The sequence below is a fragment of the Crassostrea angulata genome, chromosome 10 (assembly GCF_025612915.1).
Source record: "Crassostrea angulata isolate pt1a10 chromosome 10, ASM2561291v2, whole genome shotgun sequence".
NCBI lineage: Eukaryota > Metazoa > Mollusca > Bivalvia > Ostreida > Ostreidae > Magallana > Magallana angulata.
This window is the reverse complement of record NC_069120.1, coordinates 9,708,864-9,772,661: the sequence shown is the minus strand read 5'-3', so window position 1 is coordinate 9,772,661 and position 63,798 is coordinate 9,708,864. Positions and strand designations below refer to the sequence as shown.

General features: G+C 33.8%; 2 protein-coding genes across 6 annotated transcripts in view; both read left to right on the top strand.

The window, feature by feature from the left end:
• Positions 1-14,359, top strand: part of LOC128167318 (uncharacterized) — a 14,523-nt gene extending 164 nt beyond the window's left edge. Inside the window, exons 1-5 of one of the 5 annotated variants that reach the window (XM_052832965.1) lie at positions 1-338; positions 2,049-2,168; positions 4,445-4,537; positions 8,514-8,678; positions 13,474-14,359. The exon at positions 1-338 is cut by the window's left edge and continues 164 nt beyond it. In XM_052832965.1, coding sequence (XP_052688925.1) covers positions 313-338; positions 2,049-2,168; positions 4,445-4,537; positions 8,514-8,678; positions 13,474-13,852 — 783 coding nt within the window. In that variant the 5' untranslated portion in view covers positions 1-312 and the 3' untranslated portion in view covers positions 13,853-14,359. Of the gene's footprint in view, positions 339-2,048; positions 2,169-4,037; positions 4,538-6,475; positions 7,119-8,513; positions 8,679-13,473 lie in introns of those variants that run through there. The other 4 variants (XM_052832968.1, XM_052832963.1, XM_052832966.1 and 1 more) reach the window with 4 other exon arrangements.
• A 7,452-nt stretch (positions 14,360-21,811) lies between these two features.
• On the top strand, positions 21,812-62,836 carry LOC128166496 (unhealthy ribosome biogenesis protein 2 homolog). Its single transcript, XM_052831698.1, has 30 exons — positions 21,812-21,858; positions 23,320-23,470; positions 23,682-23,808; positions 24,278-24,409; positions 24,934-25,077; positions 26,086-26,216; positions 26,398-26,521; positions 36,185-36,270; positions 39,058-39,306; positions 39,723-39,834; positions 39,950-40,119; positions 40,865-40,968; positions 41,415-41,581; positions 46,349-46,576; positions 46,669-46,815; positions 46,923-47,077; positions 48,171-48,299; positions 48,564-48,656; positions 49,769-49,883; positions 50,207-50,455; positions 50,969-51,076; positions 53,417-53,479; positions 54,936-55,175; positions 56,450-56,878; positions 57,041-57,166; positions 57,585-57,704; positions 60,029-60,206; positions 61,338-61,434; positions 61,830-61,941; positions 62,578-62,836. The coding sequence occupies exons 1-30, from the start codon at positions 21,840-21,842 to the stop codon at positions 62,731-62,733; spliced, it is 4,461 nt and encodes a 1,486-aa protein (XP_052687658.1). The 5' UTR covers positions 21,812-21,839; the 3' UTR covers positions 62,734-62,836.
• Positions 62,837-63,798: the final 962 nt, after the last annotated feature.

The window sequence follows — 63,798 nt, the reverse complement described above, 5'->3', positions numbered from 1 at the left end:
TATCGCTAATCATCTTTTCCTGACACTGAGCCAAAGCGAGGCGATTGGAAAATGAAGAATCCCATTTTCTGCGGATCACATCCACTGTAGTCTGAAGAGCTTTTTTCGGGGCAGGGGTTTATGGCGCCTTGCAATTTGTAAACTGACCAGACCAAACAAGCCGGATTCATTCAATTAAGACAGTTTGTCCATTTAGATTTATTTCTATTTTTTCACATGTACATGTGAATTCAATATAGTGATGAATATGCTGTGAAACGGGCGGTTACAAGAGTACTAGCTGGAGTAATGGAATAACGCAGAGAACTAAGGATGATAAATATGAACACACAGAAAAGGTGAGTAGTTTTTACTCAGTTTAACTCTGCCTAGTGAGTACAGAGAACATACATGTAGTCTCTGTTAGCCTTTAACATTCCAGTCTCGCCTCCAGTACTTAGCAAATCGATTTTTTCTGTTGTCACGTTTCGTGAAAATGAGTGTCTTTTCATATGTGTGTTTTAAACCATATCATAGAAAGAAAAACAGGATCGCCCCTAGTCTAATATGTTTGTAAACATGGCTGCATATAATAAGAATTGATCGAGAACTGCAGAAATGCTGTTATCTTCGGATTTGATCAATTTTCCTCCTTACTCGATATTTTCCTTCAAACATTGCCAGATATTTAGATCACAAGAAAGAGAGAAGGCATGAGAGACTTCAGTAAAGAGGTTCAAACCACTTTCAATATTTTGTTTACATACAAAATACGTTATCCATAAATATGGCTTCTGCAATCACCACCTCGTGGAGAGACCACCCAATGAGTGGTTCCGTAGTGCACATACTACTGTTTTCTTTTACTTGACTCACTTCAAACATGACACGAGAAAAAAAAAGTATCGCCAATTGGCTTAGTTTAGTATTGTAGTTCCACTTTTTATTAACAGCTGTGTGAATTTCTCCTGACGTTGGCTGTACTTTGGTCACTCGCGGCAGCAAAACAGAATGTTGCTTTCTAGTGTACTTGTTTTACGAACCAATTCTTATTGATTCAAGAGAAGTGTCTGTGAAAGGAATTCCTGTCATTGATGAGATGTTGAGTTCTATCGCGTCAATGAAATCCCCTGAGATTAGTATATTAGTTCCCCGCCCCGACCCTTGTCCCCTCCCCTGTACCCCCCCCCTTTCCTGATGTTGAAATAACGAACAAGCAGATGATGATTCATTTACTTTTCAGCAAAATTGTCAGACTTTTTTTTAAAACTGGAATTCTTTCTCTCCTTTTAAACGACCTAGACTTGGGTCTGAATGCATCAAACACAAAAATTTAAACGAACAGCGTAAAAAGGGGGTTTTGCATCGCAAAATCCTAACGAACTAGAAACTTATATTTAAGTTGTTTTTTTTTAACTGTTCTGCTTTACAAAAAACTTGAATGTTTATTGGCATACTCTGTTGAAGTCATCCAAAACCTTGAGCACTGACGAAATGGGATGAGACGCGAGGTCTGGGGGTATAGGGTAACTCAGATCGTTTAAAGATGCTGGAGAGATTCCAATGAGTGACAAGGACGGGCTTTATCTCGCGCGTGACGGGCGGCTAATTGTAGAAATCTTCTTCCCTCCAATTGATTCGATGCTATTAAATCAGTCTTCTTATTTCAGAGGATGAGGCCTTGTGAAGGTTTCTTAACCCATAGCTTTGTAGAAGTTGATTAAAACCAGCTCAAACTGTGCGAAAAAACTTCACATTAAATCCTAAGATTGCAATTACGCTCCGTGAGTAATGATGCAAATTCTTCGCAGATATGAGGTCAATGTGGTTAGTAGCTATTGAAAAAAGCTTTTAAAATTGGAAATATGTAGGTCAGCGTGTTATCCAGATCAGCAATGTGTACCCCTACCACAATGTTAACTAAAGCCATTTTAAATAATTTTAGATAAAGAATTTAGAACTACAGTTACTTGGGGTTTTGGCTGCATCTTTGCGTTTGATGCAAGATTAGAATACTGTGTGTGAGTTATGTTCAACTGTACGTAACTCAAGTAGCATTTGTTCTGCAGGGTTTCTTTTGGAAGTAAAGGGTCAATGGTGGAAACCTGGATCATTGAAGACTTTCCGGAACATCACACGGAATCTGAGGACAACTTCTTCAAGAATTTGGTCAACAGTGCAGACATTAAGTAAGTTGTCTTCCAAACCAAAGAAAAGTGATAGAACAACGTACAAGATAACTTCTCTCTCGCACTGCATACATAATCGTCTTATGGCATTTCTGAACTAAACGACTTTATTGGAACAGTATACAATAAAGAAACCAACATCCCAATGAGGTCATAAACTACACGTGCACCGTAAACTCACAAACTTTTACCAACTGCACAATATTGAACCGTAATAATTTTATTTATTATATGATTGATTAATCCTAGATCTTTGATTGGTTAATATTCAATATTCTAGAAAAAATAAAACGTTATATTTACCGCATGTGACCTTCTAGGTGAATTGTTTTTACAATCCTACGATTGGTAATTATCATATTTTTTCCTTCAAATTTTTTAGTCATGTTTAGTTTTTTGTTTGTTTGTTTTTTGGTGGGTTTTTTGCGTTCACTACATCTACGTATGTGAAGCTCGATCCTAAGACGGGATAGAAGGTTATGGGAGGTGATTGTCAGAAACCCTATCAATACATGTATACTTCATCCTCATCATTAACTTGCTAATTATGACCGATCGTTGAACCACTTATTTGGCCCGATTCCACCGTGCACATTCCAACATAAAACTACAGGAGAAGGGGTGGGGTGAAAATCCTCCGACATACACCGCACATATCGGCAGTGACGATTTAATTGATTTGATCAAGGACGAAACTATTCATGTGGAAAAACATGAAAACTTGAAATTAATGTCGTACAAAAGACGAAAATACGTATAGGTTCTCCATGGACAATAAATCGTACATGTGTATACACCTACAAGGCGGTGGAGTCAAGGATCGATCGATCAGCTAAGCATGCATGGCGGGCAAAAGGAAATATGGAATCTCAAGTAATTTTCCTGAAACAATATTGCTAAAACGTCACTTTCTATTTGTCAATGATAAGCAGAATTCTGGCAACAGCTCAGCACCATCTTTCACTAATATTTCAAGACGGGTTTTGACAGCTAGATGAAGTGTTTCATCGTTAACTTTAAAGAGTTCATCAAATAAACCTGGTCCTCTCAATAACTTATTGTTAAATAGATGGTTCATGACATCGTACACAAATCTATTTCTGACATTTTCCATTTATTTTTCTAGAAAGAGTTAGAAGAAAGAGGATCATCATGTTAATACATGTATAGACTTCTATTGTGAACTGAATGAAACCTTAATTGCGGCGCCTGTTCTGGGTTCCCCTTGTAAATGATTTTATGAATAAGCGATTTTATGAAATTACGAACACTGGTATATGTTTTGGGTTCAGATGTGGTGCACGCTAATTTAATTATTGGTTACAGAATAGATTTCATGCAGATTTTCTCGGTGCAGAGCCTTGCAGCATTAGCAAAAAATAATGCATTCTGTTGTATTGAAACTAGAATTGCGAGGTCTCTGTAATAATGCGAACGAGTCGACGCACTTCTTGCATCGATTTCTGAGGATATCAATGCAGATTTAAATTGCTCAATGACAGACATTTATAATAATTTTCCTGATTCTCATTAACAAGAACAAATAAAACTGACATTTTAAATAAAAGTTGCTGCTTCTCTATCTTCCGGGGCAATCTTCCGGTCCAAATCGATTATTACATAATCAGGAGAATATCCCCCATACACATCAATACTTAACGGAGTAAGGCCTGCAGTCACTGACCGCCAATGTATATGCAAGTCACAGGAGAATAAACTTCACTGGCTCGGACTTTTAGCTGTTGAGATAGATATTGTTGTCTCGAGAGTAGACCTGTCGCTTCCGCAGTCATGCTTACACATTAAGGGGAAGACGGTATTTAGGCTGACCTATCGTTGAAGCCAACAATCAATCCGGCATGGGTACGCTCTAAGTGTTGTTGGTGTGTGATTATGCGACTGATCATGTCTCGAATCTTCTTACCTATCAATTAGCTTGAATTGTCAGAAATTTAAGTTAAATTTGCAAGTCGAATTTATATGTGTGCGTGGCCCAGGTAAAATCCATGAGTCATAGCGAACGTTGACGGAAGGCAAATGGAATATTGTGCATTATTTCAGGACTCCGGTGCATTTTGTATTGTACTGAATGTATAGTTGATGTAATCTATTGGAAAAATCATGTCTGTTGAACCCAGTGAGGAGGTCTGTCTTAGTCCGGTCCCTAACCACGTGAATACTTCTGTAAAATCGGTGAAGTTTGCCCCGCTAGAAAGTACGCGAAACGAGGAAGGCTATTATAGTGACAATGCTGACATTAGCGATTTCAATTTCAGGGAACCTTCACCAAAATTCCAGGAGTCTGTACGTATATGTGACCTTGACGATCTAGTGGATGATATACAGATCAAGAAAACATCCCAACCAAGGTAAAAATGTATGCCTGAATTCACCTTAATAACTTCATACATCACCTGCGGAGTCGCCGTGTTGACATTTGTGCTTTCTGTTTACGTTTTATTGTTAGGATCAATATTGTAATCTTTAAAGAGGTTTTGATATCCACGGCCACAAAAGCGCTACTTTTGTAACGTTGTGGCGAAAGTAAGAAAAAAACCAATTACAGCAAAGTCAATCTCTAGCCCCCCGTTAGCTATGTCGTACTTATCAAGATCTATGTACATAATTATATAACTGTATCAAAACTCGACCAAATTGATCAGTTTTGTGGCTTTTCCACACGTGGATGGCGATTTAACGTTGATGTAACGAAACAAATAGTCGTTATTACCTGTGTTATGAATGGCTTTAACCGTGCCTTTTAATTTCTTAGTCAACTGTTATACATACGAATCAAGCCCTCCAAAATTAGCATTACTCAGGTATTAATGAAATCAATTATTGAAATTAAGTCTTCTTAAGGCCCTATTACTTATACATTGATTTTCACAAAACGTTCACACAGCGTGTGTATTTTTCACTGTATACATTAAGGTTAAGTTCGCTGTGTCTAACTTATCTGCAGGTTCCCTCTTTTAATTTGAACGTAATAATTCGGTGGAAGAATTTTCTCGACCAACTTCTTCAAAGAAGCTCTAATCCAATTAAAAGATACAAATTACTAGACTCAGAAAGATAGGGCAGATTCTGAAGTCTCTCAATACACTTGCCAGAAACTTGTTGCTTTTTTTGCGTAGCTACAGAAAAATTTGAATGTAGCAACCGGAAGCACTCGGGGGAATATAAACACATACTTCTGTTTTCTTCTTTCATCTTAGCAACTGCTAAATGTTGAAAAAATGGAGAAATCTGCCGTACTCATATACAGTTACAGTAGGTAATAGAATGGCAGTCTTCTTCTATACCAGTATTAGACAGTTTGTATTCATCTTTATCGTAAAGAGTATTTGCTATTCATTCAGGTGTTTTTGTCTTATTCTATGTAAAAAGAGAGAGAGAGAGAGTTGTATCCTATTAAAATAATCGATGCACGTGGAATTTGCAGCTGTTTCTAGATCATCAAGATTCCATATCTTATATTCTCCAATCAAACTTTGCTTTTTTGACATTCCTATTTCTTTATTAGCTAAATCTTAAACGTTTCGATACGCATATTAAGGTTGCAATTTTTAATACAGGAAGTTTTTTTAAACGATTTTAAAGCTTGTGTAAAATATTGACTTTTCTGTTTTAAACAAAATGACATGCTCAACATCAATATGCAGTGTATGAATTCGATATACAGAGGTTCAGCTGTAGAATATTCCCAAGTTCGACTGCAATTTTACACAAGTTCTTTTAATTAACTGAAAGTAGATGATGTAAGCCCCTGAGGAAGCTACATGCAGATGGTTATGTTTACAATAGAGAAAGAGAGTAAACGTTTCTTCGTTAGAGACGTGTCAATACGTCGAGTCTTATTAAATGAAGGCTCTCCAACGTGTATTTCACCTCATGCAGACTCTCTCTGTGCAGCTCAACAAAGCGCCTATAAATCGTCGAAAATTTCCAGGAAATGAATAAAGCCCTTCCTTATTCAAGAGCAACTTGTTATTAACTCATTTGTCCGAGTAGTAAAAAGGCAAAGAAAGCACGTGTAATGTCATTTATATGTCCTTTATTTTGTATTGAAATTGATTTCCGAATTTTGCTACTAAACAAAACCTTCCCTTATTGCGATAGATATTTATCAAAGCCTTGGTGAATCCGCCAAGGTTGGAACCTCTTTTTTTTGGTTGTTCTTAATCCGAAGAAATGTGTTAGAAGCTCATGAATTTATGAATTCATTGATTTGCGCTCAGTATACTACAGTGTCTTCGACCTTGCCATTGCTTGCTTCTAATCTATTATGAGTCTAGTGTATTTCCATAGCAATATTCTGTAATATTTTTGGAAGGTTTACAAAAATGCCTCTAGGAAGCAGGTATTTTAAGGTTGTAGGCGTTCCGTTTATAATTGTCTCTTACTCATTACTCTAAACACCGCTCGTTTTGTAGTCAAGAAAAAGAGAGTTTCTTCCGAGGACATTATTTTTTCTCTTTGGGATTTGGGGTTCAGAGAAGTTTTCGTTTTACACTAAATCGTCTGCCAATAGTTTGTGCTTCTATAGATACGCCGTGTTGTTTTGAGATCTTGGGATGCCATCGCAATCAGAACAGAATTAGCTTCCGTGTTTCTGCGAGAAATGATTGTTTTCTGAAAATTTTAATTTAGTGCTTCTAGATGTTCTCTTGGAGTCTACTGCTGTACAGTGTTGCTTGTGGCTGTCGTGTCTCATCTACACTTGAAATCTATTGACTTTTTCCATTTTCTTGTGTGTGTGACATATATATTCATATATCAAAGCACAAAATGGCGGATTGATTTTTCTAGATACTTCAACTGACCAAAGGTTTCGATTTTCTTAAAACTGATGGAAAAAGAAAATAATTCGGAAAATAACAACACGGTTGAAGCATGGGAGTTAAATCCGAAAAAGGACGGATGTTGTTTGAACTGTACTTGTAAATGGTATGTAGAAACCAACGGTTTTCTTCTGATTTCTCTGCAGAAAACCTTTTGTAAGATATACAGAAAATTTGCATTTAGAATTCATAAGATCGGAATTAAATTATCATTGTACTTTCATCAGTACTCGGATAAAACATTAAATTTTTTACTACTCCGGATAGTTTATTAATTAGAAAAAAAATTATGATTACAATTATTGATTTTGATAATCCTTCATTGTGTTTTGCCTCGACAAATGAAGCTTATTATTCTTATCAATAATGCTTATAATTTGAGTGTGTAAATAAAGCATCCATAAAACAATAGAAATAGATCTTGGTAGTAAGAAAGTCAGATGCCCATCGGTAAATTACGTTATCTTGACATTTATGTATCGAAGGAAGGTGGACCATAGCAACTATAAATAAGAAATGTGTTTCAAGTTTTGGAATTTTTGTAGTATTAAATTTAGCTCCCTACGATCAAAGCTGTTGTTTGAAGGCGAAAATATTGTTGCCAGTTAGAAATACTTTAAAACGTGATGGGTAACACCTTTGATTATCTGAATATTAAACTTGAGTGTGAAATACAGCTTATCTTCACACCGAACTGATAACTCCACGCCACATGATAAGGCAGATATTTATTATTTGACTTCAGAAACACGTTTTTTGTGGAATCAAACAGTCAATATATTTTACAACCTGCGCTCTATTCTGTAAGGAAAGCAACAGTAGTCCCTGTTGTTTGCACACTTTATTTTGCTGGCAGCAATTTGTTGGTGGTACATGCATTGAACTTTTTTTTTATTCTATCTTACGTCAGTTGGTTTTAGGAATGTGTCAGATCTCCGATGTTCCTTCTGTGTAAGAATCTTGATAGGAAATACTCGCATCAACGGCCTCTGATGAATTATTAAGTGGTTTTAATTTATTGCTCGCGTGCGGTGATTGCAGCTACTTAGTTTTTGTAATGTGTTGATACACGTGTTTTACTCTACGTGAGATAATAGCCAAAAAAGTTCTTGTACATTGTACTCCAAACGAAAAATACATTTTTTATCTCCTATCTTCTTTTTCTATTTTCAACCAAATTATATTAGACAATTGACAAATTGGACAAATTTATAACCATACACCGAGATTTTGCCAGATTTAAAGCGTAATTATTCGATTGGGTTTTTTTCCCCCCTTTTCTCTCTTATTGCAAATGATAAAACTAGATGCTGCCAGATCTGATGCATTGTTAATTAACTTGTTTTTTTCTCTGCCTTGTTATTCAAAATGATGATAAAATGTAAGTGATGAACTAGATACATGTAGCTTTAGAATAGCTATGAATTGAGATAGGTCTTTTGTATAGAGATGGACATCTGACTTCAAACGTGTAATGTTGTATTTTTTATGCTTTGATTAGCCACGAAAAGGCTCGGAACAATAAAGTGACATTCTGTGATACTCCCAATGAAATTGCTTCCGCAACACCAGCGCCGCCTAGCGAGCCAGCCTCCACAGGGACTACAGAAATAGTTGTCCTCTCTGACTCCCCCCTCGGAATCTGGCCTGTCAAGCGCTCGGCCAGGTACGTAAGGCGTTTGGTGTTCTTTGGATGTAGCCCCCACTGCTTGTTGGTTTAGGAATGTGTGAAGCCTTCAAAGACCAACTGGAGGGAACAAAATCCCTCAGCATGCCCCTTTTCCTGTATGAGTTTATGGTATAATAACAAAAAGCACGAATTTCCCTTGTTGTGTTAATATAGAGTGACTGTGGAATGATAGATTGCAGTGTTGTATTTTCCTCGGAATTTCTAATGATGTATAGCTCTATTCCATAAGGCTAATATGTTCTGGTAAAACTATACCCTTTTATCTTGATGAAGAAAATTCTTACTGAACTGAATGTGAAAAATTCGCAGGGCTCGCATGCAGCTGAAGTACATGACAACGATTGCTTTGTCTGGTGCTCAAGTAAAGTACACTCTATCAGACAGAACTAGAAATAACATGACAGGATAAAGCAAAAAGAACAAATGAAGCAAAATCCAATGTAGATAAATGTTGTTAATACATTCTAGATAAATTACTTTTGTACTAGTATTTATCTGTAACATCTGTTGTACAATAACATGATTACATACCATTTATAAAACCCATTTTTAAATCGTTTGCGAGGTTAAACTTTATTCATCAATTTACAACCATATGGCATCTTCGTGTATGTACCCATACCTGGTTGTCCTTTTACATGTACAATAATATAACCATTTCTGTATGATCATTTGGAGAGGAATAAAGGATACGTTGATCTCCATCGGAATGTCAAGGTCACATTTGTTCCTTTGGTGTTCTTGCAAATAGAGACTGATATAATTGGGTCAATGTTGTTCTCCATTTGGAGGTCACTAGTGATTCTTATCAGAGGACATTGTGAATCTTATTGAAGGTCATGGGTAAAATATTTGAATGTGAAGCAGATTTATAGTGTACATACGATATTGTATCAATTTGGTATCCTAGCTGTAGGAAGTATTTCAAATAGAATCTGTATACATGATATGTAAATGTTTCGTTGCTTTATTTTGTCTAAAATTGTTTCTTTCTATCAGTAGTCTATGTTGTCAGTTGTTTCTGTTTAAGGAATCGGGTGGTCATGTACATTTGGGAGGTCAAAGGTCAAAAGCATCAAAGCACCAAGATGCATGATTGTCAAATACTGTAATAGTGACAAAACAATGCATGTCTTTGTCTGTTTATATACTGTGGTGAGTGTCTGGCTTGTCCTAGTTGTTATATAACGTGTCAGTTTTGTGTTGGATAGAATGCATCATCATATTTTTATCTTGCTTCTTGAGTATAGTTTGGATTTTTCATTTTTCGTGCTTAACATTGCATACTGCAGTCTATTTTATTTACTTTCTATAAATTTATTTCACTTGGATCCCTTCCTCTTATTTCATCCTTTCTGTTTCATCGTCAGTGCGAGGTTAATTCTCCTGTCTGACCGTTAACTCGCGTCCCGGCATATCGTACGTCGATCTGGGTTCCTTTTTTATGCTTATTTAATTGTTGAGGTTCCAGACAAGTTCTTTGGTCTCGTTATGATGACAAGGATATGCTTTTAAAGTCAAGCTTGCCAGTCTCCTTGACATAACATTCACAGACGCTTATTTGTAATTTAGTAAATAATGCAGATGAAACCCTCATTTGTCTTATGTACGGTTCGAGAAAATGTTGCTTTACATTTCAATTAGATCAACAAACTTTTATTTTATTAAAACGCTTGTCAAGTCTGAGTATAGCCTTCAAATTTATGCACTTTTCTTTTAATTTTTTAAGCCAAAATCAGAGTTGAGTGATTTGAAAATTTTGGTGACAGTGGAGTCAGAGTATAAATCTATAATAGATATAAAGTTAATTTTTTTTTCTGTCATATTCAGTTATTACCTCTGGAATACTTTCGATGCGATCTTTTACACATTTATGTTATTCCAATAAGTGCTATGATTATCTATCAGTGACGTTGTGTGTTAATGTTAGGGTCTGATACCTATGCTAATATGTTATTATTGGTACAAATAACTTCCTTTGACTAATGCAGACACACAAAAGACGAACAAATGTTTGCACTTCACTTTGAGGCAAGTTACTTTGGTATTAATTACACCAGAATTTCATCTAAATAACAATGCGGTTAATACTGCAGACAATGGACTGTTTTCTCCGGGGGAACTTCTCACCTGGTTTACCTGTATATTACATAACGAATGGATTAACGACTTCTTCCTTGGCAATACAGTGACATGCGTAACAAAGGAAATGAATTAAAAGAATCTTTCATCATTTCATTGTCAGGAAAATACTTAAAGATATAAAAAACCCTTGATAAAATTTAGTGATTCCAAGGACTCAAGAAAATACTTAAAGATATTAAAACCCTTAATAAAATTTAGTGATTCCAAGGACTCTAGTTAATGAAAATATAAAGGATTCCTGCTGTGTAGATATGTTACGGTAGATTACTTGTTTTTGTATATCAAATGACCTGAAAAGTTGTTGCTCCGATGTCACATGCCAAGGAATTTTTTGTTGAGCAATACCATGTGGTGGCGTATTCGCGCCCAGTATAATCGTTTGTTAACGCTTAGTAGAAAGTAGCATATGTGTCTGCTCCTAATTACATGAAAATACATGTACAGCACGTGTTGATACGTACAAAACCAAGGCACTCCGAATTACACAACACGAAATTGATCAGCAGCCGCAGCACGGGGTATAACTTCTCTATTGTTTTCCTCGAGCGCGGGTCATAAAGGTGAGAAGAATAGCGTGCAATTCTCCCAACAGAAAAAAAACCCTCACCAGACCTAGCTTACAGTGAGTGATTAACGCTGATATCGCAGCAGATGAACCGTGTCTGCCGGTGGCTCAAGGCGTAGTGATATTTGGTAGCCAAGAGGAGGAGGAGGAGGCGGCAAAATCTAGCATTGTAAACAACGCGTGCTATCGCTGGTGTCAGGGGATAATTACATTTTATGCAGCGGCTCAATGACAATTGTTGTAGTCTGATATTAGATTATCATAAATTCTGCAGTAACTATAGAAACTAACGGATGCATCTCTAGGTCTGTCTTTGAGTGGCAAAATGGAGGAACCGCGAGAAGGGAGGTAGGTCATCGCGTCTGATGGCGGACAGCAAACGTTACCATTTCTCTAGTCATTGATTAACGCTTGTTTTATGCTTAGTATTGCTCTTGGTTTGTTTATAGGGATATTACGTATCGATCACCTCATTGCATGGAATGTGCCAATTGTAGATACTGTGGTATCTTTGAATGAAAATAACCCATGTCCATTTCATGTTTTGTAAAGAATCTTTACTATTTACATATGTTTTGGGTGCAACTACAGCGAAAATCACGGGCTACTTAAGAACTCTGTTGGAACCTAATTTTAATCGAAATCATATTTTTCTTTGTAAAAATGGCATCTGAGGATAACCTTCTGAATCTTGGCTTATCACGAAATAGCTCTGTTATCAGAACCGGGCGGAAACTTCCTGTCGTGTGAGAAGTTACGACTGATGCCGCACTGTGCCCTGTTCGGGCCATGTAAGAACCGTACTTCAGTTACATCCTAGGAACACGTCAACCTAGTGTTATATAACGAATCCTAGATAATATACTCAAGTTTGCATTATTTAGTTCTTCGTTTATCTTTTCTTAATTAGAAATTACGTGTCGAATTGTAATGCATGTCATACTGAACCCCAGCTAGAATTCTGTAACACGTGTGCATCTTGACTGAAACTTTGAAGTCAGTCGGAATATACATGTATATGAAACAAATAGAAACCAAAAATGTAGAAAATACTGAAAAACCTAAATTATATTTTTCATGTTGGTTTGGATTGATTGGGCATAAAAAAAGGTGTCGTACAATACAAATTAAAGTATCGAATTTAAATTGATAACAACAGGAAGCGACATTTGTGTACACAATAAAATGACAAGTGATGATTAACGCGCTACTAATCGACATTAGTGTTTGTAAAGATGTAAGTAGGCAAGTGATTATATATAAACAGCCCCAAGGTTAGAACTGCTAAACAAACCATTGCTTTCTTGCCGCGACTTATCTGATTACGAAAATTAATACCACTACACAGCAAGTAACAGCAAAAGGGTGTGTGAAAATGTTACAATGGCGGACGAGTCACCTCTCGGCTACATAGCTTCGTAACAGGGGGTTTGTTTGGGCAATTTTCTTTAAAACATAGCACCTATTCCTCAACGGTCCATGGTGCGAGTTTTACTAGATGAGTAACTCCGGGATTTCCATCTCGATGGATGCTAGGTATTGATCCCCCGTCGTTTCTCTGGAATCTCGGGGTTTTGATATTGATTCGTAGATGTAAGCAGAATTCTCCGTAAATTGCTAAGTATCACATACACAAGACAAATACAAACTCCAATGATACCATATACTCTTTTTGTGCGAATTTCGCATCAAAAATAGATTAGTTAGAGCCGCCTGAAGACATATGAGAGACCGTCTGCATTGATTGGGGTCGACAATATGATCCATTTTATGGAACAGTTTTCATCAGCAAACTGATTGCTGAACGTACGTGTAGTTAGGTTACTGTAGGGCGGCCACTTAGGTTAATCCATTCCTTACCATGATTAGGGTGTGCATGTGTGATGGATAAATATTGTATCGCTAATTTACGGTAATTGCTCTTGGTTATGAAGTTTGTGTGTCGTTTTTTCAATAACACGACGACTTCAGATAAAATAATAATCTGTTTAGAAGACAGCTTTCTGCAATTCATTACAACATACTAGTATATATGTACAATTTATAATCTTTTCGTTTTAGCTTGGAGAGCAGGGATAACCCTTTCAAACCAGACGGCGAATTGTGTAAAGAGGCAGAAGACATTTTAAAACGAGCCACAATAATTCGTGATAAGTTCATACTGAACGAAAATCGAGAAAAGGGTGCTTCAAAGACTAGTCTGAAAGACACTGCGAATGGGGACTCGCCTCTACAGGCGGTGCAGGAGGAAAATATATCTCAGACTACTGTGAACCAATCCAAGTCTTCGCCGGTCAGTATTCAGCCCAAGCAAAACGGAGTGGAGGACAAAAAAGTTTCGCCTGATTCTGTTAGAGTGGATGTTGTGGATTCACATGCCATTAATGACGTCAGTTTTAAAGACAAGAAGAAACAGAAGAAGTGTTGCAGTGTTATGTAGCACAATGAGTGTCTTAGTGTTTTTAAAATAGCGGGAATATAGTGCAATGTGGGCTAATAGCCACTCCGGGGTGTATTCAGGATTCGTCCAAAACTTAGCTGTACACGCCATGTAACAGTACCTATCATTGGATGTTGCCCATGTATCGAAATATGTCATTGGTTGTTGCCATTTTCAGCATTCAAACTTGCTTTCTGTGTTAATAGGGTTCAATGCAGACGACACCAGTGTAATAAACATCTGGATGTCAGTTAACTTAATTCTTGGATAGGATAGTAATCCAATGTTCTTCGATGTGAAATCCACTTAACGAATATCAATTTGTTTGAATTCCCTTACAAAGAACGAATATGATAGTGTGTTCTGTGAAAGGATGGTAACTAATGCAAGAAAATCAAAGTCGGTTTGGAGTATAAATTATTATTTCATTAAAGATATATTTTTGTCATTTGTTATTTTGATGTAATATATTTGTGCAAGTTATGGAATACATTGCTTCCTGTTTGACCACGCTTTGTGTTCTGTCCTTTTGAAGGTTCTGTTGGTCGAAAGCCTTGCCGTAAAGCTACATCATCGTTGAAAGGTCGGGCAGATCCGTACGCATCCCAACACAAAGGAATTTTAAGTGTCAGCAAGGCTTATATGTTATCTTGTCTATTATGACCAGATCTCGCGATATTTCTCGCGCCTTCTCCTACTTTACTGATGGTGGGTTGAGTATGCCATACCCCTCTCTCTTCCTCTAGCCTTCATAATTTACCAATGTTAATTATTGTTTGATTTCGTGTACAGACTCTACTCTCATAAACTTTGTTATCTATACATAGGGTATACACTATTTATGGAAAAGAGATGTCAATATTTTGTGATGAAAATTGCCGCTCTTGTGTTCCGGAGATCTCTTGAGATAAGATTTCAAATTTTTAAATTGACTATTATTCACGAAAATGGACTGATGTGATGACGCTTTGGTGTTTTGTAGAGACTTGTTTGAAATTAGTTATGCTCATAGGAAATCAAGAATATTTTAGTGACACTTTTGGTATGCGAGATACAACAATAATATGACAGAGCTGATAGAGAAATAATACAGAATTATCTGAAAGAGCTGCGATATTCTGAGATTCTGCATATGGAACAAATTATTGGAGAGGCATTGTTACGGTTTCTACTAGAAATTTCGTGCCTTCTATCTTTACCACCTTGATTTCAGCACAAGAATCTCACATCACATACAAATTGTGAATGTGTTACTGTACTTACACACGCTCGTAATTAGGCGTGTTCTTCATCTACGATTATGTCAAGATATTTATGACTAGTGCTGTATGAACAAGTATGGAGTTCCTAGCCGAATGTGGTTTGAGTTTCAGGACACTGACCTACAATTCATAGAGCAAACAATTTCAGATCATAATTGTTTAAGAAAAAATTTTTTTAAGAACAAAACATTAAGCACATGATGAAAAACAAAAATAAGAACGTATTTTGAACTTGCAACTGAACAACTTTGTCTCTTGTGCTAAAAGGACTTAATCGTTTAATGGACGATTATTTAATTGAATATATTTATACCTATTTCACTTATCAATATTGCACATCCGAATCTACCTTTCAACTTACTTAATTAAATTGAAAATATAATTGATAAGTTATTGATACATTTTGCATAGAAATTGATATACGCAAAGCATTTGATATTTTCATGAGATATACTTATCATATTAAAAGTTAAAGCTCTAAGTTAGTGTTGGTTTGAATAGTTTGCATTGAAGCACAGTAACACTTCACATCGACACAATTTTAATATGCAAGGAATTTTAAAAAGGTTTTGATTATTTCAACATATATATATTTTCATGTTTTAAATACTGTTTTGATATTTGATTTTTACTTGTAATCGGTCATTTCAGTCAACAACAATTACAGTAAACATCATGTCTTAATTTTCCATGGGTTTCTACATATTTTTCATTTTTATCCCAATAAATTCACTTTTAACACCTAATTCTCTTCGGGATTCCTGCTTTTAAAATTAGAAATTTCTGATTTTGCTGAAAGATCTTGACACGATTTTGTTTTCCGAAATCCCCCGTACCATTTATTTAAGCATTCCATAGTGGTATTTCCTGTCTGAAATCGTTCTGTCCCGCCGCTTTCAACCAACGAGTGAAACTTTCCTACATTATCAGAAGCCCCCTCGGAATTTCCAATCAATTAACGTGCAGATAAAGCCGTCCAAAGACAAGTGTGAGTATAAACCACAGAATGTTACGTCATAGTATCGATTGTCGGTCCTGTTCCGAGGGAGAGTCTCGGTGAGCATTCGGACCCCTCTCGGCCATTTTCATAAAGAGCGACGAATAGGGCGAGGTGATCCGAATGTCGGGGTGAGAGGTTCTCTTGCTGGTGACCATCCCCATTCTGAAGGGGATCGATTTGCGTGACCACTGTAGCAGCTGGAGATGTGGAAAGAAACAAAGTTCTGTGTTATTAAGATAAAGTATGGACGCAAGTGTATTGATTCTTTCTAATCTGGTATTAATACGTGCTAGAAAAAATAGTTTCAAGATAAATGATAGCAAAATTGTGTGTCTTGCTGCAATGCAACGTTTTCTATAGTATAATATCGTCTATTGTGATTTTTTTTTTGCTGATAATATGTAAAACAAGTAATTCATTTATTGTCTTATAAATTGTTTATTTGGATAACATATTTGCACGTGTAACACCCATATAAATCGCTAAAATTTAACAGGAGCGAAAATAAGAGAAATCAGTACGCTCGTGTTGTTGTTTTCATTTTATAGTCCTGAGATGTATTTATCGATTACAGACGCTGAAAAACATTTTACAGAACTAATGACCCGTGCAATACATCAAACAGAATAATTCATATTTTATCCCTATTTTACTGAAAGGCGCAACATCTGCGGACAAAATGTTCGCCATTGTTGTTCAGTAGATCGCTATATATCATTAAAGACAACCCGTCTGCATGTGGTTATAATGAATCGAAGTAAGAGCATTCGTGAAATTTAATGAAACTTCCATCATTTTGCGCTGAAAAATTTTTGTATCAGAAATAAATGATACAAATCGGCGGACAAAAGATCAGTTATCTGCATCTGCAGAAGACATGCTCGGCGTAGTTGAGGGTGCTGCATGGTATACAGCACTAACGACATTCATCGCATACCGTCTCTTCAGCGCCAGTAAATATTCACTTAAAACAGAAAAGAGGAAAGACTGGGAAGAAATATCCAAAATATTCTTTGTAGCGGACATTTAACCGAGAAAGCCGGAATGGAGTGAGATCTATTATTAGATACATGTATCTTTTACTTATTAACAATAACATGTATTCCAGTTATACTTGTTTATTCTGATCAATTGAATTAAGAACAACGCTAGTCACCCCAATGTGTTATCTACAACAACCAGCGGACATCTGTTATTTTGTTTACTTCGTCGTAAATGTGCATGTTCTTTTATTGAAGTTATTAGGGAACCGCCCTAAAGCTTCTATTGCTTTCAGTTACAGCAACACTCCAGATGTACAGACCACGTGTGCGCGTGAGAAATGGCACATGTGCTAAATGGAACTTTCTACAAATCTATAGAATATCAAATATAGAATATTTCAAGCAATATACAGTTTTTTCTTTGTTTGGGATAATACATGACAAATAGGTGTATTGTCATTATTGGTACTGTTATATTTGTAACAACTGAATATTTGCTCCTATTTTTATAAGAAAAGATGCCTTGTTCAGCTATTAAATACGCTTATTTTCCCAGTATAGATCCAGTTAAAAAACTTAATGCATGTAAATAAATTAAAAATTCTAACTGCACGAAATGACCATCAAAGAGGTATACTTGCCCTTTCGTCGATTTCTTATATTGTAGATTAATGTATTAAATGCACGACGAAGGATAATTTTTGAGCAACTTTGAATAACTTAAAATAAGCTGTTTATGGCCATCGTATTTATTTCAATTCAATGGTTTATTGACATCACCATGTTGGCATACAGTTAGTTAAAATGAAATCAAATGACAGACAAAAGAAAATTATAATATAAACGCTATTAATGACATGACAATAAACCAAATTCACCAGACTGCTTGAAGTTATAGCACTTGACTTTTTTGATACCGAGTTATCTATACCACTTGTAAAAATGAGAAAAAATCAGAATCTCTAAACTTTTTATTACATTGTCTGATAAAGAGAAAGTCTTGCATCTTTTACCCAATGCTTTAGAGATAAATGCAGAAATCTGATAAATGTAGAAAATATGCTTTTCCGATAAACTTCAATGAAAAATTCAACGGGCGTGCAATAAATCAATCACAACTGAATCATTTGGCATCCTGATAATTGTAAATGATCAAACCCACTATTTATAAGATATTAAACTGGCCGTTATACTTTGAATACCTTAGGGATATCTGTTTAGTTTTGGGGATTTTATGGCGGTTAGTCGTTTCAAACCACGTGCATTATATTGAATTTAGATACCTAAGACTTTTTAAACCTGGCAGTTGTGCAATTTGCATTTCTTTTAATATATTCTAACTAAGTATCGCACAATATCGAACATGGCTAATGTTTGCTAATGCGCTACATTTAAGGAGAAATAATATGCTATATAAGTAGATAGAAATATTTATTTGGTATAATGTCTTTATACATATAAACATACCTATTCTTATAATACTCTTCAATATTAAATGGTCTTAATTTCATAGGTCTACATGGTATTTGAAAGACATAAAATATATGGTACTAAGATCACCCATAAAAGCTCGAAAGCTTATTTCTAATGGATTAATAAATAACGTGTGAAACATTGCGTTTTTGTTTTAGTTTTTACAGCAGTACTATATTTGGTGGTACATGTAACAAAGATGTTGGCACCATACACAACACTATAAACTATAGTTAATACTGAGTATACATATAGCATTGATAATACCGTATGTGACTTTTAAGAAAAGGGTGTTAAGAAAGTTCGTTCTGTTTGTAAATTGACAAAAATCTTTGGAATATTCTGGACAGCGAGGCCTACAAGGATCCGCGCCCGACATCCATGGACCAATTGCACCGCCGTCTTCAACGAGCATGGAGGGAGATACTTCAGAAACATTTGATTTCTTTAGTTCATTTAATGCCAAACAGATCTAGAATTAAAAATGTACTGAAAAACTAAGGTGGTCTATCTGGTTATTAAAAATTAAAAAAAACTTACACACGAGTTGTTTATTCATGAATCTAGGCTAAAGTAAATCACGGAACGAACTTTCTTAACACCCTTTATATACTTCTTTTCGACAAGGACATATCAAATTTTTGTAATTATAAATTCACAAGTCTTTTAAGATATTACATTACACGTTTATGTATCAGTTTGTACCATGGACCATGGTCTTCTAAGTCATATCAACATGATCAACATCCTCCAACTCTGATTCAAGACTTTTGTACTACATGCATTTTATACTGTTATAACGAATATATACCTCTATTCATTTTGAATACATAGGCGTCGGAACCGGGGGGCTAGGGGGCTTAACTCCCCCTTTCCTTTTTTTTGCAAAGTTAGACCTTACCGTTATACACATAGCATCCGGGAGGGGCCAGCCAGCCCCCCCCCCCCCCCCCCACTTTTTCTCGCAGCAAACGTAATTATTCCCAAACCGTAAAACCTAAAAAAATGAAATAAATTTACATACAACATGACAACAAGTTTTCATGTTGTAAATTTTGTATTTACACCCACCCTGATAATTGTAAATGATCAAACCGACTATTTATAAGATATTAAACTGGCCGTTATACTTTGAATACCTTAGGAATATTTGTTTAGTTTTTTTTTTTTTTTTTTTTGGGGGGGGGGGGGTCCCGATGAATGATGGCGGTTAGTCGTTTCAAACCACGTGCATTATATTGAATTTAGATACCTAGGACTTTTTAAACCTGGTATTTGTGCAATTTGCATTTCTTTTAATATATTCTAACTAAGTATCGCACAATATCGAACATGGCTAATGTTTGCTAATGCACTACATTTAAGGAGAAATAATATGCTATATAAGTAGATAGAAATATTTATTTGGTATAATGCCTTCATACATATAAACATACCTATTCTTACAGTACTCTTCAATATTAAATGGTCTTAATTATAAAATTAAATAGGTCTACATGGTATTTGAAAGACATAAAATATATGGTACTAAGATCACCCATAAAAGCTCGAAAGCTTATTTCTAATGGATTAATAAATAACGTGTGAAACATTGCGTTTTTGGGAGTTGATTTTAATCAACTCTCCTATGCAGTTACTCCGGCAAACCGAAAGTGAAACAGTGTTTGGACCTAAGCACAAATCATCACCACTGAAGGCTTAGTTCTTGAATATAATAGAAAAATTCGATCGAATGTATGCTGAAGCATTGTTTTTGAAGAAAAATTATTTATATAAACCCTTTAAAAATAGTCAGAATTTATATAAACAATTATATAAAATTATATACGAACAACTAAGATATTTTCGTAGGCTCATGTATTCCTACGCCAGAGTTAATATAGTCTCGTTCAACCAAACGCTCGGCTGTCTTCGTAAATCTCCGACAAGCAGAGAGGCTCTCTTGCTTGACGGAGATTAACGGAGTTCGTTCTGTTTGTAAATTGACAAAAATCTCTGGAATATTCTGGACAGTGAGGCCTACAAGGATCCGCGCCCGACATCCATGGACCAATTACGCCGCTGTCCTCAACGAGCATGGATGGAGATACCTCAGAAACATTTGATTTCTTTATTCATTTAGGGTATGCCAAACAGAATTAAAAATGTACTGAAGAACAAAGGTGGTCTATCTGGGTATTAAAAATTAAAAAAAAAAAAATTCACACGAGTTGTTTATTAATGAATCTAGGCTAAAGTAAATCACGGAACTTTCTTAACACCCTATATATACTTCTTTTCGACAAGGATATATCAAATTTTTGTAATTATAAATTCACAAGTCCTTTAAGATATTACATTACACGTTTATGTATCAGTTTGTACCATGGACAATGGTCTTCTCAGTCATATCAACATGATCAACACCCTCCAACTCTGATTCAAGACTTTTGTACTACTTGCATTTTATACCGTTATAACGGATATATACCTCTATTCATTTTGAATACATAGGCGTCGGAACCGGGGGGCTAGGGGGCTTAACTCCCCCTTTCCTTTTTTTTAGTTAATCAAAGTTAGACCTTACCGTTATACACATAGCATCCGGGAGGGGCCAGCCCCCCCCCCCCCCCCACTTTTTCTTGCAGCAAACGTAATTATTCCCAAACCATAAAACCTAAACAAAGAATGAAATATTAATAATGATATTGTCATGTTGTAAATTTTGAATTTACTGGGTGGGTGTAAATACAAAATTTACAACATGACAAGTTGTCATGTTGTAAATTTTGTATTTACACCCACCCAGTAAATTCAAAATTTACAACATGACAATATTGAAAATTGGAAATTATACTAGCGCCCCCCCCCCCCCCCCCCCCCCCCACTGATTAGGAATTTCATGATTTGGGGAATTAATTTTTTTTGGTAAGTAAGATTTTTTTTTTGAGGTATAGATATCCCCCCCCCCCCACGGATTAGGTGGGTTTTTTTTTTTATTTGCTTGTCAAGATTTCTGATGATTAGTCTAGCCCCCCCCCCCCCCCCCTTCAATTTGCTTCCGACGCCACTGGAAAATATGCAAAATATATACTTATACACAGAAATAATTATTTATACATTTTATATAATTTACTTAACACTGATGGTGTTGTAAACCCGGCTATTTGGACGCAGGTTTTCGTGATATTAATTTTAGATAAGCAAAAGTGAACCAACGGGAGATCACTCTGGTACATGCAGATCATCGATCATCTGAGCTCTTTAGTGTGAGAAGGTAACTTTGGATTATGGCTAACATATACTCAGGTTTGTCCACATGGTTTTGTTTACAATGTTGATTTTGTGCATAAGAATACATAAGATTAATAAAATTATCCGCAGATCACTATTGAAACAATTGAATTAACAGTCTGTAATGATTTGAGGTTATTATTTCAAGAATTAACCAAGAAGAAAATGAAGTAAACCGAATTTGCTCTTCCGTTTATATATTTTTTCTCTCAAAAATAAACCCCAGTGATCATTGATCAACTTTAAAGTTGCTATTAAAATAATAGTGCGAATTTTACAAAAATCTACAGAAGATATAGAATATGTTGTTTCGCAGACACATCCGCGTATTTGGACCTTTATACATGATATAAAAAAAGCTGATTTTGCTTGTCAAACTAGTCTGATCACTGGATTCCGATTTTTTTTTTTATCAAGAACAAAGGGAATAAATAACACGGAGAAAACAAATATGTACTGTTGTTTTCTTATGTTAATTCTAATGTCCCCGATTGAAAAAATTCAGACTCATGTGTGGATATTGTAATGATATCTCCTGTTCATCCTTTATGTCTTATGTGTAAAACTTTCTCAATATGACTGCAATAGGATCACACTGATTCAATTTGCCTGACTATAGATATTCAGGCGGTTCAGGTTCAAATCAATGTCTATAGTTCGTTATTATTTCTCCAAGCCTGTTACATTTGCAACCCCTGGAACTGACAGGTTAATTCCTGCCAGGGTAAAGAATTTGGGGATGTTTCTTTGAGAGTGAAGATCACCTTAAGGGTACGTTGGGTAGGAATGTGACAGTCAGACCTGTTTAATCACCAGCACCAGATACTAGTAGTTCAGTTGGTAGTTGGTAGAGCACCTGACTTGAGATTCAGGGGTTCAAAACCCACTCTGCCCTGTTATTATTTCTCCAATCACTTTACATCAGATATTGAGACCTTTACAAAGCTGTCAGCCATTTCATGCAACAAGGTATCATTTTGTGTTAATACATGTTATCTAAGAATTCTGGTGTGTTTTTTTCATTGTACTGTTTGAAGAATCACATTTGGCAGAGGAATAACCACTTTGAGTATCTGTTTTTCAAGTTGATCATATCAAAGTGGTTGGTGATAAAAAAATTTGGTGATGAAGATTTCATTCATATCTACTGTAGAAGCAGAAATATTCTTTAAGGATTTAATTTCGTTATTTATGTTGGCAGTATAAATCAACGAAATTAAATCCACGACTTATTTTTAACTTAAGTATCAATAATTACAGAGTTGAAATGCGATACACTTTAGGGATTACAATATGACGAATTAAATGCCAACATAATTGTATTTGGTTAAAAACAACTCAATTTTAACCCAACAAAAATATGTGCTTCTGCAGTATGTACCTAGTATGTTTACACCTTTTAAACGTCACAAATATATTTTGCCTGAGTGGTAATATGCTGCAAAATATAATGACAACTTTTGTCTTTTTTTTCAGGGATTTATACTAAGCTAAAGGATAGAAATTGTGACATAAAGGACCGATTGAAGCTTGCAAAGTTTGCCTGGTTCTCAGATAAAGTTATATTGCCCAACAAAGAACAGGTTCTCATTGATTTCCTAAGTGGGCTTCTTTTGAATAAGAAAAGGTAAGTTTTCTAAAATCTGATGTAAGCACATTAGGAGGAAAAGTACATGTACCTATGGCAAAGAAGTTCATGTCTTTACAGGGGATATGCTTTTCAATATCAACAACAAAATTTTTTTTAATGTCAGCTAGTTTGTTGGACTAAGATGTTATGACTAAGACTAGTAATGTATACTTTGTGAGTGATATGAAGTACATGTACTTTTAAACAGGAGTAATGTTTCTGAGAATGAAACTTGTCTAGTTTGGAGATGTTTATATGAAGTCCTACAGTCCAAGAAATGTCACAGTCCGGGCAAATCCAGGCAGACCTTGATCATCAAACCCTCCATCTGTCAGGTAAACGGCTCCGCAAGACCTCAGCCATATTGTTTTATTGATTCAATAGTCATGAGAAACAAATTGACACAGTCGTTCAGAGAAAATTCATTTAAGTAGAATTCTTCAAATATTTAAACCTTAATGTAACATAGCAAGGGAATCTTAATTCGTCTCAATATAGTTATTGTATGAAATGTGTTGCAAAATATATTATGCTACATCTTATGAATAAGAAATCTCATTATGTTTTGTTTTTCCATTGAAAAGTATGCACTATTTTATGATAATTGAAATTAAGTAGATAAAAAAAGTATAAAAAATGAATGAATCTTTCAGTATTGCAATCATTGATATATGGGAAATGAAATTCTTCAGCCCAAATCATGACCTACATGTAGTTGGCAGTGTCATACATCATTGAACCAATATTATTATTTTTCTACATCTATGAATTGTATGAACTTATGTGGTTAGTCATTTTTAACAGGTTTTGTGCAATAGCATTTTGCTGGAGTGCAAGAAAAACTCTGGCTGCACAGCAGATATCGTAGGATGTGCATTAGCTATTATACGATCTCCAACACTGTCCTATGTCTTCACATCAAAATATGACTTTCTGGTTTGTATTCTTCAGTGTTTTAGAAGTGTTTATTATGATTAGAATAGTTGTGATTTTTTACAAAATTAAAGTATTAAGCCTCCTTTTAAGATCAATTTTAAATACTAGTTATGGCATGTAAACCTCACCTGGGGCCCAGCAAAGGGCTCACATTCTCAAATTTGGTCCATAATAATTTTTTTTGTGCTGTGGCTATGGAAAGGATATTCATAGAAATGGGTCTCAAAAGTGTTTGCTATGCGCAGATGCATTTTCCTTCTCATACTTCACTACTGCTTATGGTTGCCTAAGCTTAATATTTTTTTGATAAATTGTTTTATTAAAGAATACAACATATATATGTATTAACATGTATTCAAGTTTTGCATCAGTAGACAGTACATGACAAGTAGATCTTTTTTTTGTATTAATCACTTTTAACAAAGATAATCAAAAGTTTATGTTAATATTTTTCGCACTCAGTTCAAGGACAGAAATCACAAGTTACAGAAACAATGTTCTATCTTGATATGTTGCTTCCATAGGTCAGACTCCTGAGTAACGTGTTACAATTGGTTGTACAAACAATCAAAGATGACAGAGTTATCCCTCCTGATTACATCCAGCTGTTACAGAGATGTACTTCAGCTTACTCAGTGTCCCAAAGAGCTCACCCACAGCAGGAAAAAGTAGGTCAAATCTCTTACCAAATTAGGTCACAGCTCCTGACAATGCCATCATTTATAAAATAAGGAAATTTATTTGTGTTTTGTTGAACATTTTACTCTTACAGATACATGTATTCCTGATAGTGACCATTATTTGATTATGAAAGTATTTAAAATGGGCCAGGTCCTTTTATATTTTCTGTTGTCTTATATCATTGAGGGAGATTTTTTGATTTCGTTCAATATGCAACCTTCAGAGAAATTTTTGCTTAATATGTCTAATATTTCATTCATGATTTCTAATTGGTAAATTTAACACTTAAACCTTGCTACATGCATGCATTTCCCCCCATGAATTCATCCTTCTATGACATGAACAAAGAATTTTTGGATATTTAAGAGTTATGAATAATTAATAAAGAAACATTTATCTATTATATTTTAATGAATTCAATGAAATTATGATGAAATAAATAAAAAATTATGTAAGCTTAGTCAAGTGAATCCCACACATTAAGCAAAACGGCAACTTTAATCATGGCTGCTTTAGAGAAGTGGTAATGTACCATAAAACACTCATGTAGGAATGAAACTCAATTAACAATGAACTGTTTAAAATACAAGTGATAAATACTGGTATTGATGCCATGCGTTTCTGTCTTAGCATTTCAGATAGGGACTGGCACTGCAGTCTATTTCCTGAAAACATGTTATATCAATCATTAGTGATACATGTAATTATGAATGTGCATAAGATCAGATCTTCAATGATACTAATATACAACTTATTTATTCAAAAACATACCACAATCCATGTTTACATAAAGAAATCTCTACCCTGTATTTTGCTCCTAGCTTGACAAATGACAAACAATTTTTTGATAAAGCATTAGAAATACCCATGTAAAGCGTTATTGAATTGAGGACCAAAATGAATAAATTATAAATGCAGACATTTATATTATGGTGATGCATTAGATATATTCAAGTTAAGCATTTTAACATTAAAACTATTAATTTAATTTTTAGGTTTTTCAATCGGTGGTTGACTGTTTACTGTCACCAATATTATTGTTGGAAAATGCGACAGAAAAATATCCTGAACTGAAAGATTGTGCTGAAATCTTGACTAATGTTCTTGACCAGGCACTGTTCCACAAGTAAGAGTTATTTTTCTTTCCTAAATGCATTTTTTGAAAAATAATTAAAGCACAAATTTTTACTCATGCAGTCTTGTAATGTGCAACTAATTGGTATTTTTGCGTTTGGAATTTTCAAAGACATTAGAACATTTAAAGGGTTGACACAATACATCTTAAAAATTTATTTTCTTTCCTTTAGAGAACACCACCCTTTTTACGAGAACTTCTTGTCATCAGTGGTCAGAAAAGATGAAGCTAAACATAAAGTTTCCAAGACAATTGAAAGTTTCTTTCATTCATTGTCTAACCTTCTCAGCAAACAGGTGATTGTGGTTTTTTTTAAAAATATGTACATATATAACATGTTTATCCGAATTTGTCCTTTAAATTTGTACTTGTATTTTAGAATTAGTCATTTAACTCAAGCGAATGAACCCTCCTCTTTTTGTCTTATAGAACAAAAGTATAAAAAAAAAAAAGCCAATCACTACTGAAAGAAAATATAGATTAAAAGAGGTACATGGACATGCCAGTTAGTAAACCCTAGTGAAGATTTTTGATAAGCGAGGAAAATTATTTCCAAAAGAGGAGTAGGGAGGTAGGGATTGGTCTGTTAGTCCGTCAATCTGTCTGTCCATCTGACATTGCTAATCCAGAGCATATTTTCATTGACTTATATAAAGCCACTTTATACAATGGGTGACAAAGGGTTAGCACTGAACTTGAACCAAGCTTTATGGTCCAACATTAAGGTTTTCCAGACCTATGTGTAGAATCCTTGTCCAGACCATATATTATATTCTCTTGGCCCAATCTGGCTCATACTTCACCAACAGAGTTTTTGTAGGTAAAAGATGCGCAGTGACATTGAACCAAGTTTCTAGGTTGAAGGTGAATGTCTCTCCTTCTCTGTGTCTAGCCATCTAATTATTTACTCCAGGTGACAACCTAGATTTGGAAATGTAGATCATTTTTTGATATTTCATGCTTATAAGGTTTCTGCTAGACAATTTACAGTAATTAAAACAATAATAATATTAAAACCCCACACAGTTAAATAACAGGTTTTTTGTTTGCTTCACAATGTTAATTGATCACAGGCACATGACCTTATATATTTTTCTCATAATAAATTTTATATACCCCATATCTAGAGTATTTTTTTTTTAACCTTTTATTGTCGTATCACTTAATATAAAGCAATATATTTGGTGCCAGGGTTGGGGCCCTGGGATCACCAACTACTAAGTTACATACAGTTATATATAAATATATAAACTTGTACACTTTCGTGAGAGGTTTTTCTCTTTAACATTTCTACATCATTCATCCAAACACATGCATATGAAAATACATGTATGTAGACAACTATAATTTTACGTTAATCTTGCTTTTGCAATAGATAATTGTATTACATCATCTGTAACTGCATAAAAAATAATTATCCTTTTTCTTAAAACATTATCAGGTTCCATCGCTTATTAAAACTTTCCATGTCACCATTTTTTTTATAGATATGTTTCTCACAGTGAAAGTAATAAACAATTTCCTCTTTGACCCTTTCAAATGAGGGTTTACAATTCTTGCTCCTACTTCTATAAATATGTTTTTTAATTATGCATATTATTAAATTAAATATATTGTAATCCTTGTAGTATTTTCCTAACAAAACATCAACTTTGTTTAGAGATATATCTATTCCAAACTGTTCTTTGAACCAAATCAATGCATTTTCCCAAATATTTTCAACAAATTCACATTCCCAGAAAAGATGACACAGTGTTTCTGGATATATCTTACAAAAAAATTAAAAAAATTCTGCAGTAAAGCTATCTGTTCCAGGTTTTTTGTCATTCTTAAAATTTTTGAGGGCTTGTAGCACCTCTTGTTTTGTAATTTCTGCATCTAAAATTTCTTTTATTATTTATTTTGGGGACCTCTACTTTTTGTAGTAAATCGTCTAGGTTTACATCATCAAGATCTTGATCTTTATTTGCATACAGTTGTTTATAAAACTTTTTTACTTCTTGTAATGTTTCTTCTTGTTTATTTATATGTTTACCCTCGATATCCAATTTGCTAATATTTTTGTTAAGGTGGCTCGACACACCAATGTATTATTTGATGGATCGATGAAGAATTCTCTTTGAGAAATGATTATTCAAAATTGACACCTATATCGGCCTCTGATTATTTTATATGAAATTTTTTGTATTTTTTTTTATAGAAACCGGAAACATCGTTTTAGCTGCGAACAAGATATATTAGAGCTAAAAATTTGTTATCAATTAATGCACAATACAATTATCTAAAAATGCATATCAAAAACGGCCAGATAAACTTTGAAATATTTTTGTAAAAAAAATATTTATGAAAATGATAAAAAAGGATTGTAGATATTTTTTAAATATATGGATAAAAACTGCAGATAAACTGTTACTCGCATTTAACAATTGCTGTACAATCATATTTCAACAAGAAATTGAAACCAAATAGTGAAATTAAAGTATAAATGGAAAATTTTAAAATCGAACCGATCCCGATTGTAATTAAACTGATCCCGAACGAAATCATATAAAGTTAGAATGAATTAGAATTTTTCAAAAATTTCAAGTTGTTTAGCTGTAAAATGGTTTCGTCATTTACTAACTTTATAATTTATATCAATTACTTAGAAAAAAACTGCAGTTTATTTGTAAAATTTCAATTTTAAAATAATTCTGATCGGGATCAGTTTTTTTTCAATCGGGATCGGTTCAAATTTGATAAATAGCAATGTTTCCAAAATTTCGCATTTTCATTTCAATTTCTTTGTAAAATATCTTTGTTTAGTAAATAGTTTATGTGACTATATGTTATTTTTGAAATTTTATCCATGGATTAAAAAGATATTAAAGATTTGCAATTTTGATTTTCAGAAATATTTTTTTCATTAAAAAATTAAACACTTGACCAAACGATCTTTGGCATGAATTTATTTATAATTATATTACACATTAATTGACAACAATTTTTAAGCTCTAATATATTCTGTTTGTCTGCAAAACAGTTTTTCCTATTTCACTGAAAAAATACAAAAAAATTCGTATAAAATAACTGAAAGCCGATATTGATCTCTGTTTTGTGGAATCATGTTTCAAAAAAGTTTCTCTATCGATCCATAAAATAAAATTTTGGTGTGTCGAGGAACCTTAACATAGTTTCGTTTTTCTAAAGCACAAAAATATTTTGTAGGCTTTTCTCCATCTTCTATCCACTTACAATGACTTCTTAGCAAAAGCCCCTTTAGTTCATATTTTCTAATTTCTTCTAGATCTCTCTCAAGGTCGTTTATCATATCTAAATATAGTGGCAAATGGTTAACAGAATACATATCATGTAAAATTTTAAAATTATTACTACCGATAATCTTTACTTTATGTTCTCTCCTTTCTCGCGTTAATTTTTACGACATTTGTATTGCCATATCTCTTATTTTCATCAATAAAACATCTAAAAATAAGTTGTCTGGAATTTCCAGTGTTGATTCATTAATACGATATTCATTATCAGTTTCTTTAATAATTTTTTTAACATTTATTACAAAGTCTTTATTCTTGAGTAGTGAATTATTAAAACGCCAGAATCCCTTTCCCTTTTTATAGTCATTTATAGTGATGTCTAATTCAATAATAGAATGGTCAGTCCTATAACCGGGTAGTATGTGTACATTATCAATAATTGATAGGAGTTCCTCCGACACAAGGAAAATGTCAAGTCTAGCTTGCTTTACAGGATTTTTTCTACTCCATGTATATTTTCTAACATTTGGGTTTTTGATTCTCCAGGGATCAACTAGATTGAATTTTGATTTTAGTTTTTAGCTCAAGTGAGCTTTTCTGATCAAAATTTGTCCCTTCTCTGTCGTCGGCGTTGGCGTTGTTGTTGTTGGCGGCGTTGTCGTTGTAAACTTTTCACATTTTCTTCTTCTTCTCCAGAACCACTGGGTAGATTTCAACCAAATTTGGCACAAAGCATCACTAGGTGAAGGGGATTCAAGTTTGTTCAAATGAAGGGCCACGCCCTCTTTAAAGGGGAGATAATTGAGAATTATTGAAAATTTGTTGGTATTTTTCAAAAATCTTCTTCTCAAAAACTATTTGCCAAGAAAAGCTTAAACTTGTGTGGAGGCATCCTCAGGTAGTGTAGATTCAAGTTTGTTCAAATCATGGTCCCCGGGGGTAGGGTGAGGCCACAATAGGGGGATCAAATTTTACATAGGAATATATAGAGAAAATCTTTAAAAATCTTCTTCTCAAAAACTATCAGGACAGAAAAGCTCAAATTAAAATGGAAGCATCCTCAAGTAGTGTAGATTCAAGTTTGTTCAAATCATGGTCTCGGGGGTAGGGTGGGGCCACAATTGGGGGATCAAGTTTTACATAGGAATATATAGAGAAAATCTTTAAAAATCTTCTTCTCAAAAACTATCAGGCCGAAAAGCTCAAATTAAAATGGAAGCATCCTCAAATAGTGTAGATTCAAGTTTGTTCAAATCTTGGTCCCCGGGGGTAGGGTGGGGCCACAAGAGGGGGATCAAGTTTTACATAGGAATATATAGAGGAAATCTTAAAAAATCTTCTTCTCAAAAACAATTAGGCCAGAAAAGCTCAAATTAAAATGGAAGCATCCTCAGGTAGTGTAGATTCAAGTTTGTTCAAATCATGGTCCCCGGGGGTAGGGTGGGGCCACAAGAGGGGGATCAAGTTTTACATAGGAATATATAGAGGAAATCTTAAAAAATCTTCTTCTCAAAAACAATTAGGCCAGGAAAGCTCAAATTAAAATGGAAGCATCCTCAAGTAGTGTAGATTCAAGTTTGTTCAAATCATGGTACCCGGGGGTAGGATGGGGTCACAAGAGGGGGATCAATTTTTACATGGGAATATATAGAGGAAATCTTTAAAAATCTTCTTCTCAAAAACTATCAGGCCAGAAATGCTCAAATTAAAATGGAAGCATTCTCAGGTAGTGTAGATTCAGGTTTGTTCAAATCATGGACTTGGGGGTAGGGTGGGGCCACAAGAGGGGGGATCAAGTTTTACATAGGAATATATAGAGAAAATCTTTGAAAATCTTCTTCTCAAAAACTATCAGGCCAGAAAAGCTCAAATTAAAATGGAAGCATCCTCAAGTAGTGTAGATTCAAGTTTGCTCAAATCATGGTCTCGGGGGTAGGGTGGGGTCACAAGAGAGGGGATCAAGTTTTACATAGGAATAAATAGAGAAAATCTTTGAAAATCTTCTTCTCAAAAACTATCAGGCCAGAAAAGCTCAAATTAAAATGGAAGCATTCTCAGGTAGTGTAGATTCAGGTTTGTTCAAATCATGGACTTGGGGGTAGGGTGGGGCCACAAGAGGGGGGATCAAGTTTTACATAGGAATATATAGAGGAAATCTTAAAAAATCTTCTTCTCAAAAACTATCAGGCCAGAAAAGCTCAAATTAAATTGGAAGCATCCTCAGGTAGTGTAGATTCAAGTTTGCTCAAATCATGGTCTCGGGGGTAGGGTGGGGTCACAAGAGGGGGATCAAGTTTTACATAGGAATAAATAGAGAAAATCTTTAAAAATCTTCTTCTCAAAAACTATCAGGCCAGAAAAGCTCAAATTAAAATGGAAGCATCCTCAAGTAGTGTAGATTCAAGTTTGTTCAAATCTTGGTCCCCGGGGGTAGGATGGGGCCACAAGAGGGGGATCAAGTTTTACATAGGAATATATAGAGGAAATCTTAAAAAATCTTCTTCTCAAAAACTATAGGCCAGAAAAGCTCAAATTAAAATGGAAGCATCCTCAGGTAGTGTAGATTCAAGTTTGTTCAAATCATAGTCCCTCGGGGTAAGGTGGGGCCACAAGAGAGGGGTGAAGTTTTACATAGGAATATATAGTGAAAATCTTTAAAAATCTTCTTCTCAAAAACTATTAGGCCAGGAAAGCTCAAATTAAAATGGAAGCATCCTCAGGTAGTGTAGATTCAAGTTTGTTCAAATCATGGTCCCCGGGGGTAGGGTGGGGTCACAAGAGGGGGATCAATTTTCACATAGGAATATATAGAGAAAATCTTTAAAAATCTTCTTCTCAAAAAATATCAGGTCAGAAATGCTCAAATTAAAATGGAAGCATTCTCAGGTAGTGTAGATTCAAGTTTGTTCAAATCATGGTCTTTGGGGTAGGGTGGGGCCACAACTGGGGGATCATGTTTTACATAGGAATATATAGAGAAAATCTTTGAAAATCTTCTTCTCAAAAACTATCAGGCCAGAAAAGCTCAAATTAAAATGGATGCAACCTCAAGTAGTGTCAAGTTTGTTCAAATCATTGTCCCTGGGGTAGGGTGGGGCCACAATTGGGGGATCAAGTTTTACATAGGAATATATAGAAAAAAATCTTCTTCTCAAAAACTATTAGGCCAAGAAAGCTCAAATTGGCGTGTAACCATTCTCAGTTAATGTAGATTTAAGTTTGTTCAAATCAAGGGGGGTAGGGCTGGGTCACAATGGGGGATAAATTTTTATATATAGAGGAAAAAAAATCTTCTTCTCAAGAACTATTAGGCCAGGAAAGCCCAAATTTGAGTGGAAGCATCCCCAGATCGTATAGATTTAAGTTTGTTTAAATGATAGTCCAGGGGTAGGGTGAGGCCACAATGGGGGATGAATTTTTACATAGGAATATATAGAGAAAATCTTTAAAAATCTTCTTTTTAAAGACTATTTGGCCAGAAAAGCTTAAACGTGTGTAGAGGCATCCTTGGGTAGTGTAAATTCAAGTTTGCAAAATCACAGTCCCTAGTGGTAGGGCGGGGCCGCGATGGCAGTTTGAATTTTTACATAGGAATATATAGAGGAAATCTTTAAAAATATTCTGGGAAAGTTTTCTGTCCAAAAATCAGTACTTAGTTTGAAAGCACAGGTTATGCAGATTTAAGTTTGAAGAAACCATGAATCCCTATAGAAAAGTGGGGCCATGAAATTGGGGGGGGGGGGGGGGGGTATATAGGAATAGAGAAAAATTTTCTTACAGGTACAACAATAAAAGGGGCTTGGTATTTACCAAAAAAAAAGATGTGGATAAAAATTGGCAGATTTTGAATTTTTTTAGCAAGATCTACTGTACTTAGTTGTTAAGATATTTTGATACTGTACTGCTAATTTGATCAGAGTTAAGGCAATTGTTGCTCAGGTGAGCAATGTGGCCCCTGGGCCTCTTGTTCTATTTCAATTTTATTTTTTGGATTATTTTCTCTAAGATAATTAAAACAATCTAATTGGTAATCTTGCACAATATTCCAATCCCCACACATAATTATAAAGTCAGTATCAAAAAAGTCATTTATTTTATCACTCAACTCAGATAAAAATTAGGATTATCCCTATTGGGCCTGTATAAATTGACTAGCGTAATTGAGTACTTGTTATCTATCATTATATTTGATATAATGAAATTTCCTTCATTATTGCTAAAAACTTTTAAAATATTTATTTCATTTGTGTTATTAAATAAGGTTAATGTTCCTCTTGCATCCGATTTACAGAGCTTATAAGCATCTCATTACCCCATTGAGCATAAACTGAGTTTTTATCTAATTCCGTACAGTGAGTGTCTTGTAAACAATAGATGGATGATTTATAACTTCTTAAATAGTTAAGAACATCTTTTCTTTTCATGGGATCATGTAACCCTCTGCAGTTTACAGAAGTTATTTTACACTTAGTCATTGATAAATTGTAAACTGTATTGCAAGTAAGCACCTATGCATGATACATTCACTCAACCCTTTCACACATGCGTCAAAAAAGACAAATACTTCCTGTATGGTAATGTAACAAAACATGTCATGAAAAAATATATAGTACAGATTTGGGTATCGCTAGTTTAAAGTATGTTATGAAATTCTAAATAAGATAGTAAACCTTATCTTAAATACATTGAAATGAGAAAACCATGTAATTGCTTATATAAACTCATACACAGGGGGACAGAAAAAAAACAAGTGTAAGTCCCCATGCGTCATTACTACATATCAAAGGGTAGGTCACCTTTATTTTAAACAATCATACTTCATTGTCTAGGGCACAGAAAAAAAAACAAATGTTAGTCCCTATGTTTAGTTACATACTACATATCAAAGAGAATACCTGTAAATCTTTTAATAACCAATACCTCGGGACTTATATAAACTCATACACGGGGGACAGGAAAATAACAAGTGTAAGTCCCCATGCGTCATTACTACATATCAAAAGGTATACCTGTAGCCATTATTTTAAACAATCATACTTCTGGGCACAGAAAAAAACAAATATAAGTCCCTATGTCTAGTTACATACTACGTCATATCAAAGAGAATACCTGTAAATCTTAGTTTAATAACCCAATACCTCGGGACTTGGGGGGAAAAAAAAGTATTAGTCCCCATGTGTGATTACTACATCTTAAAATCTTTTCTATCTTAGAAAATTCCTGTAAACTTCATGTATATACAGACCTACGAAAATATCTGTAAATTCATGCTTTGAGGCACAGGACAAAGAGTATACATCATTATAATGAATAAAGCACTTGCAAAAGATTTCTTCTCTTAAATTATTTGGTATTCTCTAATCACATCCATGAACACCGGATTATTACATCACAAAATTATCACGTTTTGTGTAACTAAACAGAAGCCTTGTATACGAGCCATTCTTTTCCATCTCTTGGACGATATTCCATAGTAACGTCATCTTTTGTTTCTCGGATTCTGGTCTTCATTCCCGATTTCCTGAGTTCATATGCCTTTCGAGCCAATTCCCCCTTCTTCTTCTTCAAATGCACCGGTAGATCTGTTCGAACAGCGTAGCCCTTTGGTAAGGTTTTGAATCTTGCTAGGTTTAAGATCATATTTCGGTCCTCCATGCGCATAACAGCCTCTGGTGCATCTGGTTTATAGGTGCTTTTAGGATTCTTTTGTACTCTGTGCGAGTTTTCAATCAGGATCGACTCTGCTGATTTTAATGAAATGCTTAGTTTCTCATGAAGAAATTTTACAATAATCTTATGGGTTACTTCACCTGTTTCTTTTGGAATGCCGTAAAATAATAAATTGTATTTACGTGATCTTGCCTCTTGTTTTATTATTCGATCCTGGAGTTCTTTCAATGCATCCTCCAGCGTGTCCATCTTGTCAACCTGTGGATTAATAACTTCATATCTAGAGAATTATTAGATATAGGGTAGATCTATATATTTTTATCATATTAAGAAAAATATATAAAGCCAGATGCCTGTGTAATTGATGTATTTAAAAAATAAGAAATAAAGTACACATTTTTGTGAATGTTGCAGAATAACTTCAGAGGTCAAGAAAAGTTGTTTAGAAATGCAGCATCTCTTTGATCTTGGCAATAACTGAAGTAGAATTCCAATTAATGTTGTATGATTACATGCATTATTTATGGAGCTTTTGGCTCAGGCAAAATTGTTCAAATATTTCTGTTTGTTGGAGGCATTGGCATTGTCCAGCATTTACTCTTCTTGTTTACATTTTTAAAGATCCAAAACCATAGCACAATGTATCCTCCAATGAAGGACTTTTGAGTTTTTTCAAGTTAAATGCTATGCCCTTTCTCCAATTCATTGGGAATAATGCAGTTGTTTGAAAAATCTTGTTAGGCCTTTTAGGTTTATTTTGTACCACCGTGATGTAGTTTTCATCATCTGTGTCCTTGCCTTCTCCTTTCTGTCATTTTACCACACTGTCTTTAACTTGCATGGTTTTAAAAAAGCTTTTAAAGCTATTTCTCATCAAATCATCAAAAGATACTTACCCCTGGTATTATTAAGACAACTGTATTGTAACATTGACCATTTAAACTGAAAAAGATTTTTTGTATATCAAAGCAATGACATTATAGACAATACATTTAACTAGTGCACTTATAGTGAATGTTATATTCTCCATTTTAGAAAGGTCAAGATTGTAACACAGACACAGATAAGATGGCCAGTCGGTATCTGACTGTCTTCTTTGAGAACTTCTTGTCCTACAAATGGTAAGCAGTAGATTTTTAAGTACAACTAGCTTGAACCAGTGTAATAGGATACATGTACTGTAATGGTGGTCAAGCATTCAGATTTAATTATTGTTCATTGTTTTTTATTAGCTCACCTGAGCCAAAGGCTCAAGTGAGCTTTTCTGATCACAATTTGTCCGTTGTCTGTCGTCGTCGTCGTCGTTGTTAACTTTTCACATTTTCATCTTCTTCTCAAAAACCACTGGGCAGATTTCAACCAAATTTGGCACAAAGCACCACTAGGTGAAGGGGGTTCAAGTTTGTTCAAATGAAGGGCCACGCCCACTTTAAAGGGGAGATAATTGAGAATTATTGAAAATTTGTTGGTATTTTTCAAAAATCTTCTTCTCAAAAACTATTTGGCCTGAAAAGCTGAAACTTGTGTGGAGGCATCCTCAGGTAGTGTAGATTCAAGTTTGTTCAAATCATGGTCCCCGGGGGTAGGGAGGGGCCACAAGAAGGGGATCAAGTTTTACATAGGAATATATAGAGAAAATCTTTAAAAATCTTCTTCTCAAAACCTATTGGGCCAGAAAAGCTCAAATTAAAATGGGAGCATCCACAGGTAGTGTAGATTCAAATTTGTTCAAATCATGGTCCCCGGGGGTAGGGTGGGGCCACAATGGGGGATCAAGTTTTACATAGGAATATAGAGAGAAAATCTTTAAAAATCTTCTTCTCAAAAACTATGAGGCCAGAAAAGCTCAAATTAAAATTGGAGCATCCACAGGTAGTGTAGATTCAAATTTGTTCAAATCATGGTCCCCAGGGGTAGGGTGGGGCAACAATGGGGGATCAAGTTTTACATAGGAATATATAGAGAAAATCTTTAAAAAATTCTTCTCAAAAACTATTGGGCCAGAAAAGCTCAAATTAAAATGGGAGCATCCACAGGTAGTGTAGATTCAAGTTTGTTCAAATCATGGTCCCCAGGGGTAGGGAGGGGCCACAAGAAGGGGATCAAGTTTTACATAGGAATATATAGAGAAAATCTTTAAAAAAATCTTCTCAAAAACTATTGGGCCAGAAAAGCTCAAATTAAAATGGGAGCATCCACAGGTAGTGTAGATTCAAGTTTGTTCAAATCATGGTTCTCAGGGGTAGGGTGGGGCCACAATGGGGGGATCAAGTTTTACATAGGAATATATGGAGAAAAAATTTAAAAATCTTCTTCTCAAAAACTATAAGGCCAGGAAAGCTCAAATTATAATGGAATCATTTTCAGGTAGTGTAGATTCAAGCTTATTCAAATCATGGTCCCCGGGGGTAGGGTAGGGCCAAAATGGAGGGATCAAGTTTTACATAGTAATATATAGAGAAAATGTATAAAAATCTTCATCTCAAAAACAATTAGGCCTGAAAAGATCAAATTAAAATGGAAGCATCCTCAGGTAGTGTAGATTCAAGTTTTTTCAAGTCATAGTCCCTGGGGGTAGGGTGGGGAAAACAATGGGGGGATCAAGTTTTATGTAGGAATATATATTAAAAATCTTCTTCACAAAAAATATTTGACCCGAAAAGCTCAATTGAAATTGGAAGCATCCTCAGGTAGTTTAGATTCAAATTTGTTCAAATCATGGTCCCTAGGGGTAGGGCGGGGCCACAATGGAGGATACATTTTTATACATAAAGAAAATCTCTAAAAAATCTTCTTCTCAAAACTATAAGGCCAGGAAAGCCTAAATCTTAGTGAAAGCATTTCCAAATCGTATAAATTCAAATTTGTTAAAATAATAGTCCAGTGGTAGGGTGAGGCCACAGTGGGGGATGAATTTTTACATAGGAATATTTAGAGAAAATCTTTAAAAATCTTCTTTTTAAAGACCATTTGGCCAGAAAAGCTTTAACTTGTGTTGAGGCATCCTCGGGTAGTGTAAATTCAAAATCACAGTCCCTAGTGGGCAGGGCCGTGATGGCAGTTTGAATTTTTACATAGGAATATATAGAGAAAATCTTTAGAAATATTCTGGGAAAGTTTTTTGGTCCAAAACTCAGTACTTAGTGTGAAAGCACAGGTTATGCAGATATAAGGTTGATGAAACCATGATACCCTAGAGAAAAGTGGGTCAACAAAATGGTGGGGGGGGGGGGGGGTATATAGGAATAGAGAAAAATCATCTTACAGGTACAACTACAAAAGGGGCTTGGTATTTACCAAAAGAAAGAGGTGGATAAAAATTGGCAGATTTTCAATTTTTTTTAGCAAGATCTACTGTACTTAGTTGTTAAGATATTTTGATACTGTAATGCTAATTTGATCAGAATTAAGGCAATTGTTGCTCAGGTGAGCGATGTGGCCCCTGGGCCTCTTGTTAAACTTATGATTAATTTGACCATTTGAAAAAAATCAGTCGAGCATTTCATGTGATATTAAAGAAAAGCATAACCCGTTTTATTATGTTAACAAAATATGCAGTAGATTAAGCTCATGATCGCAATCTGAATCTTTTACATGTAAAGACAATGAAATGTACAACTACACCGAAACATATGCAAACATATAAAGAAAAGATTTTGTAATAAATCATGAGAAATTCCTGGTTTATCTTATTTTGTTAAAATTTTTTAAATGTAATTTGAGTTTAGCTGTTTTTTATCCTACATTCTAATAATGACTTTCAGTGAATCAAACAAAGGGTAGTCAATTTTTCACCTACCGGTACTTATATTTTCCTATTCCTATTTCAACAAATATTTTTAGCCACAGAATTTGAATTAAAGATGCATCAGTAGCAAGCATTGTATATTCTGATTATTTTTTTTCAGCCATAGTGATAAGCCTTTGACAGGTTTTCACCTGTTGGTCCACATCTGTGGCCTGCTAGGGGTCAAGGACGACACTTTGGGGCTGTGTAAACCACCGCTGTCGGAGCAGGATGTGGTAGCCGTGGTGTCTAGTCTGCTGAGAAGTTTACTGAAGCATGACATTTACAGTCAGCCGCAGGATGCCGCAGAGGACAACGTCCAGCTCAAGTTTTACAGCCATGTCCTGGTTGTTGTTTTACAGCACAGACAGTAAGTTCTTGTTTTGAAGTCGGTCTCTGTCACATGTAGAGTTGGTACTTATTGATACAAATCAACTTCAGATGTATCTGTTTATTAAATCAACTATCAGAAAAAAAAACTTTCTTTCTGAGAAACTGATTCCAATGCATAATGTTTAAAAAAAACCCTGGTATTTGCCAGTGTATTTTTCTCAAGGATATTTTATTAAATGTCAAAATGCCAGTCAAATTTACTGAACTATGAATCATATCATATTTCATTTTAAATTTATAGCTTTTGTAGTCCGAGTATTAATTTGACATTTTTAAGATAAATATAACTTTTTAAGTACCAATACTGGTATAACAGAAGATTATATTTTGGTTTGTTTTTTGTTTGAACTTCATTTTAATAGAATAAAATTTATAACCACTGTAATTTGGTAGATCCTCATCCTTCTTTTCCTGCTTGGAAAGTTTGCTTGAACTCAATCACGTTATTCTGGAAGCAAAAATGACAGAGGTGATCCAGATAGCCTGGCTTGAAGAATCTGCCGAAGTAAGTACCGATATTAATCAATTCACAGTGTTAGGGCTAGTGGTTCACTATACAAAGCTGCAGTCTTTTAAATTTTTAATTGATGTAATGCATTTTTTGTTGTTTTTCTTTACAGGAACTAACAGGGAAAAGACTAACATTTTTAGAGAACTTTGTGACCAAACTGTTTAATACATACTCCAAACTACGCCAAATACCAAAGCTTCTTAATCTTTTGTTGACTTCCCTGAATGGGAAAGTTCCTCACAGTCTCAGCCCACTACTATCAGAGAGGATATCTATAGGGTAAGCAAATACAGGTATATGTCTCTCCCTTGATTCAGGTACATCTTATCATTGAATACTGGACCAGGTACCTTATATACAGAAATTTTCATGATGATCTAATTTTAGCTTTTTTGATGATCACTTTTACATCACAAATTATTGAGTATGCAGAAATTAAATCCCATATGATTTTCTTTTAAAAACTTTTGTAAATAGCAAAAAATGACTGATGCAAATAAAAAATGTTCTTCCTTTTCCCCATAAATGCAAATTTTGTGAAATCAGATGTATATGGTATGCTATTATCAAAAATAATTTTCTTTTCTTTTATATTCAAGTTTGAATTATTGAAAATGTAACTCTATTAATAATAAACTGACTTGAAAAAAATTATAATTTATTTTTTTTTTAGTTATAAAGGTTGACGTGATGAAATTTTTTTTTTTCAAAACAATGAATTATCTATATGAATATATAGATATGAACTTAAACATGAGGAATTATCTTTGTAAAATCATGAGAAGCATTCCTCGCAGATTTTAAAATCTCGCTTTTTTTCTGACAATCGTGCACTATATGTAAGATTAGCAAAATTTGTGTACTGTACTGGCAATTTTATTGTTTTGCAAATTGTGAAAAACAGTAGAAACGCGCAATTATGTACTTGCTTAAAATATAAGGAATCTACAGTATGAATTTAAAGAAAACACAATCAAAACAATACATGGTTATGAAAGGATGTTTTAATATTTTTGTAACACAGATTAGGAGAAATAGTGGAGGGTCTTCCCCAAACTGTGGCAGTTGAGGTCTGGAGACTCCTGCTTAAGGCTATAGTGGAGTACCTCCCCAAACTTGGGCGTGAAGGTGGGTACCAATTTATATTTTTCATTTATTCATGCGCATTTGTATCATGCTCTTTTTTTTCTATATTTCATTGCCACCTACCTATTAATTCGCATCTTTTAATGAATTATGAAATACAGTATTGATTCGCTAATCATATGAATCACCCCTTGAAATATAAATCCCTTAGAACCTTCAAAGTTTCTAAAATTTACAATCCACAAAATGTGGCCCCCACAAAACTTAATGATACTACAATGTCTTAATAAATTCATTAAGGGTTATGTCTTTTGAATTGTTTATTCAGTTATATGCACATTTCAGCTGTTTCATAAGGCTTGTTATTATATTTTACCAGAATCTCTGGGATATGACTGGTATTTTCATTTTGCATTGCATTCACCAGGAACAATATTTTTGTACTTTAATAAAATCAATGTTTCAGTTTATTCATTTGTTCTTTTCAGGTAAAAAATTTCTGTTTGTAGCAGAGATCTTTGCTGTCTTTTTGTCAAATGTTAAGATAGCGGATTACACAATTACCCACCTCACAAGGTCAAAGGTCAAAGAAGTAATGGCAGACACTCAATTAAATGTCTTAACTCCACTTGCTGAGATTGTGACATCTGAAAAGGTATAGTTTATGAGCTCATGTAGGTAAATTTAATTAAGAAATAAGGTATTATACATTATCAAATTTCTATGTATAAGACAATATGAATACAGATTGGTCACATGAACAAATCCCTTAAAGCCCTAAGGTCTTGAATATATTTAGACTGCCTCCTCTTGGTTAGGTTTTTCCCTCAGGCAAGGTTAGGCTTCTGAATAGTTATAGGCTGTTCCCACTTTGTTGTATGGTATTGAATTGTTTTAGGTTGTTTCCACTTTGTTGTATGCTACTGAATAGTTATAGGCTGTTTTCACTTTGTTGTATGGTATTGAATTGTTTCAGGCTATTTCCACTTTGTTTTAAGGTATTGAATAGTTATACTCTGTTTCCTTTTTAGCTCACCTGAGCTGAAAGCTCAAGTGAGCTATTCTGATCACATTTTGTCTGTCGTCCGTCTGTCCGTCCGTCCGTCTGTCCGTAAACTTTTCACATTTTCAACATCTTCTCAAGAACTACTTGGCCAATTTCAACCAAACTTGGCACAAATCATCCTTAGGCAAAGGGGATTCAAAGTTGTGAAAATTAAGGGCCACAACCGTTTTCAAGGGGAGATAATTAGAAATAAATGAAAAATTTCGAGAAATTTTCAAAAATCTTCTTCTCAAGAACCAGAAAGCCAGGAAAGCTGAAACTTGTGTGGAAGCATCCTCAGGTAGTGTAGATTCAATCAGCCAGGAAAGCTGAAACTTGTGTGGAAGCATCCTCAGGTAGTGTAGATTCAAAGTTGTGAAAATCATAACCCACGGGGGTAGGGTGGGGCCACAATGGGGGGTCGAAGTTTTACATAGGAATATATAGAGTAAATCTTTAAAAATCTTCTTCTCAGAAACTAATCAGCCAGGAAAGCTGAAACTTGTGTGGAAGCATCCTCAGGTAGTGTAGATTCAAAGTTGTGAAAATCATAACCCCTGGGGTTAGGTTGGGGCCACAATGGGGGGTCGAAGTTTTACATAGGAATATATAGAATAAATCTTTAAAAATCTTCTTCTCAGAAACTAATCAGCCAGGAAAGCTGAAACTTGTGTGGAAGCATCCTCAGGTAGTGTAGATTCAAAGTTGTGAAAATCATAACCCCTGGGGTTAGGTTGGGGCCACAATGGGGGGTCGAAGTTTTACATAGGAATATATAGATTAAATCTTTAAAAATCTTCTTCTCAGAAACTAAACAGCCAGGAAAGCTGAAACTTGTGTGGAAGCATCCTCAGGTAGTGTAGATTCAAAGTTGTGAAAATCATGACCCCCAGGGGTAGGGTGGGGCCACAATGGGGGGTCGAAGTTTTACATAGGAATATATAGAATAAATCTTTAAAAATCTTCTTCTCAGAAACTAATCAGCCAGGAAAGCTGAAACTTGTGTGGAAGCATCCTCAGGTAGTGTAGATTCAAAGTTGTGAAAATCATAACCCCTGGGGTTAGGTTGGGGCCACAATGGGGGGTCAAAGTTTTACATAGGAATATATAGAGTAAATCTTTAAAAATCTTCTTCTCAGTAACTAATCAGCCAGGAATGCTCAAACTTGTGTGGAAGCATCCTCAGGTAGTGTAGATTCAAAGTTGTGAAAATCATGATCCCTGGGGGTAGGGTGAGGCCACATTGGGGGGGGGGTGTTAAAATTTTACATAGGAATATATAGAGTAAATCTTTAAAAATCTTCTTCTCAGAAACTAATCAGCCAGGAAAGCTGAAACTTGTGGGAAGTATCCTCAGGTAGTGTAGATTCAAAGTTGTGAAAATCATGACCCCTGGGGGTAGGGTGAGGCCACATGGGGGGGGGGGGTGTTAAAGTTTTACATAGGAATAAAGAGTAAATCTTTAAAAATCTTCTTCTCAGAAACTAATCAGCAAGATGATTCTTTTTAATTGTTAAGACTTTGGCTCCTGGACAATTCTTCGGCCTCACAAGAAGGTTCAGAGTTTGATGTAGCTAAATATCCCATATATAAACAATTGTAAAGGATCTTTTTGAGAACTGCAATACTCAACATGTGATATGACTATAAAATTGAAGCAGGCAGCTATTTTTTCATTAGAATCTTTTTGTATTACTGTTTTGGGTTATTTATTGCCTTTGATTTATTGATTCTTGAATATTTTAATTAATGCATCCGCTGTTAACCAATTAATGTGATGATTATTTTTATACAATAATAAATATTCAATGTATATAAGTTGTTCTGCATAAGTAGTTTTGGGTTAGGCTGGATTAGTTTGTTTATTTTTGATTTCCAATTTTTAGATACTATGAATTATTTTAGGCTGGCACATATATAGGGACAGTTTCTATTGCATTGCAACGAGTGACTGTTTGGGGTTAAACTTGAACAGGTACGGAGAGATTGAGGGTGTTGACATCCCTGCTTTTTCTAGTCTTCGTGTTTTTCTAACCAACGATACAGAATGTGCGGTCATTTCTGCCCTGTATCGCATTGATACAAGTGTGCGGTCATACCTGCTTGTATTGGTGGTGGTTGCGGCAGAGCACTAGTGTACATGGTCATCCCTGCTGGTGTTCTGGCCTTTCTAGTGCAAGTGTGCGGCACTCCCTGCGTTAGGTTGAGCTGTTGGCGCAAGTTGTTTAATAGATAATAGTACTATATCAAACTTGCATAGTTGATTAAACTGTAATATGAATGAATCACAGAGGAAGCTTCAGATGCAGAGCTTGATCTCCATTATCAAGGATGCTAAAAAATATATCTTAGTTATTACATGTCCTAACTTCACCAAACTTGAATGGATGGTGTGTCATATGATACAGATGCACCTGACAGGCATGGATGTTGAATCTAAGCCAAAGGTTGCGGATGCTGGAGCAGGTAAAGGTTTTAATTGCTAGTGCCCTCTGATGATATCTTAGTTATTACTGGTCTGAACTTCACCAAACTTGCATGGAGATGCGTCTTATGTATACTGATGCACCTGACAGGCTTGAATGCTGAATCTGAGCCATAGGTTTCGGATGCTGGATGAGGTTTAGTTTTTTTGGAACAGGTCACGTGTTTTATAGATGATCGCTTGCATAGTTGATTTTACTATATTATAAATGAAACGCAGAGGTTGCTTCAGATGCAGAGCCTGATCTCCATTATCAAGGATGCTAAAGAAATCTCCTACCTCACTCAAACCTGCTCGATAGATAGATGTGTTTGTTGATAAATGATATAACATGATTCTTATGATATAGTATTGTATGGTATGAAACAATATTGTTAAATATGATACAATATAATATCATATGTAATATTATAAAAAGTTATTTGATATTGTTACATTTTTTTTTAATTTTTTATGTTATGATATTGTATCATGATATCGTTATGCATAGTATTGTAATTTATGATACAATATTGTATAATATTATATTGTATTATTAATTTATTATTTTATCACATGATACTATTACATAAGATATTGCAAAATATATCCTATGATACAATATTGTATATTCTATAATAATGTATCATATGATATTGTATAATATAATATTAGTTTATGTTATATTGAGTTATATCACATGAAATTGTATAATATGTTACTGTAATATTTTATAATATCGTATCATATGATATTATATAATATGATATTGGTTTATATTGTAAAATATATTATTGTATCATATGATACAATATGTATAATATAATATTATATTATATAATATTTTACTTTATCACATAATATTGTATCATTTGATATGATACAATGTTGTATCAAATTATATCGTATCATATGATACAATATCATATAATGTATCAAATATGATACAGTATCATACTATATCATACTATATTATACAAGATAATATCATATGTTTCAATGTTATGATGTATTATGTAATATGATATTGTAATATAATACTATATTGTTTTATATATTATGATATTGTATGATGTGATCAAATACAATAGAGTATAACACAATACAATGTCATATCATATGTTATATCATATCTCATCATTGTTCATTATAGTATTTTATTGTATTATATATGTTGTAAATATGATAGGATGCAATATTTAATTCTATATTATTGGATTGATTAACATATGAACATATGATTATCATACAATTTTTTAACAGATGATATACGATATTGTGTCAAAACAGAATCCATGAATATCCAAGATCATAAAGTATGATTTTCATTTAATATGATAAAGGTGGTCTCATAAAGGTGAAGTCTCATAAGGGTGATGTCTCGTCTCGGTGAGCTTTGTAATCTGTGATTACCTATGTTTATGTATGGTATTGAATTGTTTAGACTGTTTTCTTCTTTGTTGTATGATATTGAATAGTCATAGGCTGTTTCCTTTTTGTTGTATGGTATTGAATTGTTTCAGACTATTTCCACTTTGTTGTATAATATTGAATTGTTTTAGGCTGTTTCCACTTTGTTGGGTGGTATTGGATTGTTTCAGGCTGTTTCCACTTTGTTGTATGGTATTGAATTGTTTCAGGCTGTTTCCACTTTGTTGTATGGTATTGAATTGTTTTAGGCTGTTTCCACTTTGTTGTATGGTATTGAATTGTTTTAGGCTGTTTCCACTTTGTTGGGTGGTATTGGATTGTTTCAGGCTGTTTCCACTTTGTTGTATGGTATTGAATTGTTTTAGGCTGTTTCCACTTTGTTGGGTGGTATTGAATTGTTTCAGGCTGTTTCCACTTTGTTGTATGGTATTGAATTGTGTCAGGCTGTTTCCACTTTGTTGTATGGTATTGAATTGTTTCAGGCTGTTTGCTCTGAGCCCATTGTGTTCTCCACCCTGCTTCTGTCCTACTCCTGGGGAGAGCTCTGCCTACTTTTGGAGGAATTTGTTCCTGAAAGTAAGAGGTCAGGATGTCATCAACAGAATGTTTACAAAGACCTCGAAGCCGTCTTCACCATTAGCAGCAACACTTGGAAGGAGCTGCATACCATAGCAACAAGTACAAACCAGAAACGAGACCTGTACTTATGGGTAAGTACTTTTCTTTGATACTTAAATAGAAGAATTTTTAGCTTTTGAAAAATTCATGTACTGTCCTTCTGATGATAACAATATGATTTCAGAAACTATTGACTACACTAGTTTTGAAGGCTGTTTTAGTTAACAAAGGGATAGAACAGAGCAGTGAATATGTCAGCGAGATTCTTTTAAGACTGTTCTCAGATGTAGACAAAAGTTTTGGAGAAGACGAATGTGTGTCTTATGGAATGGTAAACACTTAGTTTTCATCTTTGTTTGAAAAAAGATTGATAATTTTGATTATAATTTTTGTTTTTAAACGTTTTTGTAGCCCATTTTCGTTTTCTTTCCATTTCAGCTATGGGAAATTTCAGCTCAGAACTACAATATGGCAAGTTTGGATCTTGGTCTAAGTATGGTGCCCCTCTTTGGTACTTTGTTGGCCCATAAAACCACCCAACAGATAACAGATCTAGTGATATACATTATGGTACACAGAAAGACAAAAAGTAGGTGAGTATATACTGGTAAGCAAATGTAGACTAGGATTTGGAAGGTATATACTAGGGTATTAGTCCAAGATTTATTTGATCAGAGACCTTTTGTGTGCAGAAAGGATTACGGTAATTAATCAGGGGGTCATGTGATTTGTATATTCTAATTATTTCTTTCAAAATGAAAAATAAAGTACATTTTGTTACATTATACAATTATTTAATGCTTATCTATTGCCTGAGGCCGAGGGCAATAGATCATACTGAGCTGTTTCCTGCACCAAGGGAAAAAAATCGGGTCTATTGACTGTTCAGGCATTTAATAATTGTTTTATTACCTAATTCCTTTTTTAGTACATGTAGTTTGTGTTCACAATTATAAATTACAGGAGGTTTTCATACCATTATGCATTAAGGTCATTGTTAATCAATACCAAGATGACCTAACAAGTAAATTTTAAGAACAATAGTAAAATAAACATAATAAAGTTTTCTTTTAATCTTGTAGCAGTTAAACTTTATCTAAAATAAGTTATCGGTTCAATAGATCACAGTCTATTGACCAGCAGTTCAATAGATCACTTTTAAACCTGAATACACATACAAAATGGACGAAAATATTTAATCTGTAATAAAACAACAAAATCTCAATGATTAGGTAATAATAAAAAATGTCTCTTGTCAGTTTTAGATACCTTGGTAAGCTTAGTTACAATATATAAGATTCAATCATAACTTTAGAATACATGTGTATGTATGAGTTTTAGATATAGAGACCAGACAGGGTAGGACATAGCGAATGCAGCAAATTTCACACAGTAAAACAAAGGCTGATGGAAACCAACAATGACAATAAAGAAGCAGTGTATCAGACATTTTGTCATGTTCTCTACAGATATCAAAGAATGATGACGGTTCTTTGCTCTCATTGTTCAAACCCATCCTTTTCATATGTTGTAATGTCAACATGTTTTTATTCATTTTAGCAAAATCAAAGATTAAAAGCACAAAGTAATTTTAACCTCAATTTCTGATCCCCAATTAAATAGGATAAATTACGCCCCTGTAAACATTGAATAACTGAATGTGTTTGTTGTTTATGGCTGTTATAGATGTGATGTTCACAGTCAGTTACTGGATAAATGTGAGAGCCCCGAGATACAGGAGAGTTGGTCCTGGCTCACATGTATGATGACATCAGCACTGCAAGCCCTTCCTCACGTAATCCGAGAAAATCAGAAGTGAGTAAGCAAAAACTGTACTTGTTTATTGCTCTCTTTTAAAAGAATTGATGTCAAGATAAATATATTAAACACAAACAAGTTTTTATATAAACCTAAAAATAGTACATTATATATAATATTATATTATATTATGTATTATATTAATATTATAATATATAATAATATGTATCATATGTACTTTAACAGTATTTTTAAAATGATTCAGGATTTTAGTGATGTTTTTTACACACTTTAAATACAATGATTTTCTTCTCTTGACAGCACACCTCGTAAGAAGAGAAGACCCAACCCCAGCAGTTTAGAGGCTGTGATGAATGGTCTGTGTGATTCTGTGTTCACAACAGCTGATAAAAGGTTAGGGGTTTCTCATTTAACCCTCTACTTTTACATTGACTTACTTCATGTCCTGGTTTTTTTCCATTTATTTGTCTATGAATCAATTAAGTTTAATTGATAAAAAAAATTGTCAAATGCAGCAAGAGTAAACTGAAGCTTGAGTGGCTGAAAACGAAAAAATGTCAACCTTTACTGGGAAAAAGAAAAATAGCCCCCTGAAATGTCAGCCAGCCCCAACGATGCATTTTAACAGTAAAATATATACAGCTGATAATTTTATATATAGGTTATTTACTAGAAAAAACAGGTTGAGTTCGAATTTGGTTCAGGTCCAGTGATTTTTGACAGACTTATGCCTTTTGAACTTAAAAGAATATGAGGAATTTTCAATGATTTATAACTTCTTCTGTAATCAAGTAAATGTTAAATACTAAATTTGGTATTTGAAGTTTTGGCCACCTGCGGGAACATTCATGGCATTGGGACACATAGTTAATGTAATGCAAAACCTGATCCTTTCATTTTATTTTTGAAACTTTTTTGGTCAGAAAAACAAATGCTTTGCAGCCTTTCTTTTGATACTCTTTTTTTTATAGATGTCCTAATTTTTTTTTTATTGTCCTTTTGTTTTACAAAATTGATGTTAAAATGTATATTAAGAAATTGTATATCACAAATGCAGTTATGATGCATTGTTATGGTCACATTACTGTATATCCCTTCCTGTTGCTCACACGGCCTACAGAAATGTTATTCCAGCTTTCAAACTAGGTCATGTTGTTAAAAACAGATATAAAAGATAAATACTGTATACAGTGTTATTTTCGCCCCATGTAATTCTCACCCTTCTACACTTGCAAACAGTTTGCCCAGTCTGCAATTCGCCCAGACACAGTTTTGTATAAAGAGAGATAATCTGAGAAATTGGAATTTGCCCAATCTTAAATTTGCCAACTGACAACAAGTGCGAAAGGGGCGAAAATAAAACAAGGGCCAAAATTTCTCTTTATAAAGTATATGTTTCAGAATTGTATTCTATGGTCTTGCAATGAATCCAATTTGTTTATCTGCACATGGAAGTAATAGTTGACTGTGTTAATTAAGATTTGTAATTGAGCTTGCTGTTGCAGTGAACAAATGAAGAAACTGCAGCACATATCTAATCTGGTCAATGAAGGACTGCTCAGTGGTGAGGGGAAATGTCTACAGGAAGTGGAGACTTCTTCATTGGTGAATTGTATACAGGTTAGTGGGGCCCTGAACTATAAAAGTTCTTCATATATAATCATGTAATTATGAGTCATTCAATATAGACTGAAATGAACATTCTTAGGCTAAAAAATTTTTTCACAAAAACTAAATATAACATGTACCCCGGTAAGTGATAACGAAGCAACACTACTTCTTGTTATTCCAATTTTTGACTGAAATTGAATTTAGAAATGTTATAATTTATATAGTAGGTTAAATTTGATTACTGGTATAGATAACATATAACATGAATTTTAAAGAACTTTCTGTATGATTGTACACATACTTGGATGTTCACATTTAGCAATGTACTTTAGATTATTGCGGTCATCCAGCAAAGTGACCACTCCCCAGAAGAGAAGCTTCGTGGGTTCTTGGGAGGATTGGCTCTGTTGTCACAGGGAATATCCTCAGAAGGAAAGACCAAGGAAGAGATGTTGGATAAGATTATAACATTACTCATACAGATTGTGGAGAAAGTGGGACAGGTGCCTGTTTTTCACCTGCTCGACATCAACAGCTATTTCTGTTGGTTAAACTCCATAATACACAGGAAGAAGAAAACGGTTGGTTGATTTGCTGGTTTTTTTCCTTTTAATTTGTAAATGAAGAAACCAGATGCATAGTTTTAATGCTTGTAAATTCAGCCAATGAGGATAGACTCTGATCAAGTTACAGATTCTTATCGTGGGAATTAAAGAGATGCATGGTGACTCACAATCCCACAATTTACCAAATGTGGAATTTTGGATGATTTTCTCGTATTTTATATATGAAAAGAATTTTGATGTCAAAAGTTAATGAAAATGTTGTGTTTTTCACAACTCCCACAAGACACAAGTACTCTGAAAATGTCTACACAGAGAAATCAGACATATTATGATATTGAAGTAATGCTCTTTATTTATTTATTAGTATATTAAATATTATATATAAAGACAATTATTCCAGTGTTTTACACAAATTAAAGCCATATATTGCCCTATATATTTCTATTTCTACAGATTTTACAGTTTTTTAGTTACAAAAAAATATAACCAAACTGTAACTTACCTTTCATTACTTGATTTCCTTTTCAGTTCTCCTGGGGTCTTTGCCGCAAGTTTGAGCTCTTCCTGGAGATGTCCTGTAGAGTGATGGTGACAGATTTTCAGATACTCCCAAAACTGTTGAATATCATCACCAAGGTGTGAAAAACAAAATTTTGATCATAAAGTTCACGGGAACTTTGGCACAGCTTTTCTCATGATATATTCACTTTGATATAAACATATGTTCACACTGACTGCCAAACTGGGAATATACACCTGATATACTTTGAAAGTACTATAATGTATGTTTAATATTCAACATGTTCTACACTTTCAGCTTAACTTGGGATGTGCACCAAGTTTATGATGTTCAAATTTTTTCTTAGAAAATAATTTCTTGCCTTGTCTTCCATTTACTGGGTATATGCTTTAGGTCTGTACACCTGTAAGCTTTTTTGTGTGCAATAGTGAGGCCATCAAACTTTGCTGCTATTTAATGCATTTGGAGGGGGGGTGTCTTGAGATCTAAAGTTGTGTCACCATTTTGATACATATCTTCCAGATCAAGCTAAAATCCAAAAATATGTTATTCATTACAAATCATCTCAATATTTCAGCCAAGGTTTATTGATAAAAGGTTTAAAACGAAAATTGTGTTAGGGTTCCTTTTATGAATTGCAGTAAATGTCAAATGTTAGGGAATGGTGGCCCAAGGTTTTAAAGGTCATATGAAACGATTTTTAACACTATGATTTTCTTTCATGAATATAAAGCTTGGTATAAACAAATGTTAAAATACATGATGTAAGATTTTTTTGCCTTTGCATTACTGAGAAATAACCGTGAAAACTGAGCACCTGAAAAAATTCTTGCCCGCTTATCGTTCTTGATTTTGTGGATTTATGACGTCACAAAGACCCACCGATGTAAACAATGCATTAAAACTAGTGTAATTTTACAGTAGTTTATCGATTAAATTTTAGTAATGTTTGCATATATGAACGTGTCTTTCTTTTCAAATGAGATCATTTGATTTCGTAGTAGCCTACAGATGAGTTAGTTTTAATTGGTCGTTAATGAATAAATCTAATATCAGCTTCTCACAAAAGTAAAATCATGATGAAGATCCCGTACTGGAGTGGAAATTTAACGAAAGAAATGCTCCACCATTTACAGCTGATTAATGAATTATCCTTATCCTTTTGAAATAGAAACATCATTTTCTTCTTCGGTACGTATAATGATTGATCATGAGCTACATTTAAAGGGAATTAAAGCATTTGAATTGATTTGATTTATTTTGTCACATAAAAAAGTATATAAGGCAGGCCAATGAAAATGTTTGAGGCATTGTGTACATAGTTTGTATTTAAGAGCTGATATAAAATGCCGCAAAATTATTCTTAAATTTTATTTCGAAATAATATAAATTTCTGACGTATTGATATATACATGTAGCAATATCTTTAGAAAATACTTTGTGTACACGTGTATTAATGTTTTATTAAATTAGATCGCGGAAATATGGCATTTAAGGATTTAGAAATATATCGGTAAAATAAATCGGTTGTTTGATAAAAATAGTTGTGAACGAATGTGAAGATAATCAACAGATTTTATTAAGAACAAGCATCAATAATGATAAAAAAATCCGAAAGAAAACATTGCGGAAGAAAGTGAGATAAAAGGGATCTGTGAGTAAACACCGCACATACACGTTTTAAAATCAAAACACCACACATTCAAGTACACGTTTCAAAAACAAAACATTTGAAGAAATTTCTCTTAGACTAAAAATAATTAAATGGTAACATATTTGTGAATTTGAAAGTGAAACAAACAATATAACCGTGAAGCGAATGAGGCAAAATGAGGCCTACAAGTTGTTTAGAAAAAAAATCTTAATGAATTGCATGAACGTGCAAATGGGAAAAAACGATCAGACTTATTTTTGAATTTGTCAATTTCATTAAAAAGATCAAAATAAAACATATAAATATGCTTATATTAAAATTATATTATACTTGCATGTGGATCTATGAAGAAAATCATTTATTCTCCCTGCAGTCTCGAAACTGAATATCATTATGTACACGCTATTACATGTAAATAAAAACGCACACGATTTCATTTCTTGAGAGAAAAAATACTGACTTGGTTGATTATTGTATAATTATACAAGTTTTTATATAAAATAGTATTTTTTTCTTTTAAAATGCTGCAAAATGACATGGATATTTGTATTCACAACATAGCTTTATAAGGCGATTGGGTCTTACTGACGTCATAAGCAAGGGAGGTAAGCCGCGTAAGTCAATGTTCCTTTTCCCGATTAAGTAATTTTGATCGACTGTGGCGCTCACATTTTGCATAAAAAATCCAAAAAACAATGTCAGTCTTATTAAATAGGCACTTATGAACTCATTCCCGTACATAACTCAATATGGTCAGGATATCGTTTCATATGACCTTTAAGAGCATATTATTATTTTCCAGGAATTGCAGGATTCACAGGAAGTTCCATGTTTTTTGGCACCAATTCTGAAGGAAATTTCACAGGTACAGTGTTTCTATGAATCTGTTTCTGTTTGTTGCATACATCTGTTATTTCACAATACAGTTAGATCATCTGTGGGTTTCATGTACAGCAAAACTCATTTAATATATGAAAATTACGGTATGAAAAATTGATGAAAGAGATTCAAAGTGAGATGTAAATGTTATAGTAAAATGCTTTGATTGGGGTTTCATATGGGATTTGAAGGTGGCAATTTAATTCTTGAAGAAGAATATTTCAAAAACTGCTTAATATTGAAATGACAGTTTTGAAACAAAAGTTTGGTGGGTTTTTTTTAATGAGATTTTCTGAAATTTATTGCAGTTCATATTTATAATAGAACAAAAGTCTCTATCATAGTTAAACTTGAATCTTACGGTCTTGAGTCTGGTGTTTTATGCATTCAGCTACAAATCTGCTATTATAATTGATACTATTTAATGACTTTAAAGAATGAAACTGGAATGCATTTATAAATGTATAAACATCAAAAGATGTTTGGGCAGTCAAGAGAACAGATAAATTTGCTGAAACAAAATTCAGTTTGTCTGCGAACCTGACAGGCTACTGACAGATAATGACCTATATGAATCATATCTTTCTATACTATTCTTGACATTTACTGTTGAAATTGGTTCTATGAATACCGGTATCTCTAAATCAATATAATTTGCTATTTACATTCTGCATTTTGACATCTGATTTCCGATATCATTTATCTCTTTTCTGCTTACCTGGTCCATTGTCTGTTTTATTGAGGTTTGCATTAAATTTCCACTTTTTTAGCTAACCAAGACTAGTCTGGAAAGCTTATGCAATACCCTTGGCATCAACGTTAGTGTTAATGCTTATTTCACTGAGAAATAAAAAGGATAGAAAATCTCATTTGAAGAAAATTGTAGGATTTTTTAAATTCATGAAAATACTTGGAAACTACTTGGATCTTTAAATTGTGTTCATAAATTTATTATCAACTTTTTAAAGACAATTAAATTTTAATATTGAAATATATGTAACTGAAAACACATATTCTGAAGAACCCTGATTGTTTCAAAAAGGAAGCCTAAACTTTTTATGTGCAGTCTGCATTGAAAAATAACTGTGAGATAATATCAATTGATACACCAAGCAAAAAAAAGTTGATGCTTAAATAATTAAGGTTTAGCACTCATGCATGTAAGACAATCACATTTAATTTCAATAACGCAAATAAAACCAAAATTGTCATTCTGCAGAATCCCACTAAAAATAAATAGTTACATTTGTAGTATTTAAATGAATAATATAATATTAAACTGACATGAAATTCATGTGGATCAAGACATTTTTGCAAATCATTGTATTGGATCTAGTCAAACTAGTAGGATCATAAAAAATATTTGGTCAAAATTTGACATTGTTTCTCAGGTTAGCAATTTGGCCCATGAACCTCTTGAAATTGTTATTTGTATATTTCAGCTTTTAAATAGGTCATATCTAAAAGGAGATGTAATCAGCTTGTGTCAGACAGCTGTCTCACAGGTGTACCTAAACCTGCAGCCTCTCTATGCCACAGACAGGAAATCAGCGGAGACATTAACAGTCAGTCATGTACAGGTGATGTCTGCCATAGTGGGAATCCTACCGAAAGACCAGATACTCCAGGGGAATATCAATTGTGTCTACCAATTCTGTCTGAAAGTCTTGGAAAATCCAGAAGTAAGAACTGAAGAACAGGGGTGTTTGGGACTGTTCAAGTACCAAACTACATGTATGATCACAGTCATGCCAATCATTGACCTGAATTTTCTATTTCATATAGTATATGTATGTATAGTTTCATTTTACAAAGTGAAAAAAACAAGAAACTGCTTCAATATTCTCAATGCATCAATTACATGAAAATTAAATTTGTTTACTTCCCAATCTTGTCTATGAAAAGACCCATAGTTGGGTGATGTCCATGCCATATTTACATAACAAAAACAAATAAATACTTGCATGTATATGAATGTAATAAGGAAGAGAGATCTATGACCTATTCATTTTTTTATGTAAATAATAATTCCAATCATTATAATATTGGTTGTACCAAAATTCTAAAAGAAAATTCATTTTAATTTATCTCAATCTGTTTATCGATAAAAGGTTTTTTTACTATAAGTGAGGTGTCAATTATTTATGGCAGAAGGTGGTATACATGTACTGTGTATGACAATCTATTAACATGCAATGGCTTGGGTGAAGAAAGAAGGAGCCAAAGTACATTATAAACTTTATTAGGTGGAAATCAATTTTTCAACAAGTTAGTGTCGATTTGAACTAGAATATTTCTAAAAGTACCCATCTCACACAAATATGCAAGGTAATTACACTTAATTGATTTAGAGAAAATTGCCTTCCGAGAATAGAAAAAAACCCTATATAGACGCCAATTGTTATACATTTACAGTTTTTAACCAAGGGTATTTACCCATATAGAATAATATTAGCTAAAAGATGGTTTTGAAATCAAATACATTTAGAACTGATATACCGTATATTACAAATAATAAAAATTCATAATTTGAAATTAGTTATATGAGACAAAAGCACAATTTTGTGTAAGTAAAATTGATTCAAGGAGAATCTGATTTTCTTTTAACCTACATCCCTAAAGTATTTGACTACCAGGAAATAAGGCTATTCAAGTGAAATTCACATCGCAACTCAAAACAGAATTATTGTTTGTTTGGAATTGCCTCTCTCCTCATTGAAATACCCCCTGCTGATAAAATCTCCCTTCCTCCTGGGTCTAGAAACCCCCGGGCGGCAATTCCAAACAAACATTTTTTTAAGGATGGCATAGTAGATACTGAATTCTTGATACAATTCATAACATAGCACTGCTGACATGGATTAGTTTGGAATGAATTTTTAAAAAACTATTTGACTCTCATATCTTAAAAGTTATTCTAAAAGCATAAAAATGATGAGTGACTTACTGTTTACAGGAAGATGTTCTGGTTACAAGTGCGTCCTTGGGCTTTTTGGAAAGTTTGTGTTTGTGCATAGACACCAAAAAAGATCTTCTTAGCTCGGAACAAAAAATTATTTTGTGGAGGACTTTGAAGAAGCTTTTCTATGATTTCTTTATCAATGGCAACAGACAGAAGGAAACTGTAGAGAACAGCCATCTTGGAAGAGAAGCAGTGGAAAAGCCTCTGTACTTTATAGATGACCACATTGTGTCACCATTGCAGGATAGAGAGAAAGAACAAAGTTGGCATTGGATGAAGAAGAAAATGATTTTTGATGGATGTTTGTCAGGTGATGGCAGGAAACTGGTTTTCAAGCAGATCCAGAGTACTATTGGAGCCTTGGTGTTTTCTCTGGACACCGATCAGTTTCAGATAGTTATTGAAACACTGCTCTCTGATTGTGTATGTATCTACTGGTTTGTTGACTTGTCCCTTGACATCTAGTTTACCTATTATTAGATGGCAGTATTTTTCTCCATAGAAGCTAAGAAAGTTTTGGAGACTTTGCTGTGAAAAAACACATTTCACTTTGCCTAACAGTTTTGTTATCATTTTACCTTGTAGAGTCTGAGAGAACTCGTAGGGAATGACTTCTGCCATGTGCTAGCCTCTCTCCAACTGTGGAATCAAGTGATACAGAATGAATTAACAGAAGAAAAAGGATCAGTGGTTGTACGGGCGGTAGATGAGGTAAATATCATTCTGATGTCTGTTTAATGAAAGCTGCAATTTAACCATTATGAAAGAGAGCCTGCAACTTAGTTAGCTAAGGATCCTATTTGATTATTCTAATTTTGCTCTGGATGGATTTTGCCTAATTCATTACTGCCATTTAGCAGTTATTCAGTTAACATATGTGAAACAAGATGTTTATGGCTGAAAAAATTCTATTCAAAATGAAATGAGAGTCTGATAGGTAATTACGATAGTTAACCATAGAAACTCCTTGAATATTAAAGTGTTGCACTAGAGTGTATAGTAACATTAAGTTAACTGTTTTAAATGGGTTTAAAGAAAAAGGGTATTAAGAGATAAGATTTCTGGTTTAATTACCCTTTTCAATTTTTTGATAAAATTCCCATATTTTATGTTGATTTTTTTCTTTCAGATGATGATCAACTTTCAGTCGGCCATCATACAACTGAAGGACATCAAAGAGGAGGGCATCTTTCATCATCTTATAGTCCCACTACTAACATGTCAATCAGACATGCTGAATTTTGGTCCTGTAAGAATTATTAAGCTTTTTTTATTAGTCCCCTACCCGTGAAATCTGTTGATATTTTCATACTACATCTTAACATTGCTGTGTTTTTTGATCTTCTCAAATTTTACAAACCTCAACTGATTCTGTCACCTAGCTACAGCATTAGGTACAATAAATGGGGGCGGGCTGAGTGAACATATACCATATATGGAAGAATTGGCTGTTCCTGCAATACAACAAGCTGATCAACAGTAACAATAATTTTGATTACCGTAATTTGCATGGATAATTGAAGATACAATGAATTAGGAAAAAGAAAACTTATTAAACAGTTTAAAGCTTTCTTCAGTGGTTTATATTGGTTAAGAAGGTAGAGATTAAGCACTTGCTTCATACAAACTGGCAACATGAATCATCGAAGAATACATTTTAATTAAATTATTTAAATCTTGTGTAGGTGCATGAAAAACTTGTGCTGTTTCACAGTGTTAACAAAAAACGCCAATCAAGAATATAGGAGACGAATGTCAAGTTACTTTATATAGGTAAAAATTAAGTTGGATGAGTTATATCAGTCTGCCATCACAGAAAATGCCAGACAGTTTGTTAAACAAAAAGCATCTTGATTAACACTCAGAGACTTTCATTCGACATTTCAGTAAAACTTGATATTAAGATTCTACCACTCATTGGTACATGTACTTTACAATGTCGTAAGTGGGTGAGGTGATGATTCAATTCAAATAATCTCTTCTCTGAACATGCATGTAGTCAGCAATTACTTATCAATACCTTATTAGTAATTATTGATAAGGTTGATTGTTAAAGTGTGGGTTTAAGATAACATTTTATTTTTTAGTGTGTGTAAAAATTAAAACAATTTTGTTTGTGTTCATCCAGACTTAATTAGAGAAATAGTCTTGTTAACTTATATACTAGTTGTGGACCAGTTTTTTTTTTTGGCAGGAACAAGTCTGTATTAAACCAAGAGTTTTGAGTTTTCAAATGTGATAATTAAAATACAAGATTTGCAAAATTAAACATCCTCAACAAATTAATAAATGTAAGTTAATTCCCCAGAACGGCAAAAAATATCCAAGTACATTAGTGGTTACTTGGAATATGAAAGTAAATAATAATTTGTTACCTGTTGATTTACTTCCTTTAACTTTCAGGCAGATGTTTATAAATGATGTACAGTACTGTCAATCTGATTAAAATACATATCTCCACATAGCACTCAGTGAGCTGTGTGGAGATATGTATTTTAATCAGATTGTAGTACTGTTCGTAATATTTGAATTTAAACTTCATAGTATATCCCAAAATAAAATTTCAATATAGGGTTTGAACTATGAAAATCCTCTAAAATCTACAGAATGCTAATACATTATGTTATAATTGAATGGTTAAGTTACATACCATTGTGTGTGTAGAATGTATTACTGGTATATACAGTACATGTATATAGTACAGCACCAAATTGTGTGTGTAGAATGTATTACCAATATATACAGTACATGTATATAGTACAGCACCAAACTGATTTGATGAATACCTTAAGGAGGCTGGATGGTCAATAAATTACCAGTAAACCGTCAGATCTTCCTTAAATTATTAGACATGATTCCTTTAGCCATAAACTACATGTAACTATTATCTATAAACAAAAAATTCAAAATTTTTTAAAATTGGAATATTTTCCTATATCTTTCTAGTGAGCTCTTATTCTGAAGGAGATCAATATAGTCTAACAATGGCCGCAATTAACCAGCCCCCTTAACTGCAGTTGACTGATACAGTACTGTTACTGTATAGAGTACAACAATTTATTACACAGCATTCATGAATATATTGATGCATAAATAAATAAAGATTTAAACATTAAGTTACTTTCGCGCTGTTACTGTATACATGCATGTAAAACTTATAACTTGTTCTGTGGTTGGTCACAAAACTCTCCATTGGGAGTTTTTTCAAAGGCACTAGATTCAGTAAAAGTTGTTCTGTATTTTACATTCAAAATGTCATTAAATATACATGTAGCTTGAGAGAAAGAAAGATTAGAAGGTAATGATTTTAACTCTTGACGAATTTTAAACAGAAATATTGACAGGATTGACAGTATTCATGAAACAAATACTGTAAATTGAGTTAGCTGATAACTGGTCTAGAACCAGAATAACTTATTTTGTTTACTGTGTGTAAACAATAAGTATATACTTATGGAACAGACCAGCATACATGTAGAAGGCCAATTCAATACATGTAAAAGAATGATTGTATTTTATAGTGGGATTACACATGTACTTTTAATTAAATGTATGTATGCATATTTTTTTCAGGCATTGATGTCTTCTCAGTGTGCAACAATGGCTCTACAGAGTTGTGGTTATATCCCATCATGCATCTTGTCTCATTACCCAGCATTCCATGCTGTGTGTGGCGTGTTGACATCTTTGATTGTTCATCACACAGAGACCATCTTCAAGGTCATTCCGACCTTCATTAGCTGTGCAAATCATATCCTTTTCACCACAAATGTATTCGATAGAATCTTAATAGGCATTGTGTAAGAAAAAATGTGATTTGAGAGTCTACTTTATCCAATTTGTTAAACATTTATTACTATGATGAATGATCCAATGCAGTCAAGTAAAAGTACTGGCTCAGATATGATATTTCTTGTTGGGAATTAAAAGGCTCTGTTACTTACATAGACTGTTTAATAAAAAATTATCAGCATGTATTATCAAAAGACTGATTCTTTTGATGTTGCAATCATTATAGGTATGAAAGCATTATAAAAAGTCTTGATTTTGGAAGAAAAAATAGAGAGCTTACAAATGTATCCATTATTTGATAGTGGGGAGAAGAGTATAACTTATAATCAAAGTACTGAAGTACTGACGGGAGTTGATTTTATCGATTATTATTAATTTTAAAATCAATGGTGGGGAGTATAACTTATAATCAAAGTACTGAAGTAGTGATGGGAGTTGATTTTATTGATTATTTTTCATTTTAAAATCAACGATATGTTATTTTGCATGGCAAGTAGTTTCTAATCTGTATTTTAATTACACACATTTTTATAATATGAATTCTCGAACTTTTCCGACAAGAATTTCGAGAAAATCCCATATGAATCATGTATCGAAATATTTCTAAAAATTGTACACGTCTTGATCCAATCAATATTGAATATTAGATAATATTATGAATATTAGATATTGATAATAATATAATATAGTCTCGTTTAACCAGACGCTCGGCTGTCTCCGTTAATCTCCAACTACCAAGAGAGACTCTCTGTTGGAAATTTACGGATACAGCCGAGCGTCTGGTTGAAAGAGACTAAATTGAACTCTGGTGTAGGAATACATTCGACTACAAAAATATCTAAATTGTTTGTACTATTTAAAATCTGACTTTTTTCAAGGTATTTATAAATATGTTTCCTTGAAAATTAATGGTTCAGCATACAGTACACCAAATTTATCTGTTATTTTCAAGATCTAAGTCTTGTCAGCGGTGATGATTTGTTCTTGGGTCCAAACACTGTTTCGCTTTTGGTTTGCCAGAGTAACTGCATAGGAGAGTTGATTAAAATCAACTCCCAAAAATGACAGATTTTTTTCTTAACACAAGTACGTTTGATGAAATCTTTGATTACCTTTGGCAACCAGGACACGTTAATTGATAAAGACAGCATCAATGATGCCAAGCAGTGTGCACATCTTTTGAACAAGTAAGTACACGTAGATGATACAGTGTACTGTGTAGTTGTTTCATTTTAACACTTTATTTATTGTGTATTAAAGAGACCTTAACTTGTTGATATATTTTCAATTTGTCATTTGGAGGTAAACTTAATAATTAATGTCTGTACATTAAATCATTCTTGCAGTCTTTAAGATGAATTTTACTTTTCTTATTATTGAATAATTCCTAGTTCTCTAATTGGATTTTTATTTAATCAAATGAAAATAATGAAATGTCCTTTTTCCTTCTGCTGAATATAGCATCCTCATACATCTTCCACACATGAATCACGTTTGTGTACCATAAATGGCAATCTTTAGCACCAAGAAACTGTTAAACAAACAACTCAAAAATAACATGAAGGTTGTATTCGTTGTCAAGGTTGTATGCACTGATGGCTTCTCACAAACCAGAATTCTCAAAGGTAGCTGTGTACATGGTGGCCAATTATGTGACAGAGATTCAGAAAGTCACCTTACATCCAGTCGTCAAGGTATCAGGGAATTAGTTAATGCCTTGGAAAAAAATCTCAGAAAATAAGATCTTAATGAGGCAATCCCTAGAATCTCCTTTTCTATCTATGTCTTTTAGATTTTAATAGTTGTACAAATATTTCATTCAAAAGTCAAATGGATAGTACATAAATTTTGCTTTATAGGTTTTTACAATATACTGTAGATTCCTGATTAAACACAAGGAATCAACATTTGTGTAAAATCACCAAAAACACCCCCATATATTTTTAAATCTTGCTTTTATTTTGTTAGAGTCGAGAACTGTAAGAAATTAGGATGAAAGATCCAAATTCGTGATTTTATGCTCTGGATACTAGTATTTGAAACAAAATGGTAAAATTGCAGAATTAAATACTCATGAAAAATTAGGAATCTACAGTATCTAAATGTTTAACATCTGTTTAGACTTATAGTGTCCTATAGCAGCAATGATGTTATCAAAATAAATTGTACATTTAATCTAATGAATTTGCCTTATTACACATAGAACTTTTGAATTTTCATTATTGTAAGACAGTTTCAGCGTCATGGTCATTCTGTCAACTAAAGACCTATTGTAACTGTTGTATCATTAGTTGGTTGCTGCACTGATATGTGATTGTCCTGTTTTTCAGCGTGCCTTGATTCCCGCTGTCTATGCTGTTCTAGACATATGTGACACCCATGCTGTTTCTCAATTACATGTGGTTCTGAATCAAGGTGTGAAAGAGGTGTTCAAAATGCTGTATGCTGACTACATGAAATATCATCATTATACTGGAAAAGTGTGATATATACTGTGTTCTTAAGTTGCCTGGAGTCAATGTTGTATTCTTATGCATGATATATGCAGTTCAGCTGTTATGGTCATAAATAAAGTTTGATCAAACTGGCGCAATGTGTTTTGCAATCATTATTACTGGTACGCACTAACCTTGAAAAGAGCACATACCAGTTCACTCTGTGTTGTCGCTATGATTTTATGAGTTTCTGAATGCTCTTTATTACGGCCTATATTTTAAAACTCTATGAATCTAACTGTAGATACAAACTTGCTCCAGTACATGTAGTTAGGAGTCACACCCATTTTTGGGTCAAGGTCATTAACAATGTAGGTCTGGAAATCTTGTCTAATGAGAAACATGATGACTTGTGCATTCAGCAATCACAGGAATTGGTTCCTAGTATGATGGAAAGGTAAAAGGAAACGTCATTTTAGGTTCTTCTTACAAAAAAATATAAGCAAAATGAAATTTTTTCCAAAACTAATGAGAATACTGTATCTTTGAGAAATCTTATACCCGCTTACAATATCTTGTGACTGGTGGGGTTACTAAGTAGATAATAAGAGACTGGTTACAATCCAAGTTCCAGGTAGACTACAATCCAAGTTCCAGGTAGACTACAATCCAAGTTCCATGTAGACTACAATCCAAGTTTCAGGTAGTCAGCAAGGTTTCACGGTAGTCTTTGTTGCAGTTAAGAAGATGAGGGAAATACGGCAGGTAAAATGCCAATATTAGGATATATGAAAAAATATTAACAAATGCTTTGAATTTGCAAGATTGTATCTATTTATATCAAAAGATTCTGATTTTTAAAAAAACATTAAATTATATATTGTATTTTACAATTAAACAAGTGGGCATTTGCTCCATCTTATTGTCCGATCTTTTTTAACAGATTTGGTATGTATATAGAATCATTCAATTATCTATACCACCTTGTACTTGCAAAACAATGGGATTTATGGTAATTAGTTATAAAACAGTCCCCAAAATAAGACATATCAAGTTTGATCTGACAATGAAGAAGAACGTTTCCTGCGGTAATTGTGACGACTGAAGCCATTTTAA

Coding starts and splice junctions, on each gene's coding strand:
- LOC128166496 (XM_052831698.1), top strand. Junction 50,456..50,968: donor TACACAGGAAGAAGAAAACG/GTTGGTTGATTT, acceptor TTTCCTTTTCAG/TTCTCCTGGGGTCTTTGCCG. Junction 51,077..53,416: donor TGTTGAATATCATCACCAAG/GTGTGAAAAACA, acceptor ATTATTTTCCAG/GAATTGCAGGATTCACAGGA.